General features: G+C 36.7%; 1 protein-coding gene across 1 annotated transcript; it reads right to left on the bottom strand.

The window, feature by feature from the left end:
* Positions 1 to 9,753: 9,753 nt before the first annotated feature.
* Positions 9,754 to 38,597, bottom strand: STIM2 (stromal interaction molecule 2). Its single transcript, XM_010172887.2, has 11 exons — positions 38,472 to 38,597; positions 26,632 to 26,746; positions 19,354 to 19,465; positions 18,598 to 18,713; positions 17,212 to 17,389; positions 16,123 to 16,300; positions 15,371 to 15,538; positions 15,059 to 15,159; positions 14,539 to 14,777; positions 11,040 to 11,241; positions 9,754 to 10,234 (listed from the first exon to the last, which is right to left on the bottom strand). Exons 1-11 carry the CDS (start codon positions 38,532 to 38,534, stop codon positions 9,754 to 9,756), a joined length of 1,953 nt encoding a protein of 650 aa, XP_010171189.1. The 5' UTR covers positions 38,535 to 38,597.
* Between the last annotated feature and the right edge of the window lie 30,347 nt (positions 38,598 to 68,944).

Genomic DNA, 68,944 nt, shown 5'->3' with positions numbered 1-68,944 from the left:
ATTCTATGATATACACCTCATCTTTCCAATTAACCCTCCAGACTCCTGCATTTCAGAGTACACACAAATACTCTTTCTCCTGTGCCCCCAGACCCTTTCTTCACTCACACATGTATTCAGGTCCCTTCACCCACTTGCTGCAGACTCATAGAATGTCGTGAGTCGGAACGGACCCACAAGGATCATCAAGTCCAACTCTCGTCCTAGCACAGGACAATCCCAAGATTCAGACCATGTGTCTGAGGGTGTTGTCCAAGTGATTCTTGAATATTGTCAGGCTTGGTGCCATGACCACCTCCCTGGAGAGCGTTTTCCAGTGCTCCACCACCCTCTGGGTAAAGAACCTTTTCCTAATGTCCAACCTAAACCTCCCCTGGCACATCTTCCTGCCATTTCCTCTGGTCACCAGAGAGAAGAGATCAGCACTGCCCCTTCTCATCCCCTTGTGAGGAAGTTATAGATTGCAATGAGGTCTCCTCTCAGTCTCCTCTTCTCCAGGCTGAACAAATCAAGCGACTTCAGCCTCTCATCATATGGTTTCTCCTCTAAACCCTTTACCAATTTTGTGACCCTGTAATTGTGACTTACGATTTCTGGAATATTCTCCTATTGCTAAGCCTCCCCTGTACAAAACCAATGAGAAAAACTGGAGAATTAATAGCTTTATAAGATGCTAAGTAGAACAAATGGAAATCTAGCATGAGGTTCAGAAATTACTTCCAGAATACTACTACTTTCCAGCCACTAGCTGAAAGATAAGACCTCTTAGAATACAGACAAACCCTGGCCTTCAGAACTTAACTATAATTTTATTTCAGATTCATGAGTAATTTTAAGTACAGAAGTAGAAGAGAAACAGGATCGAAGAAGAGAGGTACTGCAGCATCAAGTTGATAGGAAACAGCTAAACTATACTTCAAATACAGATAAATTCCTCGAATAAAGAAATATTTTCTGCTGTACAGCTACATTAGCAGGCACTTAGCACATCCTTATAAGGCACTCAAAAAGAACAGGTTGTATGGGAGACTTTTATGAAATTGACCCAGAACCGCATTAGCCAGGAGCACTCTATCCCTAGGAAGAGCTTAATTCCCAAAGAACCTTACAAGCAATTAGCTGTCCCATTTCAACCCTATTCCACTTTCTCCGTCTCACCAAGGGCAACAAGGATGCTATAGAATTTCACAAGCAATGCCATCATTCAGTGGACTTGGTAAAACTGTCAGTTTAAAAGCTCAAATTTGGCAGGGTAAGGAAATGTACTTTAATTCAATAGTAATAAAAAGCAGTTAATTTAGGGGAAAACAAAACAAAACAAAAACCTCCAAGCTGACTTCAGTGACTGAATATCAGCTTGCTGAAGCTGTTATTTAACCAAAGCTCAGTAATATCTCATGGGATTAGAATGCTCTGTGTTCCACTTGCTTGAGTGCCAAATCTTGCAGTAAAATAAGACATTTCTTATAAACTATGATATAATAGCTCAATCAAAATTTGCATGAGAAATTAATAGTAGGTCCCCAACAGAAAGGTATTTAGCTCTCTGAAGATGCAAAGCTGATTTAGGCTTTGCCAGCCTATGCGCTTTTGCCATTGATAAACAGTCAACGCTCTTTAATCACTAAGGACAAGCTGAAGTGAAACCAGTGGCCAACAAACATCAAGTTATTGCTTCTGAAGAGGGCTGTATTAAACAACTACAACTGAAAATAATTCATATACAGATCCAATTACCAATATACTATTTGTATCGAGGAAGAAGTAACTAGTTTATTTGGCATTCTTAAGTTTTCTAAACACAGTTCACATTGATCCCGTGGTCCACACCTGTATTGTCACCCACTCATTTATCTCATTGCAATCTTGTCCCCTCTGCATTAGGTGGGGCTTTTGGTTACAAGAGAAGCAACTTTTAAAAATCTAATCTTGATGCGTAGATAGCGTTTCTCCCTTCTCCCTTCAGAGTTACCACAAGTTAAAAAGAATATTAAACAACAGCAAGAATTTTTTTTTTTTTTTTCTTTTTGGTAGAGAGCCACATGTTCTCAAACTAATCCTCATGCTCAAAATCACAAGGCAATGCATTATTCCAACAGTCACTTAGAAAGGCTTTTCACCTTGTTTGGAAGTAAAAACACAAAATCTCAGATCTTCAAAATATGAAGCAATTTAAACTCAGAAAGGTTTTTTCAAGCAAAAGCAGTAAGACTCAGGATTTCCAAGCCTAACTGTAGCATTCTAGCTGCCAAACAAAACTGTCTCCACATTTCCCTTCCCAGTAATATTGCTGTCAAGCTTTAATAATAGCATGAAGCAAAGAAATATTAGCCAGAATCCTAAGCAGAACAAAGAAAATTCATCTCAAGTTTAAAAAATAAATAAATAAATAAGCAAAGTTTATATACCCTGGGAACAGTCTAAGACGAATAAACATTACATAACATTTCCACTAACACAGTTTTACTTTTCAAAATGGAAGTCAAATTTATTCAACATTAAGTGTAACAACACATCAGAAATCAATATCCACTTATAAAATAAAGAAAAGTAACATGAATAAACACAGGAAAATACTGTCTGAGACTCTCCAAGCAGGACATTTCTCATAAGACTCACAGGGGAAAAATAAAATAAAATAAAAAAAATTATATGCAAACAGACTCAATTCCCAAAAACTCAGGTTTTTCCAGTTGTAAAGCAATATATAGCAAATGGGAGGTAAACTAGAAAGGGGAATGAAATGCATCATGCTGTACAACACCAAAGAAATACTCCAACTGCATTTGTGTACAGCATTAACAACATGCAGTAGATGAGGTCAAAAGCAAGTACAGTGTGTATATATTAGAGAGACAGAAACTAGTCAGTCTGAGGGCTTTGTTTCTTATTTTAGTTCAACTAATGAAAACAAACAGAAGCTAAAGGCAAACAGAGGAAGAGCAGAATCTGCATGGAGGACAACATCTCTTCCCAGAACAGTAAACCGTCTTAAGAAAGATTTAACTTGTGCACATATTTACTTGTCTTTCCTCTTCTTGCTATGTCACTGAAATACACCTAGATCCAATGACAGGCTTTATGCAAATATCTACATTTTTATAAAGCTGCAATTAAAACAATGCAAGTCATTAAAATTTTGCTAATCTTTAAGTCAGGCATTAATATGCTGAACACTTACTACAACTCAATGTTATTTAAATTAAAAATAAAAACAGGGCGAGACATCTCCCAAATAGCCTTGCTGAAATGTAGGGTATTTTAATTATTTTTGTTGCTTGGAGGAGAGCAATGTGAAAATACACATGCTACCCAATTCACTTCATTAAGAACTATTTAAACAATTCTTGTAGACAAAAAGCTGGGATCTTTGTTGGTTCCAGTCAGTTCATAGCCTGACATTTCCCTTACCAGTTGTTTTTTGGTTTTTTTAAACAGTAATTTTTTTCAAACAAACCCCCAAGATCTCCTATAGCTTTTGTCAGCTATTGAAAAGCAAGCAAGCACAGCAAACATGCAAGTTATTAGAATTAGATAGCCAAATATAATTAACTACAAAGTTCCAAGCAGTAAGTACATCTACATTCCCCTGGGGAGACTCGATCTTACTGGGAGATGGATTTGAAAGCTGATAAGGAACACAGGTTACCTGGTTCCCTTCAGAAGTTCTCTGCCTTCTTCTCAAAGACTTCCATTCTACCACCTAACAAGCTAGTACAAAGATTTTAATTCATTTCAGTAAGAATGGACTGATGGCTGACAACTGAAGACTGACTGTGTGCTGAAGACTGACTGTGTCCTTAAATTTAAATGAATTCAAGTCTGAAAATAATTGTGCAGCATCAAGTTAAGATACAAATAAAAAAACAAAAGAGAATTTAGAAGGATAACTTTACCACCCATACACAAATTGCACCAGTCAATGCTGTACCTAGTTCAACTGAAGTACAACAGTGTTTTTGCAACAATATCCAACCATGATCTAGTCTTTAAAAAGCAAATATCTACCACTTATGTATTAGTAATTCTCAGGTGAAAAAAACACTGTATTCTAAACATGAACATCAATCAATTATCAGTACCTTTTATTTTTGTAATAGTAGAGGGATCACAAAGAACTGAGTTGAATTAAAATAAAAGGAATGTAAAGGAGAAAGTCTTGATTCTGATGCCTTTAGTACATATTAAACCAACACTGACTTTAAGACACGCTACTGAAATCATTATCTGAAACTGCTCCAAGGTCTGGCAATCACACAAGTTAGTGCTGTAACTACCAAATTTAATGCGGGGTCAAAGCCAGAACAAAAATATTAAGCTAATGCCCTGCAGAGTACATCTAAAGAAGAAAGGTTGCTTTTTTTTTCTTGGATAAAGAGTTACTGACAGCTTTGAGACTGAATGTACCTCTCATCTCCAGCAATATAAGTTGTAAGCATTATACAATGCTTACAACTTATATTTGTTGCAAGTCTTCTGACTTAGGAGCAGATGAAATACCTCTGAACTCTTTTTCATCCTCTGCAATGAGCAAGAGGAATTTCTTCTTACCCTGTTGAAATGTGTTTTTCTTAGCATTTAAGCAGAGAACAGCTTTCTCACTTGCATTTCAGAGAAGCACTAAATACACAGAACATGCAAGCAATTTGGTAAACTTGGGATTCAAACTTGTAGAGAAAAAAAAGTAACACAAATCTGTTTTATTTCTGAAGGGCTGAAGTGGACTGATAAGTACTGCCATCTTGTTTAAGTAATATCAGATGCAAGAGCAACTGGGAATAACAGTTTAAAGGTTAATATTGTTACAATTTGCATGAATCTGTGCATTCTGTTTATGCTAGAGAGGACCAAGTGGAGCTTCAGATCAGCACCATCTCTACAGGGCTGGAAGGGAAAGCTATCTGTTGAAAACGTGTACAACAGTGTTGAACTGCTACTGAAGCCCCAAAGAATGGTTACCTAAACATTTACATGCTGTCAGGCAGTCAGACTCTACTGTCAAAAGCCTTTTTTGGTTATTGGTTACACCAACATAAGTGTTTAAGCCACTAGTAGGAAAGTTTGCCAGCACTTGGAATCAAACAGCCTTAGTAGACTTAACCATTATTCAATGAAGATGCAACATCCAGGATTAAAATGCCTAGAGTAATTCTGAGCAAGCAGCGTTTCAAACATGAGATAGTAATCCATCACTTTAGTCAGTGCAACTGGAACAGATTAGAAAACCACGTTAACCCACTTAACATATTGTACAAGGAGATAAGCACATAGTAAAGAGGTCCAAGAACCAGTAATTCCTCTATTTGGCTTTAATTCCCCCCCCCCCCCCCCCACCCCCAAGTTAAGCATTCTGTTTATTTACATTCTTCTCCCCTGCCTGTAAGTAAATGAAAAATAAATGCTTCTTTGCATACATTATAAATTTAAGGTAGTAATCCCTCTCCAACTATGTATCTTTGAAATGGAATGAAACTATCCTGAAGCTGCAAAAGCTTGTGGTATGAGAAATGCTAATTAGAGCTCATCTCTCTCCTGTGCATGCTATTATCCCATATATTAGGAAGCAAAAGGGCAAAATCTGGAAAGCTTTAATTTCTAATTAAATTTTCTCTTTTTAGGCTTTCAATCAGTTGTAAGTTAATGCCTAATTCAAGCTGGCATCCATAAACATCATAAGAAAACTGAAGTCAAGTATTCTTGGCTTCCCTATCTTCCAGGCTTCCAAATGAGGAATTGTATTCTTACTATAACATTATTACCTTGACTATGATAGAGAATCTTCCCTCTTTCACCAAACTGTCCATCAGAAAACAGAGGGTAATCTGCTACTTAGGTACCAGTGAAGCAGGGCAAGAAAAGCTGACATATGCCTGTAACTGCCAATGAGCAATTTTAAATTCCATCACTGCACAGGGAAAAAGAATAAACTGTTTTAATTTCAAAGTCCACCATAAGATGGTCAAAAGTACTCCTCGTGGCAACCAGAAAAGCCTTTCCTAAAATTTTTACACTGTTAGCAAAGAAGTGTCACAAATTTTTAGTACGAATTGTGGAAATGTATGGGTCTGTTCAGTTTTAGAAGAATTGAGGGTTTTTTCTTTTTTATATAGAACCACACTCTTAACACTTCATCCTTTTACAGGTAAAAGACTTAAATGGTAATCTCTTCAGGGAGAAGCCATTTAGGCAGTTTCCACAAAGGGGCCACTTTCCTGACAAAGGACTCTAATAAAAATGTTTAAGAATGCAAAGATCCTCATCTTCTGAAAAAACACTGCAGAATTTCAAGAAGAACATGGATTTCAACTGTAAAAGCTCAAAAAAAAAAAATAGTCCGATCACAACCATTCTGAGCTTAGAGCTTAGGAAGTCCTCAGTCATTTAAGGATGATGACATTAGATGATTGTTTTGAATGACTGACATGTCTTAGAGAAATTCTAGCAGTTGGAATGCTGGCTGGACTCACTGTCAGCCAGTTCAAGTTACACCATTAAGCAAACAGAGGAAAAATGGAGGACCTTTTAAAGCATACTGACTCACTTCTCAGATGTTGACATATGCCAGGTACTTCAACATTAAGACTGGATTTGATGTTTGACAACAAGGATCTACCTTAAAAGTCATTACTCTTGAGGTACCTTAGCAAAAGGATGCTAACAGTTTCAAGATGACTATTTCTACAGTGGCCACAGTAGAAGCAACGTGAGTCATTTAGATTGTGGACAAATTTAGGTGGGGAACTGTGCAAGGGATCTATTAGAATAATTTTTAAAATACCTCACAACTTATGAACTTAAAATTACAGTTTGTGTTCCAACATACAATACTCACCACTTCTGATCATATTAATCTAAACTTTTAGTTCCATAGTATTTATTAAGTAGCAGCTATAAAGTTACAGGACAGCTGTTGATAAACTGAGTGTTAAGAGCAGTCTGTGCTCCAAAGGTTTGCTATTTGGAAGCCAAAATCTATCACTATGATAATCTCATCTGATTCGTTTGTACAATGCCACAACATTTTCCCAGAAGACAGCTAAATTGTGTATTATAAAAAGATATTTAATATTTAAAGAACTCACAGCCAATGAAGAACATCTCTATTTCAATTTTTAGTTATAGTTACTACAGAAAACTGAATTTGTCTGTCTTGGCTTCTCAGTATTTGAGCTTGCCTGACTTTGATGTCAGGGTTAAGAAGTGCTATACTTCCACTCCTCAGTACCAGATATTTTTCCCTATGTGTATTTACTCTCTAGTATTAAAATGCAGCTTTGTCTTCTTTGGTAATGATAGTGACAGAATTCCTCAAACCTCACACTGCAATATCTACTATCCCAACCCAGATCATACTTTAAACTCAATTATTGCTATAGCCTTCTCAAGTGCAGAGATCAAAATTGAACATTTTTCTGGTAGTAGTCTTCTCATGCTGTTTGGGAAGCGAAATAAAAGTTCCCTACTTTTATGTGTTTTTCCCCTTTGTACATGTTCAAGTACATCGTCAGGCTTTTAACTACAAATCTGAAAGCTCAGCATTGAGGTGGTTCTCTGGCACAAGTCTTTTTGCATCACTGCTTTTTTTGTCTACCATGTACAGAGTGTACAATCTTTTTTCAAGGAGACCATTGTTACCTTGTGGGGACTCATTTCACAGCTATAGCTGCACGATTCAGAGAATCACAGAACAATATCACGTTCACATTATTTTCTGTTCCACCACTTTTTCTCTTCTCTAAATTTTACCAAACAGTTGATTCCTGCCATGCTTTTCTGTGTAGATGACACACAATCATTCTTTGTGAGACAGTAAAACTCTGGATTCCTTCTGTTCTCTCAGGGAGTTAATCAATGTACTATGACTTTCAAGGTACTTGCACAAGTAGGGTCTCCATCCTGTTTTCTAACCCTTCTCTTCTAACCGTTTCACTACCCACAGGAAATGCTCCTGTTAACATCACCACCACTTCTTGAGGACAGAACTAACACATCAGTTATCTACAGTGGAACCTAAATATAAAGTGACAGAAAAAAAACATATTACTTGATTTCAATTAGTTACAGGTTTTGAAGGCTCTTTACTAGAAAAAAAAATTTAGGCAGTCAGTGAATTGATTCTTTCATACAGTACAGCATGTACGTATTGGCAAGGAGTGAGCCCCTAATCACAGGTTCCTGGCAATGGCACCTGTTACCAAGGCAACTAAAATACCCCTATGGAAGAGCTGAAACTATTTAGTCATCATTGGGTAAATTGCTTGCATTCACTAGAGCAGGAAGCATTTCTCTGGAATGTATCTCAAAAGAAATTCCTGCTCAGTATTAATACTTTCAGACAAACTGAATAAAAGGCACTGTTGCTCAAGCAGTATGTTTGTTGTCTCCAACTGTTTAAAAAAAGTAAAAAGATGTTTTTGAACAACAAGCTACTGTTGCCCTAAGGCTTCCTTGTTACCTTGTAGTAATTTCACCTCTCTCTATAAAAGCTTGACATAAAAATTGCTTTTATCTGAAGCATGTGGAGTCTCAACTTTATATCTATCTTTATATCTAAAATTATGAGTTAGTATAACAGTATGCATTATAAAATTATACCATTTACTTCAGACATGTCTGAACAGCTAAATCTTCAAACTATACAAAAATAAAGTGTATGAAATCTTACAAAAGGAGGACATTAAGACATTAATAGCTAATCCAAAAAATATAATAACTTATACATAGCAGTAAGCATAAGCAATGTAGCCTACAACAACTTTCAATTAACAGGACCTCTGAAAAATGTCTGAAACAAGCATCAGCTAAAATTGGAACATTCCCAAGCACAATAATGTTTCCAATTTATTATCTTTACCACAGTACAAGTTTCCACAAACCAAATGTCCATTGTCTGTCAGTCTGTAAACAAAAGCTACTATTCCCCCTCCTCATTTTAAGAGGGTGAATATTTTCAGTTCTCAGTCAAGTTTCATATCCATCACTTGCATAAGGAATCAAGAGCCTCTTCTCTTGTTAAATTACTTTTGTCACACAGCCTGCAGTGAAGTAAAATCACAGTGAAAGTCCTGGGAAAAACATGATCGTTACAGCAGGACTTGAACCATTCTAATAGTAAATGCATCTAACAAAGCTTCCCATAATAAAAGCATGGCATTTCCATTTCCAGAAATCAAGTCAATTAGAAATCCTAAGTTCTACTTAAAAACCCCAAAAGATCTAAAAGTGAAAAGATTCATCTTCTCAGTCAAATACGAGTCTTTCGGTTTCACTTGCAGAGAGACTTTTCCAGTCTGTAAAACAGTAGTGCAATTCAATTAGTTCTACTTCTTTTATTTTTCTTAAAGTCCAGAAGATAAATGTCCTAGCTCTATGGAAAGATAGGAAGATGCTCCAGTAAACAAGAAACTTTGGCAAGCCCAGAAAGGCTTACTAGTCTATTAAAGCTTAGAAGTCCAAAGTGGCTTAAAAATGGTTTATGCATAAACAAAAAAACGAAACAAAAAACCAACCACTAAAAAAGACAAACTAAAAAAAGGAAATAAATAGGCAGAAATTAATGTAAACTGTCTGAACTTTTTAATGATTTCTCATTGACAGCTGGCATGACCTTTGACGGTACAGTCAGTTAAATATAGTTGACCTACAGAGCATTCCATCAGGGCACCCAGTCTGGAATGCTCAAATGGAATTACATTCCTAAAGATTTAAAAAATAGAGTTCTTATAACATTACTCTAGGTTTCTTCTGCCCACCTCACTTACACTTCTTCTTAAAGAGGCTTTTAATTTTCGATGGCTTTTTGTTTTTTTCACCATTTTGGTACAGGTCCTGTGGGATGCTACTTATCCTAGGGACAGAAGCAGCTTCATGGTAGGGTTTACTATCACTGCTGGCCGAAGAACATGAGGTGTGCCGAGGCTTTGGAAATGGGATCCCAGTTGAAAGCTGGTTCATGCTGCAGGACTTCTCCAGGATTCCATTATAAACTTTGCTTGCAGGACTAAAGATCATGCTTTTAGTTTCTGCCATGCCTACACAGTCAGGAGAACCCCTAGAAATATCTGCAGTTAGAGAAGAGGAGTCTCCCGTAGACGATTCCTCCAGTGAGAATTCTTCCGGGGATACTTTCTGAGGAGAAAGTGTGTGGTACATCTCAAGACTTGCTGGAGGAGACTGCTTCCTTCCAGTAGATGAATTTAAGGAGTCGCATTCTGAACCTGTTTCCTGTACTTCCCTGAGTCAGAGCAAAGAGAGGAGAAAACATAATGAAACTACTATTTCCTTCATGCAGTTAAAAAGGAAATTAAGTTAGAATCAATAATGTTAATCTAAAAGCACCACCCACACTTTTCCGTAGTAGTTAATTAATGGAAACATTAAGTTAAACATGTTAACTTAAAACTTGCATTACATCATTTTATTATCTAAATTTAAGATAATTAATTTGTGCAATCTTTTTTTTGTGGGCAGCAGCATCTGCCCAGAATCAGTCATTTGTATCTCACTTCAAAGAACAAAAACTTCCTGGCATATGAAGTCAGAAAAGTTATGAAATGAAAGAAGGAGATTTAAGCCTATCATATACAAAAAGTTTCTTCAGGACAAGTGTCCCTACCTTTCAACAAGCTCATTTGCTCCTTCCAAAAGGAATTTAACCTTTTCCTATGAGGCCATGTAACAAGAGTAGGTACACGCTCAACATGCTGTAAGAATTGTGTTACCATCCATCTTCTCTTCGCCCAGTAGCTGACATTGCTTTTGATCCTAGTTTCAGATGTAAAAGCCAGTAACATATTGTAATGGAGAATCAGGGTTAGTTCAGCGCACCCTGGATTGTAACATTACTTAACTGTATATGACATGCTAGCTATTTACATACACATACCAGACAAAAACTCTCTCTGTTCCATGTGGACTACATTAATTTATACCACCCTACAGATTAAGTTAACTTTTAGATTGGTTCAACTTCTAATTTTAAACTGTTAGTCTCAAATAATCCTATCAGAGTTCCAAGTGTTCTTTGCTAATCTCCGTACCATTGTTTATCAGCAGAGAAGTAAATGGCTTCCTCCTCCTCTTCAGTTCGATAAAGAGCTGGGCAGCTCGACACAGAAAGGATGTCAGGGTCAGGGGAGTGCAAAGCATGCTGAGACTGTGGAGATGATGGCACAACATTGCGTCTTGATCGACACAAGCTACTGCTTCTTGCCAGTGTGCTGGGAGGTTTTACAATGGACCCTGAGGCAAAGAAAAAGCAAACCAAAACCCTCCAAGTGACATTGATGTTAACAGTATCTACTCTGAAGACTAAATAGCAGGTATCTGCTTCAGCCACAATGATTCTGAACAACCTTGACATTGCTTGACTGTTTAGAGGGAAGAAAGACTGGCATCACCTTACACATTCTACAGTTAGATGAAGCAACTAACCAAGATGCAACTGCAGCAGTTTTGTGCCTGCCAAATATTACTCCGACCACGTGCAACAAAGCTCTGGCTCACTATGCTCTCTTGAGAACAAAGAGAAAGATTCTACTGAAACGCCCGAGCCTTTTATAAACTAAAAATAGCAGTGTTGAAATTAGTATGTTACACAATATCCTGTATTTTACTTGTGTGGTGATTTGGAGCTTGAAAGAATATGTAAAAGTTTTGCAATGTAGGTGTACCTAACCAAACAGCCAACTGAAATGCACTGTATCAGTTGAAAGTTATGTTAGACATGAAAGACCAATTTCATTTATATAACATGACAGAAAATATATAATTCAACCTCACTCTAAGCTCAAGAATTTCCTATTTGATAACACTTTCTTTTGTCAGGTTAACTATGAACTTCTGTAAACAAAAATACTAATAATGGGTGGAGATGGCAACACAAGACCTGACCAGGAAAGTATCTAACATGAAGCAACAAACTACAACGTTCCTAATCCAATTCGTCCTTCAAAAGATGAGATGATTAGGCAGCAATACTTCCATGGAAATAAATCTCCAGACCTGTTTTCAGGCTAGGTGTTATGAGCCTCAGGATTCCTCATACCCTTCCTCAAACTTTCCCACAGAATGCATCACTGCTTAGGTAAGACAGACCATACCCTTATTGATGTTCAAAATGTTTACCAAACACAACACACTAAAAACAATTCAATTATTTTTGTAGACAAGGATGTCTAGTCTGACAAAATGCATTTTATTTTTTGAGATGACAGTTTAGCATCAGGTAAACTACAGTTTCCCTTCCTGGAATCTCAGAAAAGGTTGAGTTGCATTCTGCTTTTAGTGCAGGAAATCACAACTTCCACAAAACAGCAAGTAGCTGCGCCTTCACCAACACTTAGACTTTGTTTCCTGCTGGGCTGAGCAGAAAATAAAGGCTTACATGTTGCTAACATGACAGCTGTCATGTAACTCATACCTTTGATTTTACTTTTGATGAACTCCCTACTGACCTGAAAAGCAGGTGTTGGCAGCTCAAAAATAAGCTTACATTACAAAAATATTCCTAAAAAAAAAAGTTAACTAAGATGAGAACAAGAATGTCTTTACAAAATTTGTAGTATGTGTCCAGGTAAATCAGATGCCACCCTATCGCTGGTGTAAAAAAGACTGCACTATCAGTGAATTTTGAGAGAAGTTACAAGCATTTTTGTTCCTTACAGGTACGGGACTATGAAAGATTCAGCTAGGATAACTTAACATCTAAAATTTTCTGGTACAAATTAAAAGTCATTAAATCAAGGAATCAGTTGAATCCTAATCAGTCAATGGAAAAGTAGAAGTTTCTCTATCACCTTCCTGTAATAATTTTGTTCCAGTCTCATACATCTATTTTTTTTTATTTATCCCCTTTTATTCTTCAGCTCAGAACCAATTAAACAGATCTATCACTTCACGCTGTTTCAGCCCATCCTCGCAATTGCTGCAGCACAAAGCAGCCTGTCTGTCAGACTTCAAATTTTGCCAATCCTAAGAGATCAAAGTGTTCTGAGTCAAGGTAACAGCCCAGACAGTTCAGTTTAGGTCCAGAGACTGAAACAGTCTTTCTCCTAACTGACCTGTCTGCACAATGCACACAACATCCACTAGCTAAATACTTCCAAATGAACTGAACTTTAATGACAAAAAACCCCCATAATTCCTAAAGCATACAGTAAAGTTTCAATTAAGTGTGCTCTTACAAACTATACAGTCCTTCTCTAATCATAGTTCCTCTGAACTAACTGCATTTTACTCTCTGGTTTCACATCTATGCAAGACCTGAACAAGAAGAGTGACTTAAAAAAAAAAAAAAAAAAACAAACAAAATCACAATTCTGAAGTCTTATATACATATCTAAGTGATTTGTCATTTTAGACCATCTGAAAAGTGATGATAATAAATGGAGCTCTTAGTTTTTTAATCAGACCACAGGTTTCATCATACAGACTTGGAAGTTAAACTCTAGGCATCCATATTTTACTGGGCCATCCAAGAAATGTATTGCTAAGGTTTAAATCAAAGCTTTCACAGTGAAGACAACTAGAGAGACAGCATTCTTTAAAAGTGATCAGAACTTGCAGTAAGTAGTGTTGCAAGGGGATTAATGAACTTCTCTAATGTGGCATGTAGAAAAAAAGCTGGTATATCCAGAAGAAATATGTGTGCCCAAGGCACACTAAATGAAGCCAGCAAACTGGTGACCATTCTCCTTATGCTATTTTAAAATACAGTTCTAAATTCTTCTGAGAATCCCAGCCCTGGAAGAAAAATGCACACATATGAAAGTTTTCTTCCCTACTCATTCCTCAGCTTGATATTGCTTGTTTGAAGAGCTACATGGGACCTCATCTTTTTGATTTGCCTCTAGAGTCCAGTTAATCACAACTTCCATGAAACAGGCTCTTGTATTGATGTAATGACTCAAGATACAAGGGTGGTCTGAATCCCCAGTGTACACAGTTTGATCATAGTTTAACCAAAGCTGGATTTCCCTCCCTCCAGTACTTGGCGTCTCTGCCTCACACTCAAACAACCCACTGTATCCAAACACAAACATTCTGCCTGAAAGCTTCCCTTGGACAACAACAGGATTTTGTTCCAGCCATTAAAGAATGTCTGGAAAGCTCTGCAGCATGTGGCCTCTCAAAGGGTGTGATTTTCCTAGTAGCTCAAGGGACTCTGGACAAACTCCACCCCTTCCATCCGAAAGAATAAATGTGCTACCAGAAATTCAGCTTTACTCATTATAAATTTTTGTCTAAATGGCAATCCAAGCATGATAAGCAGACTTTCAAAACCTTAGCTGGATTTGTGCTCCACTCCTCCACTGAAATAGAATAAAGGCTTTTTCTTCATGTTATCTTTATTGCAAAACTCAGTTTTCAGTTTATGCAAGCCCCAAAAGTTGCATCTAAAATGCTAGATAGAATTTTTGTCCTTTTGACTTTGATCCAATCAAACCTGTTTGATTTCAGCACTCTTCTCCCACCTGACTTTAAAATCCTATGCCTCCACAACTCTTCCCCTTTCTTTTTACTGAGTTTACCACTTACCATGAAACTGTGAAATTATTGGAGGAGTATCTTCATCTAAGTCATCAACTCCTCCTGCAATTGGGTAAGGAGGAATGGAAACTCGAGGCATAACTACCCAGCTGTGATCAGAGTAGAGAGAGGAGGTCAAGCTTGGTAGCCCAGAATTGTGTGCTATTTGAAAACCACAAATCTTCTCAATCTGTTGCCATCGATAAAGACGTTCTCGTAAGCATGTCGTCAACTCAGAGAGTGCTTTCCTGAAGAAAAGCACATTAAAATTACATACACTGTCCTTAATGATAAAGCAAAGCAACACAAGTGCAGTCATTCCAGCATACCAGAAGATCCATTAGGACTGTCCAAATATTCACACTTTAATATCTTTTAAACAGTGCAAAACTACAAAGACATTAATATATTTTAAACTACTTCAAAGTGGAAAAACACTAAGACACTAAATTCCATAACTGTCAAAAAATTCCATTGTTCCAGGAATAAATAATCAGAAAAAGAATATGCATCCTGGTAATATTCTTACTTTGCTTCAAGGATTTTATGGTCCACTTCATCCAGGGAGGAGCTGTGTGCAACATGTAATGTTCCAAATACAGTGCTTCTCTTCTTTTTTATCTTTTCTGCCTAAAAATCAAGATAAAATGAAATGCATAAAACTAGGAGTTATAGACTTAACACAGTTGACAAAACATCAGCAATATTGCCAGGTAGCAAACAAAACTCGGAGGAGAAAAAACTATCCAAATGCTTATCTGAATAATTTGTATTTCCTATTTTATATATCTAGCAACAGATCAGAGAAGTCTTTAAGTAGTTGAAGAGTAAGAGTTCATACCTCATCTTTGGCAATTGCTAATTGCATTTCTGCATGCTGTCTTTTGATATTGTAATACTGTACTTCAACTTCATGTGTTAACTGAAGCCACTTCTGCAAAGCTTCAGGAACAGACCAACTACTTCTCAGCTCAAACTCCTTCTCAGCCTTTTTTAAAGCCATGCGAACCTAGCAATCAAAAAGAAATAAAAGTGTCACCAAGAGCATCAGAGAATGGTCAGCAGAAGAAAGTGAAATATAAGCAGCTTTATACCCCACAGCAACATACTAAGGCTTTACAGAGCTTTGGTGTGTGCCAATTGCTGTCAGGAAGGCAGATCAGGCATTTCTGAAATATAACATATGAATTTCCACTCAGATTTTTTTTTCCTATGATATATAATCCCTAACTTGAAGCCTAAACATTTTTGGAAGACAGTAATTTTATTTAGTACAATAAATTCAATCTATTGCTACTCAGAAGAGTGAGACAAAGCTACTACCTCTCATCTGATAACAAGACAGGAAAAAAGTTTTGTCTATATTTTGTTCCATGAATCCAACAACATTATGATAAACTAATAAACAAAGCATGTATCTTTTTTATAATTTCAGGATTAATTTACTAGATAATGGTTAATCATTGAATGCTTTTAGAATTTTTCCATTCAAAACTAGCATTACAGAAATGCTGCTTTAAACACTCCTAAGCATCTATTAAAACCAGGACCAATTTAAAGTCAACACTAAAATGATAAACAGTTTGCAGATACCTGTACTAGCTCTTCCTCTGCATATTTGAGCCTGCTGAGCTCACATTCAGCTCCCTCCCTCAACTCCCTTAAGCGATGAGCTTCCCGTTTTGCATCATTGATCTCATCCATCATTTTGCGCTCCAGATTTTGCTTTTCCACAGCAACATTTCTATTCTCTTCTTGTGCCTTCTCAAGCCTTCACAATTGAACAAAAAATATGAGAAAATACACAACATATTTGTTAAAAGTTGTAGTCCTCAGGAGAAGAAAATGTGTCCAGCAAGAGGCAATGGGCACAAACCAAAACACAAGAGGTTCCATCTGAACATCAGGAAACACATTTTCACCATGAGGGTGACCAAGCACTGGGCACAGGTTGCCCAGGAAGGTGGGTAGAGTCTCCGTCCTTGGACATATTCAGAAGTCGCCTGGATATGGTCCTGGGCAACCTGTTCTAGATGATCCTGCTTGAGCAGGTGGGGCTGGACAAGATGACCTCCAGAAATCCCTTCCAACCTCAACCATTCTGTGATAATAAAAGACTGTGCAAGCTTCATGAATCAGCAGCAACTGCACCACACAGTGTGATGTCCACATCACACAAAATATGCAAACTTTCAGGTGAACCTTCATTAAAGATGTAATAAGATCAAAATACAAATCTTTATAGACAATTGAGCTACAGGTGTACCAGAGAAGACTATCAACTCTTACACTGCTAAATAAGCAAACAAAAGTAATTAGCCCAGGTCTGTTTCAATCTTAAGAGCTTAAAAAAAGGAAAAATGTTCTCATTTCCATATATGTAAGTACTCCAAAGTAAACTGTAATTATATTAAAATAACAGTACAGAGTTCCAAATCCCTATGTAAAAAAGACTGAACCTCTATTCTCTACTTTCATCCCCTAGTTCATATTGCTTGATAAAATATCCAGGAGTAATTTCTACCCAAAAACCTATCGTCACTGAAATCACAATTTCTACGCAAAAGGAACAAAATCCAAAGGCAGCTTAATGTAAATAATTTATGACTGTAAAGGATCCGTATTTGTATTTAACCTCAAAACAAAAGGACAACTAAATATTAATTATTTTAGTTTTTATACCTTTCCTGCAAGTCAAGAAGACTTTGCTCTGCTGTCTGGAGGCTTTCTAAGTCCTTCATCATTTTTGTGATATGTTCTCTTGAGGTTCTGTTCTGTGTATATGCAAACCAGCAGCCTCCAAAACCAATAACTATGGAAACTGTTAATATAAAATCCTTCATCCAGTTGTGAGGGGGACCTGTGCAGAGAATAACATGATCATTAACTAGTTCATTGATACAAACAGACTACAGACTTTTTTTGGTTTTCCCCCACAGCCTAGAAGGTGACAGAACCTAATGCTAAACAGAATTCCAGTTCACTTATCTCAAACCATCTCCAACAACTACCTCTCAATCTTTCCACCTGTATCTTTATTTAAATGAGTTAAGAGAGAGTTTCCTCAATTACACTTTATCAGGCCAGTAGAAACTTCAGTTATGTTTAAGTTCTCCCCAGTCTGCGCCCTCTGGAATACCCTAGGTTGAGTTAAAAATGCACTTGTACAAAATAAAGTAGATATTAAAAGGATAAGTAGTTAATAGCAGCAGTTTTTAAAAGCAAAACCTGGATTTTCCCAAGATTCACATACACTTCTTTGTTAGTACAACTCTTATAGTCACTTGCACCTTTGTAAAACAAACTTTTAAAAGACAGTTTCTGCTAACATTAAAGGTATAACACAAACACACTAAGCGCTTCTTTTCCCTAAAAATCCCCAGCTCAGATCTGTCAGGCCAGCTGAGACCAGTCAGGCCAGGTCTGAGACCAGCTCAGATCTGGCCTGACTTTTACAAAGTCATTCACTACTCTCCAAACTGACCACCAAGCTCTGGAAGAGCTTCCTAGTTCAGGAATGTCTGACATGCAAAGTACAACAGATCTGTATCTGTGTACAAGTAAGCATGAAGACCACTGTTGATGTGATAAGGAAATGTCTGCATATGCTAAAATGGGACAAATGTTGAACTGCTGTATTAAATTTAACAGCACTTAAACTTGAGTCTGCACAAAAGACAGTGGTATTGATTTGTTCTCATTTCAGCATCCCAGCATACACTGTCCAGCCTAATTGGGAAGTGAATGTAACATTAGCTACAAGTGTAATTTAAACAGTCAAAAACATTTAGAGCACAGTTCTTGTGACACAAAAACCAACATCCATCGGTCAAGTGGGGTTATACTAAAATTTCTATGTAGTCTTACAGACAAAAGTGAACCTCTGTCCTGATCCCAGCATCTTGAGAATGTCTTTTAATTCATTGCCCAGTTCCACAATGCATGCCAAGTAATCCATCAGTATATCCACAAAACAGATAAGCTCTCCTGAAAAAAGTCACTGAAAAAATTCTCTGTTGAATTCTTACAAATAAGAGATAAGGAAAAAAACTCCAAGAAGTTACTAACGTGTGAGAGGCCCAAATAAAACAACATCCAAGGCTTTAAGTTGAAGCTTCTGCCTATGGCTCCGGTCAATTATTTTCAAGTGAGAGATCATGAAAGCATGTTCATTTACTGCTATCCTGTTAAACGATAAGACAAAACATTACCTATTCCTCAAGCTATGTTCAAAACCAGTCTATGGAAAGAAATACATCAATAGCATTTCCCATAGTTATATAGATTATAGTTATGCAATTAGAGAAGAGATACAATACAATTACAGTAGTGCTATAAAAAAGCATATCAGCGTGTGGCAAAGGAAGAACATCAAATCATTTCTCTATTTTAGAGAAATGTAATGGTATATTTGCAGACTTGTGACACCACCCCTCTGAAATACATGCAATACTCAAATTTAGTAGTTATTGTCAAAAAAAGAGGTTCTGCAGATAGTTTTGATATATATCCGTACAATAAATTGGAAGTTGTTCAAAAAAGTTTGCTACCATACAGAATTATGTGACCATTGATAAAAGCTTCAACAGCAAGAAAGAAAACTAAGATGAAAGGAGTGGCAAGGAACATTTATATTTTGAAATATTTTGGCAGGAAAAAAATGCAGCCAACTCTTCAAAACTGCAAAGATGCTTCTCTTTCCTTGTATTTGACCATATCTTGGTCAAATACTTTGACTTTAGTCTGTATGTGGGAGAAACTGTGTGAACCTAAAGACGTAACCTACAGGGAATTATTTGAAACTAATCCAGAAGAAACACTCACCTGGGAAGTGTTGTTCCATTGACATTGCTGTCTCTAAAATTCTTTTCATATTGAGGCAGTTCAACAAATTCTGACAGCCACTGAAGAGTGTCCTCTTGAGTCCAGTTATGAACTGGAAGAAAAAGTCAGTTTAATTACCTTTAATTTTTGTAAAAATCAATAGCAAGACACAGAAGACAAACAGTAGAAAAGCAGGTTACAGTGAGCAAGAAGGCTTAGCCAAATACAATTGCAGAAAAATTAGCATTAACGTTCACCAAGGTGTTTCTGGCATTTTGCCTTTTTCATTATATGGTTCTCAGAGGAAGCTTAAGCAAACTATAAACAAACAAGCATGGAACCAATAGAAACAGTTCTTTTATTAAAAATTCCACAGAATAATCTAGTTCTTTGCTTTAGTTTAAATCAGCACAGCATCTTGCAACTTCTATCTACTTCAAACTGATCTCAGCCTCAATCCTTTTGTTCTTGCTACCCTTGTAGAACTAAACAGATGTCAGCAGGTGCTGTAGCCACTTAAGGCAATGTACCAAGATCTTTCCCAGGATGATGACTTAAGAACTTGTTTTCATGGGAATCTTCATAGAGGCTCATGCCTACTAACCACAAAATGGAAGCAGGCAAGAGAGGAAGAAAGGAGACTGAAAGAAAATACTGAAAGACAGAAGAAATTTAGCAGGAAAACAATTAAATCTCTCTCAAATATGCCCAAAATACCTGTATTACATGTAAGAATATTCCCACCAAGGAAAAGTGTGTAAATACGTAGATAATAATTAACAATTTCCCTGGATAACAGCAACAGTCTATGTAACCTTTCATAGCTACAGATGCTCTAAGAAAATAAAGAAATACTACCCATAGATTTTACTAAATAAATAAATAAATAAATAAATAAATAAAACCACCACACATTTCTGGCCCTTACAGGCCAGCTGCTACAGCTTACAGCTTCACGCTAACACAGTTGAACGGAAATTTATGAAGTCTGCAAAAGTTTGTCTGCACATGAAAGAAAAAGTGACAGCCTTCATCTGGACAGACATGTCTTTGCATGAACTTTTTTTTAAAAAAAACCCAAAACATATCTATCTAAAACTATTTGCATGTGACAATGCTGGGCAGAGATTTCTTTAGAAACCTTATCACAAGGACACATTCTCAGCAGTGAATTTTGATAATGATTCTTTAAAAAGAGCTCCTGAAAGCTCAACAGGTAAACTGCAGGCAACAGAAACTTTTATGAGTTCAAATTCACATTTCAGTTCACACTGAAACGGAAACAATGACTTCCAGGCCTCTTGTCTACACTAGTATAGCTGAAAAATAAGCTTAAACAGTTCAGATTTTAATTCCAGATAAACTGAGACAGAACACATTTCAAGGACTGTTATAGTTTAACTTAGTTGGCATCCAAACAAGACACAGCCACTCGCAGCACCATCCCCCCTGCCCACCCAGGGAATCAGGGAGAGAATTGGAGGGGTAAAGGTAAGGAGCTTTAAAAGATAAACTCGATGTACAAACCACTTATTTTCTATCCATATGAATGGCTACACCTCCTTCCCAGCATGCTGTCCCATTTCTTCCTCTGCTTTTGAGCCACAGACTGTTTTCCAGGTATTGATCTTGCAACAGACTCAGTTTTGTCATATTACTCTAAGCTTTTGTGCAAAATGTCTGGCCTCTATTTGTAAACAGATCATTTTCACATTGCAAACATTCTCAACTGTTTTGTGAATAATAAATGCTCAGATTTACAAGTCATTCTAAGAATCTCAAAAGGGTGGTAAGATGATCCAGAAAAATATAACTTTTAACTGCATTCAGAAATATGTTCATAAACTGATCCAAAGCAAAAGCATTGTTTTGGTGTGACATCAGAAAAAAAACAAACACCTAAAATGGCTACTACACAGTACAGAGTTTATCACTAGTGGTACAGAACATGCAGTTTCAGAAGCCACACAATTCATTGAGTTTATAAATGAAGGGGCAGGGAATAACACTGAAGTTTCATTTCTACTGCTAAAAGTATTTTGAAGTCATTCTGTCAAAGTTTAGATAAATTTGTACTTTTTTTTTATAATTCATATTATCATGTAAGAAATGAGGTAGATATTGAAGCTGTTTACAGTAGAGCAAATCACATCAGGTCTACTGCTTAGACTGATGTGATGTTTCCTTCATAGAATATCAAGGAAATTTCCCCAAACTAAACCAGTTATATTTAGGAAAAAACACTCTGCTGTTCATTATCTATTATTGTATCAGATATCACCATTAGTAAAGAAACAACCAAAGTCTATCCCGAACTAGAACTGGAACTTGTACTTTCTGTATTCTTCTCACATTGATACCTGTTTACATAAAAGTTAATATCAATTACTTTCTGGTAAATGTTGTGTATTTTTAAATGACCACTCACCATTTAAGTGAAGTATAATCAGTACATACAACTCTTATTCTGGGATTTCACTATCTGAATCTCTGTCCATGCACAAATTTAACGAGAAATTTAGTTTTATTAAATAAGCTAATTCTGCATTAGTCTGCATCATGTCAGTGCCCACAAATCCTCAACTTTTCCAGGTGGAACTAGACCCTAAACTAAACCATCCTCCCTTTCCTACAGCACCACATTGCAGCCCTGGGAGATTGATTTATATCAGTGAAAACATTTAGACTCTTTCTTTTTGTTGATATCTTCTCTGTGCTATATATTGGTAAGAAGTATCATTTGACTAGTCTCCACTAAGACGTTATGACCAACATATATGTTTATTCTACAACAGCATACAGCACTGAGAAGCAAACTGGCCTTTCTTCAGTAGAAGCAGTTACAGCCTACTGAAATATGACACAGAACAAGAGATCCACACCAACTGTACTCAAAGGCACACAAGGCCAGCTGAAATACATCTTGATCAGCACTGCCAATTAGAATGTGCCAGCTCCTACTAATTAGCTGAGGTTGTAACTTTTCCTTATTTTAATCACCCAAATATAGTGCTCCAAGACGGCAGAGTAGCAACTGACAAATTATTGTACGTTAAATGCATATAGTGTTAAGGACTTCCTTCCCTCTCACATCCTTCCCTCTCACACCTATTTTCACAAATAGGTATCTTGAGAGAGGATGTCAGCAACATGCCTTGGGCAGGCAGGTGTAAAAGCCACAGTGTTTACTACCCACTGCAGCACTCAGTCTCTAAACTTGCATCAGCTGTTCTATTTCAGATCATAAGTCTGGGTGGGTTTTTTTGGTGGGGTTTTGTATGTATGATTGGTTTTGGTTTGGTTTGGTGTTTTTAACTGCTATAACAACACGTCTGAAGGTAAGGATAGCACAAGTAGCTTCAAACTAGCCCTGTATGAAAGTTGCTACTTGCTAACCCATGTTAATAGCTGATTAGAAGATCAGGCTACATCACTTTTTCACATTAAATTTATCATGTAGCACAGTGCTTCAGGGCAGGGAGGCGTGAAGTAAAACAACATTACAGTGTCAGCCTCAGTACTCCTATGGGCCTCCTACTGCTTTCAGAAATCAAATTACATTTGATAAGAGCATTTTATGGCAAGGAGTGAATGACAGCCATATATTAGGCTAAGAACAGGCTGACCAGACAACACAGAAAAACAAAAGATTGTTCTGTATCAAGCACACACAAGGATTCAAAAGTCAGTTTGGTTTTAGCAGGACCTTCAGCAGCAACATCAGCATGGAATATGCTGCCGCCAGTAGATTTTTAAATAGCATGAAAAAGCCAAAGAGGAGTGACCCTAACTACCTTTTCAACAGTTTAACATCACAACTCTTGTCTCCTCTCACGCAGAAGGGCCAGACCGCAGTACTGTACTGGTGCTGCCTGGGACAGCACGCAGCATTATGTAACTCATCCGTAGCCAAGCCCTGCTTGCATGCATTTCCAGTCTCCAGATATTTAAAACCTGAGACAGCAAATGATTAAGAAAGTGCAAGGCAACCATAACACCTTTGTGGTATGCAGTTTAGTCCCAGTTGCTGCAAGAACACTTGTGCAACATTACCTCAGAATACAACAGGTGATCGCACGTACAAACATAAAGCCATTTTTTATCTTTTTCCCCTAATAAATAATGTACCAGTCTTTAGGTCACCTTCTACTTTCTACAGAGAAGATAAAAGAGTTAAAGAGAAAAAAAAAAAAAACACACACACAAGGCAAGCTTTTTTGTATTACAGGACAGTTATACATTAAAGCTGTGCATTAAAGGTCAAATATGCCACAGTGGTAAAGAAAAACTGCTCTTTTTTAAGTTAGTTTGTAAAAAACAGTTTTTGTTAGGACTCAGATTAGTTTGAAATAGTAAATCACTCATGAACTCCTGGTTTGACTACTACAGTTTTACTCTGCTACAAAATCAAGTCCCAAGGGACTATGCTACAACACGAAGAATGCAGCACCCTACCTGTTCACCAAGACAGGTCAGAGAACTACCCAGCTGAAAGCCCCTGAGCTGATTGTTGAGACTAAACACCTGCATATCCCTCTTCAGTCAGGAAATTCATGGAGGGGGGGGGAGGGGGCATTGGGGAAGGGAGAAAAAAAAAACAAAACAAAACAAAAAAACAGAAGGCAGACACCCTTGAGACAGAATTTTCAAAGATAATTATACAAAGACCAATATTCAGACATCAAGACAAGTGTTTATCTGTCACCTTTGCTGCACTCACAACTACCAACTCTTCAAGGCCCTTGTAGGAAAAACACTGAAGATGCACCTTCCATTTTAACCCAACAATAACTACAAAACTTGATACTTTAGAATAGCTGAAAGGCTCTGTATATGTACAAATATTGCTTAGATAAAAAGAAAAATAAGATAGACAAAGCAAATACCATACAACAAGCATATAATGGCATTAACATTTAAATAACAGGCACACACAATAGAAGTCAGAGGACTTTCACAAAGCAGGTTGCTATGCTTTAAACAGCTATGCTAGTTCTTAGCCATTCCTCTAAACAGAGTTCTCTGTAGAATTAGATAACGAGATTAAAAAATGTAAATGGTCACAAAAAGCTTAAGTAACATCAACTAAACTAAATTGACAGTCTTGTTTTGTACTAAAAGACTCACTGGAACTGTATGGCAACACAGCAACAACAGGCTAGAAGCTGATTTAAGCTATAATGAGATTCCTTCCATGCAAGTAAAACCTACAGCAGCCTTGAAATCCCTTTAATTTGCACCAGTACAGACCATGCCTTAAGGATTCTGTACCAGGTGAGGATACCAAAAGCCTGCCCAGTGCCAGAAATATTAAAAAGCAATATTCTGAAGCTAAAGCTGCTCTTTTTTTTATTTTATTAGGCAATTTTTAAGCTTTGAATGGAGCCAATCCTCAGGGTTCCATTCACTGTATAAGATCCTTCTCAAGAAATTACTTTAAAATAACCTTTATTTTTCTTTATCCTAAAACAAGACACCAAACAGCAATGGCACACTTACTATACCATAAACAGTGTTTCCACTTCCTTTCCTCAAATCATATCTGTCTCACATCACCGGTATCTTAAACAGAAAGCAATTTAACCTATTTGACAAATACTTAAGCCAAACATCCACATAGAGCAACCTTCATGAGAAGGCATGGGCAATTCTACTCAGCATAAAACAAGCAGTAATAGATTCAGGAGATGCTTCTGCATAAGCACTAATGGGCACTGTCAAGGGCACTATTTAAAGCTTGCAATTCTCATACAGATACCTCAACAGACTGCTCAAAGTTTCAAATTACTAATATCGTCACTGACGCTACCTTCCACCCTCTTGCTTGATGCTGTTAAATTGCACTAAACTGACACTAGAAATTAGCAGCACATAAGAAATAAATAAATTGCAAATTCCCAAAACATCTAGAAAGGAAAAACAGTATTTTCCATGTTACCCAGCATTGAATGGAAGTACTTTATTATTTGAGGGGCTTCATGCTTTCTAACAGTCACCAGACGACTGTTAACACTGCTTGGCAGTCTCATCCTAAGGGCCTCCCTGTGGTGCAACCTGAGTTTCCTCCACAGGATGCACTGCAAAGCCATTATAAGAAGACACAATAAGACCAAACATTCGTCTCAAAATCTTTTGAGTCTTACTCACACTGCTCACTAGGTTCAAGAAACCTGGAACAAATATATACAGAATAGACAAATTAGATACTTCTGATATCACTATAGCCAAAATTTTTGAAGAGTTACACATAAATCAGATGAACAATTGTAGGGAGATAATTTTCTGTGATAATTTAGTTGCAATACTTTCATTGAACAAGATCTGTAGTGAATAAGTATTTACAGAATATTTCAAGAAATTAAGCTAGAGAATCACTGGTTAAAGCGTAGATGTTTACTACACAGCAAATGCTTAACCAATGTATTACCTCAGACTGCACCTAAATTACTTCCTACACTGGCAGAATTAACTAATGGAATGTTCCTAGTTTCATTCCTCTTTTGTTCCTACTTTTAGCTGTTCAATTAATACCAACTTTTAGATCTCTCTATGCTCACCATTAGCACAACAGCTTCTGAACAGTTTGGGAAAAAAAAAAAGCTAAGTATTTTTCTCCTAACTCTAACATTCTGGACCACTGGAAAAAATTTCTTTTAATCACTACATCCTGGAACATATTCTGCAACAAACACTGTACTGCTCACAAAATACTGAATTTTGATATTTGGAATATTTGGCTCAACTTACTTATTTCTTTCAAATCAAAGTGGGGGAGGGACAGTGGTGTTGGGTTGTCAGTCCACTTTCCTTTATCCCAAGTTTAAAAAGATTTTCCAAAATGCTTTAGACTAAGAATTCTAGCTCTTTGTAGCCCAAGAAAATTTACATCAAATGGAAGACACTGTATTTTCCACTTAATACCACATATAATAAATGTTTAAAAATAGCTTGACAGCAACCCTTAGGGCTTACTAAATGAAAAACATCCTTATCTAAAACTCAGCACTTGCAACTCTCACCTTCATAAATTACAATCTCACACTGATGAGTGTGTAGGCTAACTTAGTTTATTTACAACACATCCAGTACATCAAGAGGAAATTAACACTAGCTGGACTGAATGAGTTTTTAGTACTATAAATAACAGTACCAAAACAGATTAATGAAGATGCTTTAAGAGGTCATCCATTTACTACTCTGAACTACTTGGTGGAAAAATTGTTGAATTATGTCTATTTCAATAGCCACCATCTCTTTTAGCTATTTTTTTTTACCTACCTTCAGACGTTTTCCAGCGTTTCCACAGATCCTCAATGGTGATATGCTTGTCTTCTCTGTGCAGGTGACTATGTTTATTAGAGGCATCCTTGTATTGCATATCTTCCCTTAGAAACTGAAGAAAAGGGAAAACATCCTCTTAAATGCCAAAATAACATTTTCTAAACAGAAACTACAAGGAAATTGGGCAGAGGAGAATCTTTATTATCTCTTCCCCATGCAAACAGCACGCAATTAATGGAAGTTGACTACATCAAAGACTCAGAAAGCAAGTTAAACACTCTTACAGGATTTGATTTTTCACAACTATTAAATCCTAGAAAAACTGAAATTACAATTGCTAGTACACCAGGTTTAACAACATTATTAGTATGCCTTAGATTTACAGTGATTATAAGAATGGACCACACAAGCAATACTGCTTACTTCTCTATTCTGAAGACATTTAACCAACTTCACCTACTTGAAGATAAGACCATGTAAGATTTGAAAATGTGCCAGTCCTTTATGGATGAGTAATACTTGAATCCTGCCATACCAGTTATATACAACTAAGTATTTCTAAAGTCTCTTGATTAGGCAACAAAAATTTGACTTCTATTTCAACAAATTAAAAAACAGAAGTCACCTTAGGAACAATTTTATTCTTGCTAATCATTCCTTAGTGGTTACACTCCAAGCAGAGAAACATTATACAAAGCTATTTCATTCTCAGTAATTAACAGGAGGCCTATGTCAAAATACCATGCTTTGCCTTTTAGTAAACATGATAAAAAGGAAGATCGTGCAATCACATTATATACAGCACTGTTATATTGGTATTTCACAAGTCACTACAGAAGGCTTCTCCAAATACATACAAGAGAAAAAAAGGATGACAGTGTAAAACCTACTTTATTTTTATTTCATACAGGTCTAGAAAAGTTGGGCAAACAACTTGGTCAGCAAACAACTTCCCATTAATAGTGGAAAATTTCCATAGATATCAGTCCCTAAAAGGACAGCACAAGCATTCTCTGTGGGTGGAGACCTTAGTGTTAGTACCAGAAAACTAACATGAGAGCTGAGTAATCTTTCACAGTAGATTGCTTGCTTTCTTCAGTTCCTGAAGGATAAAGCTGCTCAAACAAAAACAGCTGCAGAGAGTAATGACAGCTAACTCAAAACCAACTTTTTATGTGGCTAGTTACATGTCATCACCACTTCAAGCAGAGGTGAGGAAGAAGGCCAAACTAGCGAAACACTACAGAAGACCTCACTTCCTAAAATTTAGACCTGGTAATAATTTAACTGCAGAGCTTCCCACCTAGGTCCTATTTCTCACAAACCCAGAGATTTTGTCATTCAAGAAACTGCAGGAGAGACTGAAAAGTAGTCAATATTAAACCATAATATTAACTCTTAATGAAAAGAGACAGTGTACGATAGCAGAAATATGCAAGAAAAAGCTAACATTTATCAATTTACCCTTATTAAAAACTTCATTCTTACTAGGAAGTAAGGGAATCTAAAAATATGGGAAGGGATTCAATTTTTTCCTCAAACTGCTAGACTTGGGATAAAGTACAAGTTGCCTTCCCTAATCCAATCATAAAGCCATGCATGTCTTTTTGTTCCAAAACCAGACTGGATGCAAACCCTTTCACATTCAACTTCCACTTCAATACTTTTTTGATTGTCAGGCATTAGCTTTCTAAAGCCTTTTGATTCCCAAAATAGTTCCACTTAGCCCACACAAATTGCAGGATCATTTTTAACTCCTCTTCCTTATACATATGAGAAAGACGTAAATATCTATATATACACACACGCGTATATATATGAGAAATATAAGAGAAATCTATTAAATATATGATAACAACTAAAAACAGCAGCCCAATGGGGCAGAAGCATGTTCTGAAACATCACAGGGACTAGCAATTGTAAAAAGGTACAATAAGCACAGAAAAGGACTGGTTGCTGTAACTATATGCAAACATAAAAATATCTGCTGAATAACCTCTTTTGCATATTCCATAGTTCAAGCGTGAACTCCAGGCACTCCTCAGAACTCCTCCTCCTCAGCACAACTACCACGAAGCTGGCAATTTCCACAGCTAACAGGCAATCAAATGCGGATTACCTTATTTGTTCCCACTCCATGTGTATTAAAGGGTAAACTGAAGAAAAGCAACCAAGCAATAAGAGAACAAAAAAAATCTTCTTATTCACTAATGGTTCTCTGCTTTTCCAGACTGAAGTACAGTCTCACAGCTGGAGCAGCTTGAAAGAACTGATGTTTGCCCACCTCACTTTTTTTCCTTCTGACTGCAAGTACCTACTATCAAGTACTGCCCCAGCACATCTTTGGGGAACTTGTGAAAAATTTACTAAAGACAGCGAAAAATACATTATAGGTCCCTCCATGTAAGGACTATCTCCCTTTATATGGGGGTTAAGGTACATGTTAACATCCACTCTTCAGCTTTCTAGTGAACACTCTAGCTTTTTAGGCTTTTTCTGCCCTTGGAGACTCCAAATGGCAGGCCTGGACATTTGTTTTAAAAACAAATGTTGCAGGCCAACCAAGTTTCCGAAGAGGAACAGAATGGAATATATACTGTATGCAAGGGTCTCAGCACATTTTGTATCTCAGCTATAAAACTCATACCTTAGTTCAGTTTTGTTCATAAAAAATAAATTTGCTTCTGTCTTTACTGCTAGTTGTCAGAAAAGGCTGCAAATACTTTCCTACGAGAATGTTTGAACAGTTATGGATGCTGTCAAGAAAAATCTGAATTGCTGTTAACAGCAAACTATGTACAAGGTTAGAAATAAAGAAAAAAAAAAGGAAGATACCAACTGATAAACAGAAAAGCTTCATGGTGTTACACCTTACCCCAAAGGACTGTAAGGTACTATAAGAAAGCTTTCTGATTTAAAAAATGGGACAGACATATGTTACCTTGGCACCCAGATAAGCAATGCAAACAATAGTTTCCAGAAAGCTTGCAGCATTTCATGTCGTTCTGCTACGGAGCCCGCAGAGGGAGCAAGAGGAAACGTATGAATTCACGTTCTCAACACTGCTGGAACACAACTGGCTATGCTAACAAGCTGAGGGGAAAAAAAATGAAAAGCCCGATTTCAAATTTCATCACAAATATAGAAAACAAATCCAAGTTCGAACCACAGGATTTCCCAGGAGAAGAGGACGACAGTAGAAACAATCTGGTTTATTCTGGAGTCCCTCTTTAAGGGACTGTCAATACACACACTTGTAAGCAGTTTGCATTTAGTCATCAGGACGCAGTTACTCCTCCGGGGAGGGACTATGGATTTGTGAGAATTTCTTCAAGAAAAGAAAAGAGCCTCTCCTCTGTTCAATCCTATCCACATTGCTCCCAGATATCCACGATGATTTCCTCAGCAAGGTTCTCTTACATCAGACAGTCACAACGGTAAAGTTACACCGTGCATAGCTAGAAAGAGGCTGTCATGTTTCCAAGAATGACTGCATTTACTAATGAAGGGATATATGACATCAAACATCTTTCTTTTGTTTAAAAGGTGTTTGTTTCAAAACTGGCCTAATATGGAAGTTCTCCTTTAAGAAAAGGAATTGTGTCCTAAATTGAAGAAAGCCATAAAAAAAGAACAACTCTGGTAAAAAGATAAGATTTTTCTGTTCCTTGTCATGGCAGCTAATTTCTCTTCTGTGGCCCTGGTTATTAAGTATACAAAGAAAAGGTTAGAAAAATAACTCTGAATAGGGAGGTTAAAAGAATAAGCTCTAATAAAAACCATCTAAGGATTATCTTAGCCAACATAATTACTCAAGAGGGAGAAGGCCTTTTAAGACTACAAAGTTGAAACCAAGAAAGCAGCAGATAAGTTACCCAATAACTCTACGTGAAACAAAAAAATCAAAATCATTTGCTGAAGTAGTTAATTCAAAAAACAAGTAGAAAGAAAAAAAACACCACACCTAGACTCAAAACTGGAGTTTTGATCCCAAAAGTGTTACAACAACTGTGCCGCTACAAAGATTCACAGCTCAGAGCCCAAGGCTCAGCAGTGTAATAGGTGGAGAGGAAACTTTCTCCTTCCTCTCTGGAGGGGACAGGACTTGTGGAGTCCTGGAAAAGAGTTATAAGGTCAGGTAGGCCACATGCTTCCTTCCTCTTAATAAAGCCTTTAGTACCATAACATACACCAAACTCCAGCCAACTCTTAACCAAAATCCTACCTGAAGTAAGAACCACCACCAAAAAAATAATAATAAAAAAAAATCCAACCCTTCGAAAAGAGGAAAAAAGACACACCAAAATCCAATACCAGCTAGGCACAGAGAGACCACTTACAAACCAAAGCCACATGCAACAATACAAGAACTTAAAATATGTCAAAATATGGCAGTTCTAAGAGATGTTTTGCTCCCTGAAGAACAAATGAACAAATACATACTTTTGCAATTGCCAGTGGAAAAGTAAAATTAACCACACTCACTAACTGCAGAAGGAAGTACACATATGCTATGTTTATATTTTGTTCTGAGTGAAGGCTCAAGTTTATAATTTTCAGTTTCACCAACTTAAAATAGACCCTCTAACTGACAAGTTTACTTTAAGCGCAATTAGTAACATCTCCTGGCTAAGTATTACTGTCTTTCTTCAGCATCTGTTCTTTCAACAGTGTTATTTCCTTCAGTTTCATTCCTTCAAAAGAAAACCTGCAAATGTTACAACTTTAGTTTTCCTCTAATCCTATCTCCAGATACAGCTGGTCACTCTTAGGCAGCCTTTTAGTACATTCCTTCCCATCTGTTCCTACCAGACTCGTTGCAGCTACTGCAATGGCACACAGATTGACTAATATGATGGCAAATGTGCTTTTAAAAGGCAACATACTATGATTCAGGTATGACAGCATTCACAACTGCCTACCCTATAGAAATGGCTTCTAAAGATGTCACATAGTATAATGAGAAAATATATTCAAGCATAATGAGAACATTGCCCGAAAAAGCAGGACATAGCTGTGAAAGTGTTACCAAGTATATCTTAAGTAATCTACAAATTCTATTGAAAAAAATCTTGCAGCTCAAAACAAAATCGTAGCTATTCTACTGCAAAGTAAACTTTGCAATCTCTCCAAAGCCAAGTCAGAATTTCGAAGGGGCATTTCACTGTAGCAGGACTGAATGTCTGCAGTGCTACATAAACAGGTGCAGACAGCTACATATTAGCTTAAGTACCTCCAAGGAGGCAAGGCATGAGGTAGGTCTGATCCAAATCACGTTGGAAGAGGTTTCTATGCAACCGTACCCACGATAACACATGCTGCCTCTCTACAGGACTTCTTTGCACAGGCACAGCCGTAGACTAACACGGTCATAATGTTTTCAAACAAGACCTGGCTCCTACCTATCCTGCTCTGAAAAATCAGACTGTGTAGACATGCTCAGAGTTGCTTACAAAACTTCAGGAGGCTAAAAGACACTCTGCCTGGTGACAAGTACATTAGCAGTTCAATTAGAAACTTCAGTGCAAAAAATAACTTTATTAACAGACCTACAATAAACTAAGGCAATACTCAAAACTCTCATTTGAAAGATCAAAGTTCATAACAATGTTCTTGCACACTGAGATGTAAAACACACTCATTATGCAAAACAGTTATGATGTTTTCAGTTTCTGAACCACTGCAGCAGGCATTTCTCTACCATGCAAAATTTTGCTGACATGGAAGTGTAAACCAGTTTACACAAATATGAACACCAGCTTAAGGACCTTTATTATATACATTTTAAGGACAAAACCAGAATACTAAGGGAACTTTAAAGGACATTTAGCATCTTGCTGAGTGTATATTTACAGACAACAAAATTAAGGAATATATAGCAGAGTCTATCCCAGCTGAAATTGTAACAACTGGGGTAGGTAGGCTCCTGAAGTTTAACAAGGTCCCAGGATGCACTAAACAAAAGGAAATCAAACTGTCATCCATTCTTTTTTAATATCTGTTTACTTCATAGCTGTATATGCCCCCCTCCAAAATCTCTTGCTAAATCTTTACTCCCTCCAAGATGTAAGCAAAAGAAAATATGTGCATAAATTTGCTTTTTTCAGAAAAATACAGAAGGGCTAGTCACTTAGTCACCCCGAGTATAATGTTAAATCCTCAAAGTGTCTTTTCACCTCACACTTTACCCTCCTAATATCCAAAACATACATACTTCAAAAGGGAGCAACACACTATCTTGGCTCCCAGTTCTTCAGGATTTCCTGTCATGGAATTTCATGCAATTTTGACCAAAGTATTTAGTACTCAGTACTGTCCAGAACAGATTATTGAAATAAATAGGTCCCTAGTCCAAACTGGGAAATCATGTTTCATTCATTTTTTTATGGCTCTTAAGGGATTAAAGAAAAAAGATACTCATAGGCTTCTTTCATCAACTCATCTGTTACACAAACTGAATAGGCAGCTCTACTTCAGCAGTAATTCAGCAAACAATTTCACATTGAAAAGTTACATGTTAAATTTAATTTCTCCAGGTTCTCCTGAAATAGTAATACTAATGCATAATATTTTAATACAGCAAGCTTGTAAAATTGACTGTGATGTGTAGATGCATGTACCATTTTAATTGCTAAAAGAAAGGAAGTATAAACAACCAAGAATATGACTAGCAAATTAATTACATAATAAAAGTAATAAGAGCATGAACTGGTTCCCCTTTATTATAAAACCTATAATCACAAATCAGCACTAAAGGGAGGGTTTACTCATTCTCCCTCTCTATTCTGCTCACATAAGGCCTGTGTCCAGTTCTGGAGCCCCCAACACCAGAAATACGTGGAGCTGTTAGAACAAGCCCAGAGGAGGCCACCAGGATGATCTGAGGGCTGGAGCACCTCTCCTATGAGGACAGGCTGAAAGAGTTGGGGCTGTTCAGCCTGGAAAAGAGAAGGCTTTGGGGAGATCTTATAGTGGCCTTCCAGTACCTGAAGGGGCCTACAAGAAAGCTGGGGAGGGACTTGTTACAAGGGCAGTTAGTGACAGAACAAGGGGTTATGGCTTTAAACTGGAAGAGGGTAGATTTAGATTAGATATTAGGAAGAAATTTCTTCCTGTGAGGGTGGTGAGACACTATGGTATGTTTCTGAAATCACCCCAGTTCTAGAAATTATTTCTTTCAACTGAGTTGTTTATATCTGACCTCTGTATCTTCTCCATGTTTATTTCCTTCTGAATTCTTCCTTTCACTTTTTTTTCCGACTCCACCTTTTCACCTTCTCTCAAAAAACAGAGCATACTCTCTCAAGACATTACATTTGTTCCACCTCTCTTGGATTATTTGCATCTTGGATGTAAATATGACCTCAAGCCTCCAAACAATAGCTTCACAGAGCTCACGCATTCAGAAATGGTCACTTCAACGGAAGATCTTGGGCTGCCAAATATTCTGCCCCATCAAACTTACTACAGCCAAAGTGCTATATTACTGTTGCTATTCCTGATCAGACCATACTAGCTACTTTTTCTGCTGTAATTGTTGTATAGAAGACAATAATCCTCCTTGGTTTAGGTCACTAAAGCTCGATTCTTTTTGATTCTTGCCTCCAGACATTTTAAGTCAGGCACTTCTGCATGTCACCCCTGAGGTTCCAGCTTCCTCGACCATACTGTTAAAAGTCATTCTCTCATCATTTTGTGCTTTCAATACTGCAGTATCCTCCTCCACGCACAGTGGTTTTAGTCTTTTTTTTCTTTCTTTTTTTGTGGTGGTGGTCTTGCAAGGGGTTTGTTGGGTTTTTCTGTTAATTATGCAGGTGCACTCAAAAAACCCCACACAAAATATTGAGTCATCTATCCAAACATCCCATGCAAAGCTGTAAATTCATGACATTAGCTTCGTGTGACATTAGATGCACAGTAAGATATTAATATTTCAAAAACATCAACTTATTCTATTTCTACATAGAGATTCCTTGAGGAAATGATTTGATGTAGGATCTCCATATAAAGGTACTTTGGGAACAGGAAAAACCTATGTAAATAGTGAGCATATGATAAGTCTGCCTTACTGCTTGTGCCTCTTCATCATTAAAACAAAACATGTACACGTGGTGCAACAGATGCTTCCTGAGGCAGACAGCCTCCCACAACATGTGACTAAAACCTCAGTTAGTTCTCCCTTTTAACAGCCTACCTCTTTAAATCAGTTTAAGCAATTGCAATCTTTTCTATGTTAATGATAAAAGTAATAATAGTAGGAGCTAGATTGCATAGAAAAAAATCATATTAGCCTGCCCTAATGATAAGTATAGTCTTTTCCACTCCCTTCCTTTTTCCTCTCCTCTCCTGTACCATGCTCTCGTTTTCACACTGATGGCCTGCTTTACAGAAAACAGTAACTACACAGTGAAGCATACTCTACAGTATGACACAAATGTATTATCTAAATCAATTTTTTTTCTTTAATTTATGCTCTTTGTTTTGAAGTCTACATTGAAAATTCAGGGCAAGTATTAGAAAGTTTCCTAAATGCAAAGAAAAAAATAAAAAATTCAAACATATGAGTAGCTATGACAAAGAGCCCTTTTTTCCAAGTATTTGGTAATAACTAGAATTAGACAAGTATATTTTAGTAAATTTAAAAGTTCATGTTTTTTCATCTTTATAAATCTCTGAAGTTATACCATCTAGCCTAACTCAGGTAACAGACCAAAGGGGAAAAAAAAAATCTAACCAGTCCATGCTCAAACTAGAGCCCCTCAGTTTTCCTTAGAAGACTTCAACAAATTTCTACAAGTTTCAATGACTAATAAATCCCATGCTAAAAATTTAGATCAAGTTTCCCCACATCAGTTTCATCAAGGTCAAATACAAGCTTTTTTCCAGTCCACACAAGGTAGATCCAAAAGGCTTCCAGTATCAGATAATTTTTGAGGAAATGAAAAGTTTCTTATAAAAGTTCAAATTTTCTCACATCCTAGAGAAACTCTCTCCAGAATGATTTGATGTGAGACTTCATTTTACAGAGGAAAAACAAACTCCAATATAAAACAGGGCACGAGGAATATTAGGAAAAATAATAGACACTGTGCAGATGAAATATCTGGAATCACTGTTGGGAGTCCTCAACTGGATTAGCAAATTAAAATAGTTAAAATGAATAGTTCAACATCTCTAGCTCTTGTTACTTTCCCCTCTCAAAATAACTTATTTACAAGAACTTCCTTCCTTAGTGTAAATATAGACTTGTAATTTGTAACACTGTTTTAGTGCTGGTAAAACAGTAGAAAGTTATTGTACTTTGTCACATTTTTCCTGCCAAATAAAAAGCCAATGTATATCTAATCAACACACTCAATATACTGCTCTTCCAGGAGCCTTGCAAACAAAAACCATGCAGCATGAAACAGGAAATCCACTACTCTGCTGTTAAGTAAAATCCCTGTATTTCAAGTAAGCTTTAATTCTAATGAAGTTTCTTTAATTATTAGTCTTCATTGTTAATCAAAACAAGCAACATCACCCACTGTGAAAGAACAAAAAAAAAAAAATCTAGTTTTGAAATAACGTATATTAGCACATATTTACTATATACTCAGACCTACTGTAATTAGGTAACTATGTTGTTAAAATGTTAGATCTTTTAAGATTATGGTAAAGATCCAGTAAGAGCACTACAACAAGAACATATAGATTACTAGATGAACTTGCAATTAAATTGCTTTTCTCATTTATTTCAGGTTTGCTTTTAATGTCTCAGAAGAAAGCACTCTATGCAAATACATATTCATCACTGATTTGCAAGGAAACTATATGTAGAAAAAAGCTAATTTGGGGGTGGTTTATTAAATCTCTCTTCAATAATTAAAAATAAGCTAGCAGAAAAAAGGGCTACATTTCAGTCATTTAATGCACAGTGAGTAGTTTGAACATATAGTTTCACTCATTTCTCATTACCCCAGCTATAACAGCATCATCCCTCATGAACTATTCTAATTTCAGTCATTTAAACAGGTTTTAAGAGTAGCTTCTGTTGCTTGGGTTTATCTCAACCTTCCTTTGGAACAGGAAGAAACTTAAGGTCAGATAAAAAGATGGTCCACTAGAAACCAGGACAGGTTTTCTGAATACTAATAAAAGTTTTCCAATGTATAAATATTTCAGTCTTTTCTTTTAACTTTCTTAAATTCTGTGTATAACAAATGCAGCACAAGTTAGGAGAATCACACAGTGCTGAGAAGCTCCTCAGAAAGTTCACACTCTGACACTAATGTTTCAGTCTGCAGACTGGATTGTGCCTGTCCCAAACATTAATGACAATAACAAAACATTCTGCAATAACAGAGTTAGACTATTTCCAGTGCCTGAACTACCTCACCATGACACTCCTTAAGGTAAAGAGCAGCCCCTCCCTGGGGAGGAACTTTTTACAAAGGCAGGTAGTGATAGGACAAGGGGAAATGGCTTTAAACTGGAAGAGGGGAGGTTTAGATTAGATATTAGGAAGAAATTCTTTCCTGTGAGGGTGGTCAGACACTGGAACAGGTTGCCCAGAGGAGTTGTGGATGCCCCCTCCCTGGAAGTGTTTAAGGCCAGGTTGGGTGAGGCTTTGAGCAACCTGATCTAGTGGAAGGTGTCCCTGCGCATGGCAGGGGGGTTGGAACTAGATGACCTTTAAGGTCCCTTCCAACTCAGACCATTCTATGACTCTGTGAATTTTTCCTCCAAACTTAAAAGCTACATTATTTTATTCTGGACCATTCTCTCCACTGTACTGTATTCCTTCAGAAAATTCATGTCAATCAAGTATCAATCACTGTTGCTGTTTGTACACAGTCACACAGAAAACTAAGTAGCATCACACTAAACTTGACAATGACAATTCACAACTTAACTCATTCAGCAAGAACAATCTTCCCTGAGATGGTACAAAAATGGGAAGAGAAATCAGGGCTCGATTCTTCTCCCACTCACCTCCAGTGAGAATGGGCTTCAGAATCACATGGCAATACTCTCATTTTTAGGAGACAGGAGATGAGGGGACATCTTCACTCCCCTTCCTTTCTCAAGCCTGCACCTGACAACTGCCAGAAAGTAAAAGAAGCAAGAACAATGAAACTACATGGATATTTCCATTCCTAGCCAGTACATTGAGAATCCCGATAGTAAAGTTGAGTAAGTACAAGGGTAAGTCCTTTGCCAGAACCACCTGGTAAAGAATTGGTAGTAGTTACCAATCTCATTCAAGTCTAGTCTACCAAACTCAGTGGAGCACAATCACAAAAATCTTCAGGTTCTATGACCTTCCTTAGTTCATAGAAATTGACCTAACATTAACCTACAGCACAAGGTGCTTACTACTTGCCTGTAAAACAAAAACACTTAAGAAAGCTTCCTAGACTGCTGTCTATAACAGCTATTATTTTGCATGATGAAGTGCCTGGAACAGATCTAAGGTAAATAGGAAAGCCCAGTGATACCATAAGCAAGAAAACCTTGGAGCAAAGAAACTAAAATACCAGGTGACAGATCACGCCAACTCTTAGTCACATCACCGCAAGCTAAACCAATGCTATTTGCCTACCTCTTGCACTAATCACAAAAATAACAGCTTTTATACATAGTCATATGAAACTCTCCTTTAGGCTAGAACAATAATATTCCGTTTCAGACAATTCTAGAAATTAAACTTGCCTTCCACATTTGGCTGTGGGAAGGGCTGAATTAAGAAAAACAGCAACAACTATTCAACTGCTGGAACATAAGGAGCAGCTATATAAACGAGAAAAAAAGAGACAGACCTCATGTATGCACAAGTCAAGACTTTTTACTCCTACCTCATCACTTTCATCTACTTCAATACCACCATCTTTGTCATCATCCATTTGCTTATGGATCATGCGGAGAGCTTCTAGGCTGAACCGGTCCTCCTCAGTAAAGCACGGTGGGCTGAGTGAACTGCAGGGATCTAAAGTGCGGGGAGGGGAGGAGGACAGAAAAACAAACAAAAAATAAATATTAGCTGCTGTCACTCTAGAATATAAAGCTGCCAAGCAAGAGAAAGGGCTTAAATTTCTATATGTGTACATGTACTTCACTGCACATAGCCACCAGGTCACAGATGTCAAACTTAGCTGTAAAATAATAATTCTTACCAAAAAAAAAAAAAGTGAAAGGTGGGTGGGGAATCAACTTTTTTTTCATCCAGGAAAGAATCCCAAAGAATATGTTGGAATACTTTGACTCACTTTTTTTCTCCACCCCTGTAACTGCTATCTCCACCTCTTCTACTATCATCCACCCTATAGTAATATAACATTGCAACAGCGAATAAAGTCACTGTGTTTCCCAGCCTCCTTTCTGAAAGCCTGGGCTAAACAGAGAGCAGTAGAGGAAGAGAAAAAGAATTGTCATGTCCTACAATCATAGCTTCATAAACAGATAACAAAAGGATGGTAACAACATTGCAGATCAAATTCAATGTAGATAATACTACTGAATCAAAAATATTCAAGCACACTGCAAAGAAATCTCAACTGATAATAAGACAGAATATCTCAGTCTTGTATGCTCTGATCAAAAACAGCAGTCACTGTGGAGCAGGATTCCAGGTCAAAAATAATACGTTTTCATTTATATTCATCACTGAAGGCTCATCATTTGTTCTCACCTGATGGTTCTGCTTCCACCATGTCAGATCATTATATCTCAGTTCTTGCCCTTCCACAAGGCACATGCCAAATGCTCCAAATTCTACAATGCATGATGAACAATCATCATTAAAGACTAGTCTTTCACAGACCTTGGCATTAACCAATAGCTACCTATTTCATTCATTCTGATGTTCTGCACACCAAAGAACAAAAGGTAGAGAAATTATTTTTTGAAAGTTCAGCTTTAATAAGATAGTGAATTCCCACTGCAATCATATCAATGCATATAGAAATTGAGGCAGTATATGAGTAATTTTTGCTTCTTCTATCAAAGGATTAAGCTTTCATGTTATTACAGAATTTATTAAAGGTTCATTTATATAAGTAATAAAAAGGAAGCACATAAAAGAACAGAGAGGATCAAGAGTTTGCACAGAAAAATAAATTTATTGCGTTAGTATTTCCATACGATTTGAGTTGGCATTATTCTGCTTTTCTGTGTATTATTAAATTTGAAAAAATCAAAAATAATGGATGCTAAGACTCAGCTTGCATAAGACTACAAAGCAAAAGTATGAAGGTAGCAACCACAGCATAGCTGGAATCTCAGACACGTATTAAAAGGACTGATCCCTACTGCTAGACATGAGTCAATGCATTCTTACTGTATACACCAGTTTTATTATACAGAAGTTAACAGTTACCTGTTATCTGTGCCCAAGTATCAATAAAAAAAAAAAAATCAAAAACTAACAAAAAATCAACAAAAAAATAACCATAAAAAACCCAAACACCTCATTGACACTGTCCCAGAACAGAGAGATGCTGTTTTTAGAACTACTTCATAAAAATCAGAAAGACAAATTATTAAATATTAAACCAGGCTAATCACAATTTTCAGCTTTGGAATGCAGCTAATGTTTCATGAAAAAAGTGAAAATTTGTCATTTTTTAAATAAAAAACCCTATTTTGTTTCATTAGAAAAGGTTTAATTTGCACAATACATGGTGTTTAGATTTTTGCTTTGCAATAAAAAAATTACTGTCATTGGAGGGATTAAAGGACTTACCCCCGTAATACAGGGTGCTTAGTGTAGAGAGGCTTCCCTTGTAATAGTAACGAATCACCTCAAAGTTCTGCTAAAACTTCAATTCCAACAGCCATGGACAAAGAGTATGACACTATTTAAATTCAGACACACCCAACTTGTTTAATTTGTACTTAGTTCTATTCTTACATAGAAGAAAACGTCAGATAAACACCATTTAGAGTTTGCAAGCACCCACTCAAATGTTTTTCCATTTTGTTCAGCTGAAAGCCCAGCTTTTCAAATCAAAAACATTTTCTCAGAGTACATTTTCTCAAAACTGAGGTTGATCAGTTTCTTAATCAGAGCACTTTATCTTTAATATGCCTTCTTTGGTTATTTAAGCATGAAGGCACTTTAAAGAGCTATGCCTCTTCTCGAGAGAAATAAACAGGCTGCTTGTGCTCCAAATGTCCCATGTGCTGGCTCCAGGAACATTTGATCTCTCTCTTAAGAGACGATAGAGTTCCAATTGCTCCTTTTGGGACTGAGAAACATGAAGTAGGACCATATCTCAACTGTAATAAAAATTAAGCCACTCTAAATGGAATCCAAGTTTACCTTCAAGCTTATTTTCATCTGGTAAAATTAAACATTCCCAGACTGACAACACTGGTCATCTCCCTCTTCAGAGAACAAACTCAAATCAAAAACCAATTACAAAGTCACAGCCTGAAGAATAAGTGAAAAGCATTTCACAAACATACCTATGAAGCTCTATCAAATCCAAAAAACAACTGACAGAAATTTAATCATCTGCAGCTCTGCAGAAGATTCTAACATGCAGTATTTTGCCTCACTTTCATGGCAGAAACAATCAAAATTAATACCAGATGAAGTATGGTTAGAAACGTCTCAAATATCCAGTTCATTAAGATAAAAGTCAAGAAGAAAAGTCTCAAGATAGAGTAAACACTAAAAATACCAGCCTGAGGCGCCACAACAAATTATAAGACTAGTTGGTAATTTATTTTTCACTTTGAATCCACTCTATTGAAGGTGTTCTGGGATTCCAAACATTCTATCATACTTTAAGGACAAACCTAATTTCATGTCTGGACCAATTTATCTGTCCTAGTCTGGTGTGTTGTCATAAATACACTCAGTCCAAAATCATCACCACAGGAAAGAACACAGAGATGATACCAAGAAGTTCACTCAGGGAGTGAACCTGATCTCTTAGAATTTGACCCTTCCTTTAACAAACAGTACAGAAGAATTGGCAAAGCAAACAGAAGAGATACAGTTTAGGTGAGGTGGACAAGAGGCGTACAGGCACACCATATGTCACTCATGGCTGGAGTTATTTTACAGCCCAGTTTTTAACGTTGCTCAGAAGTGAGGGAGTTTCAGAACTTGTGACCATGATAAGGAGGGAATTTATTACTGAAAAATTACATGTTAAATTTATGGCTCAACAAACTTGGCATAGGGTTTTGAACCAAACCTTCTTCCTGCCTCGAGTAGCTTAGTAACTGCCTCCTAGCTCTGAGGCAAGAGGAGAAAGTAGTCTTCACCAGTCCAGGGAGCTGCAGAAAGCCATGGCACCAGTCATACAGGAGATGGTTTGATAATGAACTCAGTACAGTTATCCAACCCGGTATACAGGAAACCTTGTATTTACAGATAAGGGGAAAGTAACACTTGGCACCTTCCCCCCCTCCCCGCCTTTGCTTTGCTCTTTTTCAATGAGGCTAAAACAAGGCAAGACTACAAGAAAAACTTCAGCTTGAAATTCCCCTAAACTTTAGAATCACAGCTTTTTCATCCCATTTCCTGAAGGCAACAGGAGATAAATTTACAAAGTAACACTGTCAACACAAGCCAGTAAGGAAAATTAATTACACCCATATCTTCAAGCATTCATGTCAGCACCACTGACTTTTATTTTAGGAATACACCATGAGAAATGGTTCCAAAGCAAAAGGGTACATGCACCTCGTAGTCTTTCATCTATCCTGCATCTACTTTTCCCTAAACTGTTGTGAATATAATAGACCTCAGAATGAAAGACAGACCAGCAAATAGCTAATGATCCTGTCATTACCTCTCTCACACACACCCTTTGCATATGGACACTGGAGTGTAAAAGCCACGACTGTGCCAAAGCCTGTGACAGAGGGACCCTTCTGAGGTGTTTGCTGTTCCAACCTGATCTCCAAAGCACCTGACTCCTTAAGTATTTTCAATGCCTCAAAAAGCCTTTGTAAGAATACAGGGACACACAAAATCTTTATGATTTTCAGAAGTACCTGGACCCAGATACACACCTCTAAATATAAAATTTAAATGCCTTTAAATTTCCCCATTAGTTCACTCGGAGAAACTTAGCGGTTGGGAGTTACTTGGAAAGACTGGCAACTACACATCATTTTTGTTCTGTGAGGATGTTCAGTGAGAAGGAAGAGCACTTTTTTACGCTAACATATGGCAGTCCTATGGAAGCCTGCAGGGTTCCCATGACTGCCTTTTTCTGATGAATTCAGGAGTGTACCATGTTCTGCTAGTTTTATGATTACTTGTTCCTAAGAAGCCATCTGGAATAAAGGGAAGCCTCACAGAAAAGGCAAGCACTATACACAAGTGTCAGCTTCCTAAATACATACTCTCAGCTTAAAATAACTATATTTCAGCCAGCCACATTGACAGAAGTAGGATTTCTTTGCATTTTCCAGAGCCAAAGCAGGTGGCCACAATATTCCCAACCCCCCACAAAACACATCTTCATTTAAACTAGGATTTCTATTTCTTTACATTTATTTTGTCCTTTAGTTTTACACTGTACTGTAATACATTTCAATTTCTTCATCAACTCAATATGATTCCTTTCAAGACAAAAAACAAAAACAAAAAAAAACCACTCCTGTAAGAGAACAACAATTTTTAAAGACCTGAGAACAAACCTGAGTGTCAGGTACAGTAGGGATTACTGAAATGACTGAAAAGCGAGTGTTTTCAAGAATTTCACCAAATGTTCAAAACGGCTGTTCACAGTAAAGGCAACAAACACGTTGCTTTTATCTTACATCTTTACATAAGGTGTCATTAAAATCTTCAAATGTTTGAAGAGACAACCTTAGAGTGAGCTTCGTTTAATCTTTCAATTAAAAGCTCCCAAAGCAAATCACTCCTACCCTTAATAATTAAACTCCTCCATATGGCAAGTAGGCTGAGCAGGATGTAACAGTTAACTTGACAATGTCATTTGTGACATTTATTTAAACTATTAGAGTGAAAAAGAAAGTTCATCATTGCAGCACATCTTTCCACTGAAAACATTTTTTTTTTTTTAAACAGACAAAATTTTGACAAAAAGGGCAGAATACGCTTATCTTCTAATCACAACATTGGTATTACTTAAATAAGATTCCCAAAGAGGAAAATTCAGTGACAGCTGGGAAAGGGGAAGGAGTGGAATGGGAAAGGAGATACAGGACATTGTTGTCTCCAAATAATTTTAAAATGTAAAGTTTCACATTAGGCTTTTCCACTACTTCATATTAGAAATTCAGATAATTTCCAAAATTCAGATAAATTCTGAAATTTTCTGACAATGAGTGCCATCGTGCAGTAACAGCAGATGGGACTCAGATTAAACTCCCAACTGCAAAGTCTGGTATCTGGTGCGCTTGTTTCTGAATATACGTGTAATGCTTAGTGACCAGCAACACTTCAGTTTATCACAGAATCATAGAAAGTTGTGAGTTGGAAGGGACCCACAAGGATCATCAAGTCCAACTCTTGCCCCAGCACAGGACAATCACAAAAAAAAAAAAAAAAAAAAAAAAACCACAACTATTCATAGTTCAGCTCCATGAAACCTGTGATAATTCTTTTAAAATCCACTAAACAACCTTCAGTAAAAAAACATGACATTTCAAACAACCTTAAAATAAATCATTACCACTTCAATGCATATACAAGTGATCTTTGCACGAGATCCAAACCTGGTTTTATCTCCATTGAGAAGTGCCCATTTACTCTGCTATTTCAGCACCTTTTAATATATGCAAATCAATTATACTTTTTCCCCCGCATGGAAACTTGAAACTTGATGAGGCAAGCAAGGTTTTGATTTTTCCTTAAATCACCATTAGCTCATCTCTGCTTTCTCCACACCCACAAAAAAGCTGTCTAATTCTGAACTTAAATTTCATTTTTATACACAAAAAAGTGAAATCACAGTTCATCATTTAAAGTAGAAATTCAGTCAAATAATGCCATTAGCAAAATACAGTGTTAAGACATGTTCCTATTAAAGCTTTTCTAACCTTTCCTAGATAAAAAGCTTTAAAACAAACTGCAGAACAGCAGACACTGTTAACTTTCTGATCACCTGTTAAGATATTCAAAACATCTTACATTATCTCAGAAAACTAGTTAAGAACTCTGTAGCAATAAAAATGTTTACTCAAAGGAAAAGACATGAAAGGAATTCTCTAGCGAATTCAATTTGATGTAAAATCTAATTTTGCTTTAATCTAACCACATTGAAATCAATCAAAACCATCCCAAATCAGCAACGCTTGTTTAAAAAGGAAGTTGCAAAAAGGGGTTTGAATACATTAATCATGTCAAGGATTATTCTGACAAGACAAAATATCAGTATAAACACTTCATTTAGACTGTTAGGAAATTAATTATTAAATTAAAACACTGCTCTGTCTGACTAAACAAAAATCAAGAAGATGGATTCGTGGCTTTTCCATCTCCTTCCCACACCTTCCCCGAGCAGTAACACAGTTTGAAGGGAAGAGGAAGTTGGACAATTATTGTATACAATGGTCAAAGTAGACTGATTTAGAAGAGGAACTCCTGCCAACCCTAACAAAGCAGGATGAGAGGAAACTAGAAGATGCATCTTAGGCGAGCCATCGAAAATTTGCCTTTTTTTCCTCCTTCCAACTTGACTTGTACTTTAACAATACTCACTATACAAGCCTACAAACATCTGCAAACATGCAGATAAAAAAAAAAAGTCAGATGCCTGATACCTACTCTCAGCAATAGGAAAGTCTGTCTCACTTTACTTTTATTTATTAGTACAAGACCAAGAAGGGAAATATTCAATGCAGTTTAAATCTAAGTTTTGATCCATGTATCTTGATTTGGCAGTGAAGCCTATTTAACACACCTTTACAAATGTATGATGTACTCTTTGCACATTATAGTAATTAACATCTAAAACAAGAATAACTCCAAGAAAAAAAAACAAAATTACATAGGTTCAAAGATGACCTAAACTCATAGCTTCTCTTGGAATAAAAATAGACCCTTAACTCAAACAAAATGAACAAGACAGTTGGTATTTTTGCCTTATATCCCATACATGTTTAGAAGTTACAGCTACTGAAGAAACGGGACTGTGAATTTACTATTTGAGCTCATTTGTCAACAGAACATTAATTAAACTGATGAAATAAACTGCAGATGTGTATTCATATATATTCAGTGACTATTAAGGCATAACATACATCTAAGCTTTTTATATATTTTAGGTCTGATTAGTTATTTACTGCTGTTCAAACAACTTTCTCCCTTTTCTAACAGCAGGAAGCTGGAAAAGATGCAGTATATCCCTGCTCATATACTATCATATACCCAAGAATTTGTCAACTCTTAAGGAAGAAGAGTAGCATAGCATTTAAGCCACTTTCTTCATTTGGTAAGGAAATCAGAAAAGCAATTTACAGGTGAACTTCAAATGTCTGACAATACGTTCATGTGATTTCTGAAGCAAACTTCCTAGTAACTGTGTTTTCTAGATAAAACCTCATCTTCTTGCCTACAATTCTGTGCTTGTTGACACCTCTGCTGAGCATTAATCTGGAAGCCTGATCTTTAGCCTTCTGGTGAAAGTGCATAGTCAATATTCAGTGTCCCAACCTCCATTCAGATATGGCTCAAAAGCCAAGCAGAGCATGAGCCACTAAATTCCTTTCTGGAAGACAGTGATCTGCAGAATACAACAACTATGATAGCATGGCTGATAATTTAAAAGTTTTCATACTTTTTTCATGCTCAAAATGTAGTTCACAACTTCTTAGAATGAGAAAGGGAGAAGAAGCACTTGAAAACTATTTTACTACCTTAGATAATTTGCAAAAAGTTTAGCAAAAGGCATATAAAGTTTTACAGATGTGGTTTTAAGATTAAAAAAGCATCTTTTAAGACCTGAATCCTTATACTTTCAGACAAATAAACTGAAACATGCTAAAATTATAAATTAGAGTGTATTAAAATAATATTAATTAATTTTATATAAAGTTATATATATCTTTAAACTAATACTTTTAATCACACCCGTTTTTCCTCTGATATATTTGTTTTCACATGTGATTCATAATCATATCCTATATCCATGAATCAGGCATGTAAGTATGACATTGCTGGCATTACTGAATTACTTCAGTCTTCTACACCATCTGATCTAGTACGTATATTATTAACTGTTCTAACCAAGGAATCAAATTTAATCCTCTGTAAGCACCATCTGTAGCATCGTCAGTTCCCTCAGAGTTCCTGTAACAACATGTTGTCAGGATGTATTTATACTTTAAGAGAACACATCAGAATTAAACAACTGAAACTTGAAGTAAAAAGATGTAACACTGTATTTACAATAAAGGAAGCTTAGGATCAGGCCATGTTGGTTTTTGTTTTGGTTTGGTTTTTTAAATACACGATCTCGTAAGATTGCAGCATTTAACCATTAAATTTGTCAGCCTATGTACTGTTTATAGCTTCAGAAATGCAAAGGTACTGAGTGCATAGATTAATTTTATTTAAACAATAACACTATAATGAAACACTTCCTTTTAGCACCATTCAACATATCAGTAATTTTAAGGATGTATAAATATCAGTTTCTTTAAATAGCCCTATTAGCTTATGTGAAGATTTAGTAGTGCAGATTGCTGGCTAGTTAAGGACTATCCTACTTCCAGAAGCTTACATGAACTGCTCTGCAGTTAGCACTCACATCCAACTCCAGATTGCACAACTGGCAGTTTTGCTCCTTCTAACACGCTGCTAAATATTTTTCTCATGATGAACTTCACCAAGTGATAAACCAGGCTGACAAATCCACTAATGGTGTCTCAGTTGAAGGAGCTTTTTTTTTTTTTTTTTTTTTTTTTTTAAAAAAAAAAAAAAAAAAAAAAAAAAAAAAGGTTGATACCCTTTTGGCAAAGGAATTTCTGGGCCCACAAAAATAGTAGCAAATAGTGTAGTTTTCCACTATGTATTCCTTAGTTGTTAAAGTGATGAATAAATCAGAAGTCAGTTCTCACACAATGAGCACACACTGAACACTCACTCTGTGTGCATAAGGTCACGCACTGGAATCACGCAGAGCAGAAAAACAGGAAACGCAGTTCAGTTAAACAAGAACCCCAAAACTTTGAATAAGCCATATAATGTTAGAGAGAATTAGTTCAGATTGATTTTGTTTAAAAAAAAAAAATCATACGACAAACACATGGCTCACCCCATCAAAACGAGTTAGGCACAATTTGCATATAAGGAAGTAATATTCCACCTCTAGACAAATCTCGAGAAGTCACATACAAAAGAAAACAGTAAGGTTCCCAAACATTTTTCAGTTACCTGAACAACACACATAACCAAACACTACTTGTACAGCTTCAAATACCGTCAAGTTGCTCCTCAACAGCATGAGCATATTCAGGATGCAAGAGCCAAGGCAAGTATTTCACATATGCTCTAACTCCAAATAAGCCAAAGACTAACACTAGAAGGACTCCTAATTGTTCATGCCTGCATCGTTTGTTCCTGTCCCTGTACCATCCCCCTCCTTGTACCAACAGATGCACATTTGTGCAGTCACGCTGCAGGAGGGATCAGGAAACTGATTCTGCCCGAATTGGTTCTCTATACGCCTGCACAAACACATGCGACAGCAAAGGCGCAGGGGGAGGAGGAGGAAACCCCCGCAGAAGCGGGCAGTACCGCACTTTACAGCCACTGCTGCTGCTCAACCCTGGTCCTGATGTGCCCTATGTCATAAATAAACCTAGCCAGCAACACAGTAGGTGAGCAATAAACTGAAAAAGTGGAATTAATGCAGCAGAACAACATCTATGCTACCTGAGTGGAAAACTCTGGCTCCATTTTTTAGATCCTTGCTTTCTCTACTAGGAGGCATAGGACAAGACCATGTCCTAGACGACTTGCTTGCAATTAACAACTATAAAGCAGAGAAATTACATACATATTGACCAACAAGTTGATACCATGGTTGGACTTTAAATACAACATTGAACTCTACCTGAAGCAATCTACATTTTTTTCAAGTAGATTTTGTGGCCCTTAAAACCTAAAAAAACTTTTGTAACATCATAGCAGGAGTTGGAGTAATAGCATATATAAAAAAATCCACTCCACAAGATTTGACTAAAAAGTTTCTAACACCACTACTAGCAATCTCAGAATATGTCCTTTCTCCAAGGCTCTCCCCATGAGCTTAGAGAAGGCACAAGCTCTAGACGTAGCCAGCTTTGGCTGCAGTCAGTCCACATCATAAACGATAGGTCTTCACAGACACCTCATCTCTACGAACTTACACCAGCAAGCTCAAAGTGTCTGCTAAGCGCATGTCTGTCCCAAATATTGCTATAATTTATGTAAGTCCCTTCATTCAAGCTCCAATTTTTTGACCAGTTTCCAAAACCTGGAAGCCAGAACATGCATTAAGAATTCAATATATAGGACTATAAAAAAAGCAACATAATAGGGTCTGTCCCAGAGTTGACAAACTATGACACTTGGCAACATAAAGCCAAGTGAGTTTCTGTTGGAGGTTTTTTGTTTTGTTTAGTGGCTTTTTAAAATTTTTATTAGTGGCAGCATAACACAGTTTTCTGAAGAGCAAAAACAGCCAGGAAGATACTTATGGAAAGATCAAAGGAAAGAACAAGAACATATAAAGATCTTTTAAAATTTAACACTGTAACAACTGAGGTTACAGCCAACTGCAAAAGACTGTTGGTATAAAAATTCTTTAATGGTAACCAATGACATTAAGATACATAATCTATTCTTAAATCCTCACTTAAATCCCAAGGTATGTCAAGAACAGCAAGATGAAGTGAAGGGCAGTAAGCTTTTTGCAGATGACTACTTTTCCTTATGAAAGTCATTACAGGTACTTTATGACATATATACACATAGTTTATTTAAACATCAAATCTCAGTGTATATTTTAAAGTCTTACATAAGACTTTAGACACTAATATTGATCTGGATCTATCAGATTTGAAAAGGCTAAAGCATGAAAAATAATATCCTAGATTTTTTTTTTTTAAACCCTGCTGGACCCATATTGCAAATCATAGAATCATAGAATGGTTTGGATTGGAAGGGACCTTAAAGATCATCTAGTTCAACCCCCCTGCCATCAGCAGGGACACCTTCCACTAGATCAGGTTGCTCAAAGCCTCGTCCAACCTGGCCTTAAACACTTCCAGGGAGGGGGCATCCACAACTTCCTTGGGCAACCCGTTCCAGTGTCTGACCACCCTCACAGTGAAAAACTTCTTCCTAATATCTAATCTAAACCTGCCCTCTTTCAGCTTAAACCCATTTCCCCGTGTTTTGTCATTAGTTGCCCTTATGAAAAGTCCCTCCCCAGCTTTCTTGTAGGCCCCCTTCAGGTATTGGAAGGCCACTATAAGATCTCCCTGGAGCCTTCTCTTCTTCAGGCTGAACAGCCCCAACTCTCAGCCTGTCCTCATAGGAGAGGTGCTCCAGCCCTCGGATCATCCTGGTGGCCCTTCTCTGGACTTGTTCTAAATGGAACTGGGTATCTCATGCACAGAACTACCAATGCTACTGCTGCAATTTCCTCACTACAACAGACAGAAGGAGGAAAACAGGCACAGAGACAAATTCCAACAGACATAAATGTTTCTGCTACATTAACTTTTTTTAATATATCAAATATCAACACATATAAACAGTCCATCACTTTCAATATCAAGAAGGAAGTAACTTCCAAAAGTTAAAAAAACCACCTGCACATCATTAAGCATAAGCAAAAGTAAACTAGAACCATGAAAGATTAATTCTACTTCAATACATTCAATTAGATACCATGTTCAAAAACCCCTGGAAGTTAATTTCACATGAGACCTTCTGTTTCCCACACTTTTATAAATTAGGATTTAAAAAAAAAAAATAAAAATCTGTCTTGTTTCAGGCAGATCTGTTAACACAGTCATTTGCAGGTTATAAATCTAAAGCCAGAAAATGGGTAAGACAGTTATGCCTTACTCTCCATAACACACAGCTACATTCTCTATTTATTCTATTAAAACCGAAAGGAAACAGTTTCCTCCTTTCATTAAGTTTCAGTTCTTTAGTAATATTTCAGTTAGCACATACAATTTAACACATGGAAGCTTCCAGTTAACATGAAAACAGATAAACATAAAAACCAATTTTCTGACATTTAAAAAGTTTGCTGAAGTTCTCTTCACACAAGTGAAGTTTTACTAACAAAAGCTAGGTGACATTACCTCTGAAAATCATAAACCAAACAAGTATTTTTAAACTTTCTCAGTTAACACTTTAACACTACCAAAAAATTAATCAAAAGTTTTCAAACTAGTAGCATACACTCAGAAAAATTCTACTCTTATTCAGAAATTCTGGAAACAACAGGATAGGTCAAAGAACGGCAGTATTTGTATACGTGACAAAGATGGGGCTATTACAAGAAGAGGACTAAACTCAACTTTGAAAACTATGGATTTAACGTTACTTCAGAGTGACAGCACCATAAATTGAAAGCTTAATACACTCACCATATTGAAAGCAGACAGCTATCTAGCAGAATTATTTTCTCACTTCCTTTACCTATGATAACATTACAAACAGCCTACACCAGACAGACTAGGTCACTGACCCACTACCCGGTTAGCTTAGCAATCATCAATTAAGTTCTCAATTTTTCCTTCCTTTCTTTTCTTTAAAATTTAATTTTGATATCTAAAATCTTCAGATTTATTTAGAGGAGGAAGTGTCAAGGCATTTAAGAAAAAAAGAGCCTTCCACCTAGGCATATCAGAAACTCAATTTGAAAGCTTTAAACAAGTTATAAATTTACTTCTCTGTGAGGTACTAACTCCCTATCTCACGAAATATCATACTCTCAAGAAACAGCCTGAAGCTGTTAAATGTTTTGAGTAATAAACTCTCCATCTTTTTCTCACTGGAGTAATAAGAAATTATTCTATTTGCTCACGTCTTCTTAAACTCAGATGAATGAAAAAAGCTTTCTACATGTGATTTCACCTGGTTTCTCTCCAAAGCCTACTGCTTATTATTCATATGTGATGGTCTAATACATTAATAACTTCCAGGCGGAAAAAATATTTCAAAAATACACATTTTGAAGTACTTAGACTGAAGGAAAACATTAAATATCTTCTATACAAAAAGAGATTATTGTCAGTCGGATTGTAGCACAACTACCTACAACATTCAAGTTTGGGTTTGGGGTTTTTTTGGTAAAATGTTGCATTGTTTGACCATATACACACAAATATACATATACTTGTAGCTTGCAACCTTTTCTTTTGTTTTGGAGGCTCATTTTGAATCTATTAATACTACATGTTCTTACAACTTTTGCCTTCCAAATCTTTTTCCAATGAACTTGCTCAATTTTATTAGGATTAAAAGAAAACAAAGTTACAGTCCTACATAATTTCAAGGTAATCACTTGAATTTCCAGGAAGCTTGACTTGTTTAGGATTGTGTACTGGAGGCTAAGGTGATCTAATCGCAGCCTGCAACTAACTACTTGACAGTAGATGGCAAACCCTCCTCAGTAGGGGCAAATATCAAATTATGCACTGGGAGGGTCAGGTTAGACATCAGGAAACCCTTTTTTTGCTAGGAGGGCACTGCAGTATTATGGCAAGCTACTCAGAGGATGTGAGTCTTCATCCTTAGAGGTGATCAGAAGATAGCCAGGAAGCACTATAGATTACCTGTTCTTGCGATGGTGACATTCTTGCTTAGAGCACAAGTTTGACCTCCAGTGGTCTCTTTCAACCAGCATCTCTATCATCTCTTTTGAAAGGCAGATTCTAGAGTAACAACGACCCCCAAAACTAAGGGCTCCAATTCACAGCTAGAAATAAAAATATAAGACCAGTAGTCATTCTTACTTATGAAATGTTAATTGTATGCTCACCATACATTCCTAGGATGTTCCTAGGAAGCATGCTGTTGTGAAGTTGGTGTCTTCCCATCACATTTACAACCCAAAGTAATAAGTAAATATTTAGTGATAATAAACAGAAGAAAGAAAAAGGCAAGCCTAAAGAAACCCTTGGAAAGTCCTGATCAAATCCCAAATGGGATCTTACAGCACTGACATTTGTGCACAGGTTTAACTGCCTTTCCATGTGCATGTATGTCTTCTTCATGTCCATAGTAAAGAATGTTTGTATTCGTGCATGCAAATTAACTGCTTAAAAATGCCTTTTCAAAATCTCTCTGTTTTTACCATCACGTCAGTTCAAAGCAATACACTGTATATAACAAAGAGACACAAGTTTCAGCAGAACTCAAGCCATTCTGGAAGATAATAAAAAGAACAAGGTGTCAAGAATTGCTATGCCTGTAGAAGCACAGAGCTTGGAAACAGGCTAATAACCAGAAGAAAGAATTCATCGTAACTAGAATGCACACTTTTGTTCAAGAATTGGGGTTCTTTAAAGCTACACTCTATGTAGTGTAACATCGCTTTGCATCTGTTCTTATATTCCATAAGAAATACTTTTTATATTAGGAGATATTTTGTATGCACAAGCTTATGAAAGCAAATAAGATAAATTCTACTATACATAGCCATGCCTACCCCCAAACAAATGACAACATGTACTTTTAAGTGAGATACCTTTTGCAAAAGTCTACACGTTTGTGCTATGGCTAAAGCAAATAAATTTTCTGACACTGTTAGTTTTCTAAAGCTATAGTAAGATCCAGTGTTGTTTTGGTAAGAAGCTTCACCTTTCAGATATAAAAATTGAGACATATAGTATTCTCTGGGGACAAATTAAAAACAAAAAGTTTAATGGCTTTAAAAGGTTTAATGGCTTTATTGACATTTCCATCAGTTTAAAGCCAAAGATTTCGAGAAGGGTTAACAATTTTCATATGCAGAAGGAGAAGGGAAGAAGAGAAAAGACAGGGTTGTTTCCAAATCCTTTCACTGCTTTTATAAGCAGAAAAAGTTACATAAGTTACTGCACTACAACTGCAATCTTGATCGAAAATAAGATTCAAGATGCGGTTAGCTAAGTTGCAGTCAACAGCAGGGGGAAGGGAAAGGGAAGGGTGTTGAAATGGTAGGAAAGGAGAGAAGACTGTAAATCATCAATTTTATTTATCTACTTAGAACAGTGTAACAAAATCACCTCACAAAAATATTCAATATATTCACAAAAAAATAAGAATTTGTAACCTGATACTTTAGCCACATTTTGATTGTAAAGCTGTAGAAGTGATTGCATATATGAAATGCACCAGTACCGAGAAGCAAGCAAAATCAGGTAAATTGAAATGAAATTAAGGATATCTGCAGAATTAATCCAACCAACACCCTGAAAAGGTACCCAAATCTATTCCAATAGATTTCAGTTCATAAATGGAAAGCAGTTCTACCATAACAGGAAAAATTCTGAGCTCAGAGCTCATTTGTGTGTAACTACCTGCAGCAGCAACTTACAGAAGGTGTAAAAACTGAAGCAAATTCAGGGTTTAAACAGAACATTAACAAGAACTCATTCCAACCTTTTCTGAACAGCATAAGCTGTTCCATGTAACTGTACACTGAACTTGAGCAATATTTATTGAAAGGTGGGTTTTAATACAATTACCTAAAACCTTTTCTCTAACACTTGCCAAGAATAGCTTACCTAGTAAGCAGAGTAAAGCTATTAACATTTTTCAGTAACAGTACTTAATCAGTCTCAAGCAGCAAACTGACATATAAAAAAAAAAAAAATCAATCTATCAAACATTAAAGTTTACTAAATTTACTGGTATAAACAACTGGAAGTTTCACTGGCTATTTTTTCTAAATCTCCAGGTTTTGAGAATATAGAAGTCAGTAGGTAATATAAATCACTGGCAGTAAGATTTAATCTGCACTGTACAAAAGATTCTTTGTTCTTTTTTTTAAAGGGGTAATTATTTCAACCCAAGTTTTAATAAACAAACTTAAACACTGGAGCTCTTTAAATTCCTTTGTTTCATGCAAAATCACATGGCTATTGATTTACTGATCCCTTACAAAGGATTATCTGTTGTAGTAAAACCTGATTAACAGAATAGAGTTCTTTTAGCTTGTCAATTAAAATAAATATTACACCACTATTCTAAAGACAGACAAGATTGCAAGACTGCTACACTAAGGCAAAAATTAAGTATCTACTATTCCAAGTACAGAATGCCAAAAACTTACAGAAATTGTCAAACAAAGAAAAAAAAAGAAAACAATTTTGAGAACAGGAAAGTTAAGAGCCAAGTATAATCTTTTAAATGACAAAAGAATTCTGCAAATACCTGTAGAGACAATTAAAAAAAAAAAATTCTACATTATTGAGAATGCAATCCTATGTTGCTACCAAAGCACTGCCTTTAAATGAATGATTCCTCTCACCAACATTTAAGTGTGCCTCTCCATGAGAGAGCAAATGAATAGAAATTCCACAAATTTCTATTCAGATCAGTGAGGTGACAAATACCCAGCTCCAGAACATGCATTTTTCACATACTTTTACTCCACAAGCAAGCATTCCATTTATTCTAAAAACACGTAACAAGTAATTCCTGCCCACTGTCTATTATATGTAACATCATACACACACCTTTTTTTTTTTTTTAACTCCTTAAGTGAACACAAGCACATTTTTTCTTACCTGAAAGGGCTTTCTACCTGCAGGCCAATTTTAAATGACTCCAAAAAAGAGACAGCAAGAAGCTGTCATAAAAGGAGATAATCTTTTATATGCTTAAACACCCACTTGCACTTTTCAAATTTGATCAGCATTTGTCAGAATTGCATACTTCTACGTATGAACAAAAAACAGTACACTCATGAGGGCAAATAAGTGTGTACATAATTGCTAAATAAAAGATACTCAAAGTACCAAAAAGCAAGCAACTAGATAAAATTAAGACAAGCAGGATTTTAGCTCCAGTTTTACACAGGGACATCTTAATACAAACGACCTCTGAATACTTACCTTTTCTCACAATACTTTTATTTCTAATCCTATAGCTATTGCTACATAATACACTACCTTAACATATGCCAAGTTCATATACCAGTGATCGAGCACAGGTCCATTGACCTACTGAAGAAAAACAGCTGTGGTAGCCCAGTCAAACCTGCAACGGAGGAAGAATTTGAAAACTGTTTTCAACCTTGTTTTAAAAAAGCCTGATGGCAACTTTAACACAACAAACCTGGGCAACAGTGTCATGTTACATTTTTCTTCAAAATATTGCCAGAGTCTAGAATTTGTTCCATCATCCCTAGCATCTCCATCCAAACCTCACGGTGCCACCGCAGCTCTGCCTGCACACTGTACACTCGTTTGATTAATCAGTTTCTGTAGTCTAGAGAATTATCCACCCACATGAAGATGCAGCTGATAGAAGCCACACCTCAGAGAGGTTTCAAACAGAAAGAAGGAAATCAGGCCAAACATTCAGCTGTGGTTGTTGCATCAAGTCTTCCTGTCACCTCTAAGACTGCAAACTGACTGAAAAACTTATCTCTTCTCACTGCCATCTCCCTTTCTCTGACCAAAGCTCCACTGCCCAGCCACCCCAAGGTCCCTTGCACAAGCACAAGACAGAAGAACAAACTGCAGCACAAGCCCAGCACAAGCTGAAGCTGCAGCCTCTGTGGTATGTCATTAACTAGTCAGGAAGACAATAGAAAGCTGATTTCATAAGTCAGTCTTGAGATTTTCTGTATGGGTGTAAATATTTAACTCAGCTTGCACACGCCTCAGACGGGAGTTGCAAAGCGAACATAATCACTTTTAGCACATCACTGAGCAGTCTGCGGCTAGAACGCCCAGCCTGTGGCTTTGCATGCTCAATTCACAGCCAGGAAAACAGCACGATTTGAACAAGCTACAGAAACATTTGGTACTCCAAACACTCAACTTACCATCTAGCACATAAACAAGTTTACAATATGTTACACGTACTGCTAAATAGCTAAGGCTACCAACACATATTATAATGTAAATCAAGGTGACAGGAGAGGCAAACAATGCTTATTCCTACTCTACACATTTAATATGTAAAATGAGGAGAAAATCAACCATAACTTACTACTTTCTGCTTTCAATGCTGTCAGTTCCTACAATAAATTAGCTTACTGCTTTTCCCATCTGTCACTTCTCCCTCCACCTCATCACACACACATAGCTTATCCCCTACTTCTTCCCTTTCCAGGTCTTCTCTCAGTGTACTCCATGTTTCATTTCAAGTCACGAGATTTTCATTCCAGTTTCCTTATTGATCCCCTTGTGTTAAAACTATTCTCAGATAGTTTTGATGTTCATCATCTCAGTGCATCTTCCTATTATTTTTTTAAACCATAAATATCATGTCATATATAGCAACCTTACCTGATTACAAAGACCTGCTACTTCTCCCTTCTCAAAATGCAGTTCTTCACTTTGTAAAGCTTTTTTTTTTTTTTTTTTTTTTTTAAGCAATGGCAACAATGTATTTCTCTTTATCCTTCCCACTCCCCTTCATTGCTATAGTGGTTCATTCTGGTTAGTTTCTCATTTCATCAGCAATAGAATGGCAGATATGTATAACGACATTGTTGATCAGTTTGGGTTTTTTTACACTGAATCAGTCAAAGTAATTTTTGCACACAGACTCCTGCAAACAATGTTAAGAACCATTTTTGTGGGGGTGCCTTTTTTTTTTTTTTTTAATGTCTGGAAACTATTTGTTCAAATAGGACATTGCAGAGAGGGGAATGGAAGAAATATCGTCACAGGGACAAAAACAATTTGACCTCAACAATAAAATACCTGTTCCTGTCCAGGGAATGGAGTAACTCCAGATTAACAACATTGTCTGAAAACAGCGTGGACCTCTTATCCAGGATTTTATTCAATGCTACTCTTGCACAAAGCACATATCAATCTTAAAAATGCATCAAACAGCAATGTAATTCTTCATGCAAGGAAAAAAAATATCTTCTCAAATGCTGAAAGCAAATACAGACTTTACATGTTTCCATTAACAGCATGATAGTGCTAAACTTTAACCACCTTCCCTTATTTTCAGCCTCTTCAGTGTTTGTCCATCTCAGAGTTTAGCTTAATTAACCTGCAGGAGAACAAAGAACCTGCCACAGAACAATTATGAGAGCTCTTCATAATAGGCACTTGCATGCCCTTTTAGTTTAATGTGACCTGCTAAATTTGGTCATTTAGAGCTTTCAAGCTATCTGTCTTCTCTAAGCAATAGCTTCAGTCAAAATTTTCTTCTTCTCTGACACTTCAGGCTTTAAGATTTAAGAAACTTTTTCTTCATAACTTCCAGACAGGTTGGACTGTTTAAAAGAAAGGAAGGAAAAAACAAAACAAACCAAAAAAAAACAGGCAAACTGAAAAATTTCTAGATGTGAAAAGATGACTGCCACTAATTATAAAGGAGGACCATCTTAAATCAGCGTAAGCATGCCAAAATTGTTGATACAAAAACATCCTTATGCCATCAAAGACACTGATGAACACAAGGGCAGAAATAGCCGAGCGCTACTCTAAGCTGTCTTGCTGGGGTATTTCACTTGTTTAAGTGCTGTACCGGACTAAAAAGCCCTGCTTTTCAAGCTCTTCCAAGTAAGGGCAGTTATGACTGCCTGATGCTGTTCAGATTCCCAGATTAAGGACACAATAGCTCAGAGATCTCAGCAAAGTACTCCCTCAAAGCATAAAACTTGGTCCATCACGTACTTATTTTTCACCCAGAAACAACAGTTGTGTTCTTAAATTCCACATTAATACTTCTGGTGAAGGATGTTATGAGTATTTGTGTTAAAAAAGACAAACAAGTACATCACAAAATCTCATCACTTCTTTATGCTCCTAGAACTTTCTTCCATCAAACCAGATCACAGTAAAACAAAAAAACCTGTAAGCATTTCAATTTACACCAACAACAGAACTTCATCTTTGCATTAATAAAACGTGTTTACATGCACTTTTTTTTTTAAAGAGACTTTCCCTTCTCTTTGAAACTGAGAGAAATGTGATGAAACTAAAGGAAATAATATTCCCATAATTGTAGATACTGTAACTCACTAGAATCTAAGCAACATTATCAGATTTGTGCATAAATGTGTACAATATGTAAATTTATATAATATGTAAACAAAATGTTGCTTAATAGGACTTACTCCAGAAAAGACTGTATTATTCATTATTTGGTAGGTAAGACATTTCATTATTAGAAATCAATGAAATTTTGCTTGTTTGGATCCACAGGAATGTTTGGTCACACAGAGCCAACAGGCTCCTCATAAAATGTCCTCCATTTGTTTGCTATTTAACATAAAATGTTTACCAAATAAGGAAAAACTACACTTCCCCTTAATGTCTTCCTTTTACTCAGCCTACCAGAGTGCCTCAAGTTTTGTCTGCCCTTATCGATACAATAAACATTGCATAAATATATTCCAGGAGAAAAACAGCTATATTCAGTTCTATCTGGAAAATGCTGACTTTGTTTCTTGAAGGCAATCTAGTATTTTACCTGAAGTCAAATCAACAGCCAATAAATCACACAAAATCGTTTTCATAAGCTGTTGTACTCAACAGAAGAGATGGTACAACATGTAAAACCAAATAAAATACAACTTTTCAGAGACAAGATACAAATACAGCATAGAAATATTGAATACTATGTATGGAGTAAATCTTTTCTACTCGGAGGATTTCTCAGTTTATACTCAAAACAGAAATTAAGACTTCCCTTTTTCCTCCACCAGTGCTGAAGATCTACAAGTTCAGTTGCAGAAGCGATGCAGAGCATAGCAATCTTCCTTCCTATTGAATATTGCTGTTGACAAAGTAAAGTGCATCAACAGCAAATGCCACCTATGAAGGCACCAAAGAACTGACCATTGCTGATCTGCGCAATAAGTCACCTGAGGTACTTATACACATTGGAATTTGTTTAGCAGAGAATTTCTTACCAGAAAGATTGCTAATTGGTGTTAACTCCATTAGTTATTTGCTTAATAAGCAGCTATTAGAAGTTACTAAACAGAGAAATGCAGAAGTAATTATACCATCCTTGCTTCACTACTGTGTGCTGTTCTGCTCATCTCCAAACAAATGAGCATAATTCCAAAGGAAGGAAAGGATCATCATACGCCAGGACAACAGAAAACAAAGCAAAGAAAAATGAACCAGATAGTGATTTTTTTTTCCAATTGATAGTATTTTGAAAAGCTGCTTGCTTAAAAAACAAAAGACTACCAAACACAACAACAACAAAAACAATCTTCCTTTACATGGTGTAACACACAGTTAATCACAATGAGCTCTACTGATCATCATGTCCAAGACACCAAACTTTTTTCAAAGTGAGATCTACATGATGCAACATAAAGCCATGTTTATATTGTGTGAGATAAAAATCAAGCCATTTGGAACCAGTCTTCATACTTCAGGACAAAAGGCAACTAGTACATGTTTTTTGTAAGAAAGAGTTACACTGAATCACTGTGCTGCAACTATGTGCTTGAAATACCCTTTTTTTTGAGCCCCACGCAGATCATTATTCCAAGATAGTAGATAAGATACTTCTCCAATTTTGTGAGGTAACGATTACACTCTTAAATAAGGTTTTAACCAGTCACTTCCAGAGCAATGAGGGGGCAGATGCACACAACAATATGCCTAAAATCATATTTCTGAATAATAGCATCGGTTGTTGTCTGAAAGAGTCATCTCTGGAAAAAACTACAATTACAATATTCCAAAATAGCCTCCATGGATTTCCATATCACAACATCATAGATAATATACATGGCTTTCCTCTTAAAGAAGCAACAGTGTTTTAGTAAAAGTTGATACCACAGGAATTGAATCCTCTCCCCTGTCAGGAAGTGAAAGCTTAGCAAAAAGGTTTCTGAACAACAGACAACAGTGATAGATGCTCTGTAGAAATGTAATTAAGTTTGGTCTTTTATAAAAGCAGTAAAAATATTGCCCAAGATCACTTTGTTCCACATACAATATTTCAGTGATCTGTAAAGATCTGCAGTCACATCCAAAACTTTATTCCATTAATTATGTTAAAAAATTAGGTAACAGAAGAATATGATACCTACATATAATGTTCCTTGTCTGTTATTCAAGTCTTTGGAAGCAACCAAGTACTCATCAGTAAGGCTAAATTACTTACAGAAAAGTGAAAAAAAGCCTTTTAGAGTTACTTGCAGCATAATTTCAGTAGTACTAGTTTTTGGACAATCGTTTTTTGTACACACACTGACACAAAGTCTGGTAAATCAAGTTTTCTTAAAAAGTAAACCAATTACTAAACCCTACGCTAAAAACAAAAGGTGCTTTATCAGTGAATTAGCTAACAACTTCCAGTCACATAATAAAAGTTTTCAAGAGAGTATGCCATGAGTGGAATAAAGAACACACACTGTAACCTGCCAGGCACCCTCAGAGTGGAAAATTTCAGAATCATCACGTTTCTCATATAAAAATAAACCACATAATTAAAGATATGTCTTAATTTAGGATTTCTGTTTTGCTTCATACTTGTTTCTTAAACACTTATGACAAAAGTACTGTTCACTTATATGAACAAAGACATCAAAAGAATGAGAGACAAGGAATAATCCAAAGCAACACTTCCCAGCTTCCCAACTTGTTTACTGGCAGGACTTGTGTATGCAACCCTTAAAACACTACAAAACAAATCTGTCACTACTACTGTCCTAATGATGTGTATATCCAAATGTCATCAATGCTAGGGTATTTTTTTAATAGACAGACTCAGCATTCTTACAATGTACTGTGCAGCATGCAATCTTTGCTACTCTCCCTTGACAGAGCTTTCCCTGACCCACCCCTCCTTCCACTGGCAACTTTGATTTAGTTTCTCTACCCATGCTCAGCCAGCATCCATCTTCTGTTGAACATTCATGAGCCCATACTAGCAACCTCTCATTAGTTACTCTAATTTGCCTCTGATTTTCTTATTTCCTCTCTTCTTTCTGCAATCTGGTTGGACAACAGTAACAGCTGGTTGGCACATTAACCATTATGCCAAGCAGGTGTACAGACAGAATGGAGGAATTAATTAACTTTGATGCACCTTTTGCTGAAATTTGACTATGCTATTTTTATTGTGGAATATTTCATATTCATGAAATTATTCAGTTATTTACTAGCATCACTATACACAAGTAAGGTCCCAGTTCAGAAGGGATAATATCGCTATAACACCGTATGTAAAGTCCTTTTGCATAGATCATGTGCGTTAGACTGAACACAGAAATCACTCCCTACATTAAATGTTGGCTCAACCATCACTTCTGAATGCACTGATACAGGCATTCATTAACTGGGGAGAAAGAACAAGAAGTCAGAATAAATTCAGACAGTAACAAGGCCTTAACTAATCTAAATAGCTTTGCATCTTATTTATTAGTTAAGAACAAACTGCAAATTTCTCAAGTACTTGCCCTCATGTCATTCACTCCCTATCTGAACTGAACCACTTTATAAGCAACATAAAAGCAAAAGCTGCACAGAATTTTACTTCTGGATTATTATTTCTTTTGACCACATTGCTTAGCAAGTTACATTGGACATTCAGCTGAGTAAGTAAATAACAGGTGTGACCAAAAGTAAAAGTAATGTTGGACAGGCATCCAAAGCCAGAGTTTTGCTCAAGGAAAAAAAAATGATATTAATTTTAAAAATTACATACAGAATAGCATTCTATACTAGACAAATCACTACTTTAAATATATTATTTAGTTATTAAAAGATTTGCACATAAAGAGTCACTCTGCAGATTTCTAGCAGTCTTAATTACATGAAACACATCCTTCTGTGCTTAGAAGAATAGCACAAAACTTAAGCACAAATGTTGATTTATTGCATTAGTCAGATATAACGGGTAGGAGTTCTCTGCAGATTCCAGTCTTAGTCCAAAAAGGGAACAGAAACTCAGAAGAAGCCTATCAGATATTCTGAATGTCTGCTGAAAGATCCTCAAACACAGGACAACTGTAGCCTCCTGATAAGCTGCAGATTATGTGTCACTAAACATTCTTCAAGATTTTGGGTTTTCTGTCTCTCTGATGTCTTTCAAAGACAAGTCTATGCCATCAGAAAAAAAAAAAAAAAGACATTGCCCACAGCTCTCATCCTTCCTACTGCAAAATATGTATGAATAGTAATGAACCAGTAAGAGCAACTCTAAAGCTCTGGTAGCTTGCAAAGACAGAGTAGGCAGACGAGTATTCTGCTTCTGACTAAACCAATCACAGTTGCACGACACTGAACAATTGTGGGCGAGAATATCACCGTTTCTAATTTAGCACAACATTCTGCTACGAAATACAAAGTGTTACTTGAAGTTCCCAGATGCAATTAATGCAGAGGTGGAATTGTTCTTTCCTTTTTCCATAGCTGTGCTTCAGTCTTATCTACAGATCTAGAATATTTATGTTCAGAGTTTCAGAACCACATTAACTGATAGCAGTCTACTTCCAGCACTCCTTATGAACATAGGCAGATAGGTCTAAAATCAGCAAAGCACCTTGAGCCACAAGAAAAAAAAAATAGCAAAGCATGGAAATGCCTTCTGGAACATACACGGTTTTTTCAGTTACGTGCTGTTGTACCCAGCATTTTACAAGACTCACACAGCTCCTGCCTCAAACGTTTAGCAATAGAGAATAGAACTATTTAGCTTTTCAGTATTCCTTTTCCATTCTTAAACTGGAGCAAAAAATAAGTGGTAAATCAAATGAGGTGAGAAGGCCTGTTAAGGAGGTTGAGGTACACAAGCAGAACACACCAAACATGCACAAGATTTGTTGGGGTGGAGGAGGCAAGGCAAGACAAATGAAACAGCATGACTCAACAGATAAGACATTTAAGAGAATCTTTAAAAATACATTATGAAACATTACATCCTAAAAAAATTAATTTCCTTATCCTGCAACCTGTTTCAGATGAAGTCTGTAAAACAGTTCAAAAGCTGAAGTAAATTCAAACACAGATCATCTTCTGTAGTAAAGAAGTCTCAAACTTTCTAGAAGTAATAAATTATGGCTAACAAGGCTATCAAAGATGGGGAGAAGGAGTTAACACCAACTCTCCTCCCCCGCGTAACATATTAATTATAGCTTCCTAGGTAGTATTACTGATTGGCTGAAATTTAATCCTGCAACATTTTAAAGCTAAACGATATAGAAAACAAAACTTAAGTGCACTTAAGAAGTACTGTCAACATAAACAACAAATTAATATTGAACCTGAGCAGTAATTATTTATTTTGTAGCATTCAAAAAACTAAAACACGTTAAAGAAATATGGCAAAAATACCTAACTCAAAAGGTGTTTAAGTTTAGATATAAACTTAAACAGGTTAGAGGCTCCTTAAAAAGGATGAGGCACTGCTCCTGAAACAGTTATCAGATAAAACCAAGAGAGCAACGTTTTTCCCTGTATCTGAAGTAAGTGTCCTTTTCATACTCAACAGAAATCTAACTGACACAGCAAGTAGATTTAGTGGTGTGATCCATGTGTCCGAACAGGGCTTTCTACTTCACGGCAAAACAAGTTTACTCTGTTATAGAAGGAGCCCAGATTCCCAGCTCAGATGCCGATACCTCAAGAGATGTGAAATGAATCCCATCCTTAAAGCTTCTACTCAAGTAACACCATGGGTAAAGCACTTCAACACCTCTAGGCCCTATGAACTCAACAGTGTTAAACAGCAAATGACAATAATGAATAAGTGAAGCAGGAAACTGTGCACAGCAATTGCTAACCAAGCATGCTTTTCCCACCGTATCTTTAAGTTTGCATGGTCTAAGCACCAGCTACTAAATGCTGCATTCTCAAAGTCCAGTATAACAACAATAGCCTTGGCACGAGCAACAGCCAGGAAGAAAAGCCAAGGAGAAGGAAGCAGGCTCACTGCTGGAAATATCCAGTCTAGGCAGTAAAAACTGCTGCTGGGGCTGGCTGCTTCCCTCCGCCCTGGGCCCTACCTCACCAGTAACCACCCCACATGCTTCAACCAGGAATGACAACTGGATAAGAGCTACAGAACACCTGAAAGTCATCCTTTGGATGGTGATACCTTAACAAAAACAAAATACAACTTCTGATAGCAGAAGTATTTAACCCATAGTCAGATATCTAGGTATACCAAATTATCTTTAAAATCTTTCAGGTTAGAAAAGAAATAACTGAGGTTGCTTTCATTACAAATAAACTACATATGCATTTCAATTAGTAAACAGAAAATTACTAACATGCAATCAGTAAAATCAAGAGGTTTTGCCTATTTAACAAACCAACTAACTAAAACTTGCACTTTAAAGTAATCTGTGTTTAACAGAAGTTTGAGACAGGCCAAAGAGGAAACAAGTTTCAAAATATTTCTAACCGAGAAATCCGAGACCATCAGATGATGCTATTTCATAAAAACAAATGAACTTGTCAGAGGTAATGTCTCATTATTCATGCAAATAAAATGGATTACTTACAACTCTTGGACAAGATGCAGGTGAAAAATACAGCATTTACCTCGACCTAGCACTTACAACTGCAATACTTTGAGAACTTCACTATTAGTGTTGGCATCTGTACTTGCCACCAGTACGAACACCATAATACACCCTCTACTATGTCTCTAACTTACACTTACTTCACATATTAACATTAAGAAAATATCCAGGAAGTAAGCTCTCCACTAGGCATCCAACAACCCTGGGGTTAAGTAAAATACTGAGAGAAATGCCTTATGCGCTTTAGTTCCACATAATACAGAATGCTCTGTATTCAAGTTCTAATCTCAAATTCGCCACCTAGCCCAACAAAAGGAGATCTCTGAAATATCCAAGCAGTTGTACAAATGGCAGCCCCCATGGTGATCCCAGGACATATGCCATTGTTTTCCACAGCAGTTTACAGTTGATGTTTCCATTCTCATCTGTGTGCAGAAAGTGACACAAAACTTCATATTTAAATCTGTCTTCTCCAAAATTCTGAATGTAAAACTTGCCAAGGAAAACATAATTACAGCTCGGTCTCGATAGCGAAATACACGCTTCTTCCTGCTTCTAACAAATATCTTACTACACTCCCAATAAACAGATGAGAATTAAGCTTGTCCTTTATGATCACTGCAAATATTGCACAAATCTGGAAAAGTAATCTGAATTTTCACTCCTTTGAACATACTTCTCTTAATTCTCATTTGCAAAATGTCTTTGTTACTAGCACAGGGTTTCACTTCCACTTTCATTTTTATTGTTTACACCAAAAAATTCTGAAAAGGACATAATGAACTAGACACATTCGTGAAACATTTCTGTAGTCAGTTTTCAGAGCAGAACCTATGGCAAAACGATAGGTTCTGCTCTGAAAGTATCACTTAAAGTATTCACTTAAAGTTTCACTTAAAGTATTCACAATCATGCAAGAAGCAGTGAAGCAATCACTGTCATTCCAAGAGGCCTTAGAAACCTTGTGAAGAAAAAAAGAAAATTAAAGAGACAAGAGGCTACAAAATCTGTAAAGTTATTTAAAGACATTCTCCCTCAACATCCTGCAAATGAGAGTGGCCTGGTAGGAGCTACAGAGTGAGAGCTCATTTTCCAAAGCAAATTGGGTTGACTGATCTACAGCAACATGTTGATTGATCTTCAGAATTGTCATACTACTACATTAAACACTACTGCTGCCTAAAATCTCCACCCACAGTCAGATCTGAAGGTAAAAGACTAGAGACTGGTTCTTTTATCACAAATAGCAAGGCACTACATCTAGACTTGAAGGTTAACAATATTAGAGTATTCTGAAAACTCAGTATCTTCAGTTGGTATGCTTAGTCCTCTGCCTAAAGTCTTCCCAAACACTTCATAGACCCAAAGAACACAGTATCAGAACAATGAATGACTAGAATTGAAGAAGCACATTTGTGCTAAAACTTAAAAAAAATATATTCAAATGAATAATCAACTACTACTTTCATACTTAAAGAATAAAAGCAAAAGCCTGGGTAACAAGACAATGGCTGTCTTGCCTTTGGTTTCTGTAAGAATATCAACCTGCTGCTGACAGCATTTTGGGCCTAGAAAACTAAAAGTGGTTAAAAAAAAAAATCAAACCAAAAAAAGTCATTGTAATTTTACTAACTTCTGGCAGGAAAGAAATTGTATCCTTAGGATACCACTTTGGAGACTGCAAACCAATACAAATCAACAGAAGAAGCAGTTCAATAAAATCAGTTTACAAAGTGAGTCAGTGCCAGCAAAAATTTTGCGAGATCTCAAGTCGAAAACCTCCACTCAGTAACACCTCCCAAAAATTTGTCATATAAGATGCAGCTTACTACAACATTATGACATTCTCCTTTAAGCATTCTACCCTTATTCCTTCTACATTAGCAATAATTTTAAACATTTGCACAAAAACAACGAGAGCCTAATGGAAAACAGTTAAGTATTTGTAAAACTGTCTTGTCTCGGACAACACAACCATATCCTGCAGTTTCACAGATGACTAGCAAAAACAAATTAATTGGCCACACTGACTCAAAGCTGTCCATCTAGTTCAACCTTGCACAGCACCAGCTAGCAGCAGATGGTGCAGTACAAATGGTGATGGCAAGAACAATTTTTCCCTAAAACAACACATTTTTGATTTGCAAAACAGCCCACTGCAATGAGTTTCCCATTTTAATTCCACCTGTTCACACAGGTGTGCTCTCCCCCTTCCCCCAGGAAAATGGGAAGCAGGGTGATATATCTATTTGTAAACCTTCTTCTGATTTTCAGTGAATGCCCTAAGGTCTCATAGCACGAAAATAACTACCAGTTCTCCTATAGCTGCCTCCTTTACAATACTCATTATTTCAAGGAGGCCTACCACATCCTCACTATCATCTCCTAATATCTGAAACTCCACTGGCTGCCACAGTGCTCCTCCATTCCTCCCTTTCACTCCTTGGCGTTGCTTGTTTCCAGCCCAGGGTTCATTCAACCTTCGCTTAGCCAATTTCAACAAGTTATTCCAGCAGAAAATGAATCCAACAACTAAACTAATATAGCTCAGCATGAGGAAGAGGACAGGCTGAAGGCCTAAACCACAGCTGCCAACATACATTGGCTTTAGTTTCCAAAGAACTATGGCCACAGGGCAGGTCTTTTAAAATCAAGTCCTAGTTTTTCTTCATACACAAAAATATATGTACAAAAGCAGTGGAAAGCTTCAGTCAATTTTTTTCTAGTTTTACACACTTTTTCAAGCAACAACAATTAGTATACTATTTTCCTTTCTTCATAATTTGTATTATTTCTTCCCTGACCAACAACCAGGCTTTTTCCAAAGAACAATTCTCTATTACTCCCAATAGTAATACAGTATATAATAGAGTATAAAAAATCTTGAGTATAACAGCTAATAAGAGCTCTAATTATTCACTTAAATCCAGTCCACATATACATTTAAAGGTACTCAATAAATTAAGCTCCTTTCTTTTTAATTAAGCTCCTTTCTTCCCCTACCCCATTTTTTTGTGCTTCAACTCTACCATCTCATCACCCTGTCACACAGTATCACGAAATACCATCAGAGACTTCTGCAGGCAACTGCAGTTTACATTGGGTCCTCCCTTCATCATCCTGATACACATCTAAGCTAAACAGTATAATGCTCCATTTGTAACCATCTAGAACCGTGAATATTGTGTCCAGTTCTGGGCCCCACAGTTCAAGAAGGACAGGGAACTGCTTGAGAGAGTCCAGCGCAGAGCCACCAAGATGATTAAGGGAGTGGAGCATCTCCCTTATGAGGAAAGGCTGAGGGAGCTGGGTCTCTTTAGCTTGGAGGAGACTGAGGGGTGTTCCTAAATATATAAAGGGTAAGAGTCACAAGGATGGAGCCAGGCTCTTCTCAGTGATGCCCAGTGGTAGGACAAGGAGCAATGGGTGTAAGCTGGAACACAGGAGGTTCCACTTAAACTTGAGAAGAAACTTCTTTACAGTGAGGGTGACAGAGCACTGGAACAGGCTGCCCAGGGAGGTTGTGGAGTCTCTTTCACCGGAGACATTCAAGACCCGCCTGGACGCCTTGCTGTGTCATCTAATCTAGGTGCTCCTCCTCTGGCAGGGGGATTGGACTAGATGATCTTTCGAGGGAGGGATCTTTTTAGGGATCTTCCAATCCCTAACATTCTGTGATTCTGTGTGAAGATGCATCCCCTTTCTTC

Source organism: Antrostomus carolinensis, unplaced genomic scaffold (assembly GCF_000700745.2).
Source record: "Antrostomus carolinensis isolate BGI_N321 unplaced genomic scaffold, ASM70074v2 scaffold42667, whole genome shotgun sequence".
In the NCBI taxonomy this organism is placed as follows: domain Eukaryota; kingdom Metazoa; phylum Chordata; class Aves; order Caprimulgiformes; family Caprimulgidae; genus Antrostomus; species Antrostomus carolinensis.
The sequence above is the reverse complement of the archived record's forward strand: the minus strand, read 5'-3'. Positions and strand labels throughout refer to the sequence as shown.

Coding starts and splice junctions, on each gene's coding strand:
- STIM2 (XM_010172887.2), bottom strand. CDS start 38,534: ATGATCCATAAGCAAATGGATGATGACAAAGATGGTGGTATTGAAGTA. Junction 17,390..18,597: donor TTTATTTGGGCCTCTCACAC/GTTAGTAACTTC, acceptor TTCTCTGCACAG/GTCCCCCTCACAACTGGATG. Junction 11,242..14,538: donor AATAATTTCACAGTTTCATG/GTAAGTGGTAAA, acceptor TCTTTGCCTCAG/GGTCCATTGTAAAACCTCCC.